This window comes from Glandiceps talaboti, chromosome 16, assembly GCF_964340395.1.
Source record: "Glandiceps talaboti chromosome 16, keGlaTala1.1, whole genome shotgun sequence".
Classification (NCBI taxonomy): Eukaryota; Metazoa; Hemichordata; class Enteropneusta; family Spengelidae; genus Glandiceps; species Glandiceps talaboti.
Window position 1 is genome coordinate 15,508,950 of NC_135564.1, and position 72,089 is coordinate 15,581,038.

Here is a 72,089-nt window from a genome sequence, read left to right on the forward strand (position 1 = left end):
TAACTATTGGGAAGAGCAAGGACTATTGAAATATATTAATTTACAAGGTGATGTACAGCTGTGACTCACGTCCAATATCTTTCCTTAAAAGCAAACAAAGGAAAGAATAATGTCTCTGGTCTCAATAAATGCATATTTCTCACGATACCTTTTACTTGATTGGTTTTCCACATATGCGCAACAATTCCCCGATACAAGTGTTATTGTTTTGTTAGTTTTCTTTTGCTTTGTCGTGTACATGTAAAGACTATTCTACCATTGTGCATGAACTGAAGGAATACGTACACAGTTAATCAAAGTATTGTATTCATTACACTAAATGGCTGGCGACGAGCTAGCACTGTCAATAGCTTTATTTTTACGAAAAATGTATGCAGTGGATGGAATACTGAGTCATGTATGTATGGACGTTGAATGTAAATTTACATGAATGTATATCTCCATGCTTTCAGTGAGAATTATGTTTTATAGCTCACTTATATTTTTTTAATTTTATGACAATATATATCGTACATTGTTCAATCCCAGAGCATTTGTTCTCAAGAACGATATGTACTATATTATACACTGTAACCCTGGAAGACTATTTTCCGTTAACTTACTGGAAAACAAAAACGCAATAATAAGTAACACTAAATTGCCTTCAGTATGGTAAATAGTAGAATTAATCTTTGAGAACTAGCTGACGACCGTAAAGTTGGAAAATTTCCAGTAGGAAGAATATATAGGTTTACAGTATATATTTATTGGGTATAAAAATGTAACAACGAAATTATTGCATATATCTTTTTTAATTTCTTTAACTTTCGTTTTCAATTTTTGTAAAATATACATAACAATTTTGTATACCTTTTGTGACTTCTTAGATATTCAGTATTTTCAACTGACATTATTTTTATATTCTTGACAGTTACGAATAACATGAAAAGGAAAAAAATGTTCGTAAATGGGTATAAGATTATAAGTTTTGGAGAGTAATTTAGGCTGCATATTGAAATATACCTGTTGATAAAAGATGATTGTTAATGTCATTGACCGCATGCATCGACATATTTTTAGAATAGAGTGATTTATATTAAGCATTTTTCACCCAAGTAGTGCCAATTCAAGGCTTAAAACATGTGCATTTATATGAATGTTGTTGTTGTACTTATGATGGGCAATATTTTAGTTTTGTCTTTAAATATCTTTGCCTTGATATTTCATATTAGGACAATCGTTGGTCTTACCTCGGTAAATGTAGAAGAGAATGGTGGTATCTTCAATTATACATAAAGTAAATAACCACTTCAAGTATTCATATTTAGTTCCTTACAACCATAGACACCATTCTAATAATTTCTATATGTTATAGAGGAACTGCAATTTCAATATAGTGGCATCACCTGTGAAATGGCAAAAAGGCTGATGTCATGTATTGTCATGTACACCTGTATAAATATTTTTCCACATATATTTGTTAAAGTTCATATCCTTTGAAACAGTTGTGAATGAATCTGGACGGTAAAATGTCAGATACTTCCATACCATTCCCTGAATCGTGGTAATACTGTCAATGTTGTGATTTGTTTTTGAATTCCGTACACTTATATTCCATTTTAGATAGGTAGTACTTGTCACCTTGATCGTTACAAATATTTCTGTATGGCTTATGAACACCAAAAAGAGGGACGGTTTGAGAATATATCTTTATGAAAATGCTGTTACATTAACGACACGATAATAATGTAATCTTCTTCTGTAAAAACAGCATGTCACCATTATATTCACTTGTTGGCTATTAAGTTCACTTTGGAATAAGATGAGCTTACCTGGTGGACAAGTTGTATTTATTGCAAATGTTGAAATGATTGGTAATCAATCAGTTTAAATATACATTTTCAAGTGACTATAAGATTTGATATGTGAGCATGGAAATTGATTGTTTGAATGAATATTAATAGACACTGGTCATAACCTTGCTTGATATATATATATATATATATATATATATATATATATATATATATATATATATATATATATATATATACTTTGTAGACAAATGGCAATTTCAAATTAATGTCATGAGTTGCCGATTTTAGAGAGATTGTTATTTGCATACTGGTATTGACAGTCATTAATAGAACACGTGAATTATATTTCTAAAGTATATGTATTTGGGATTTAGTTTTACTAGAAATTAGATGTAGATAGATTTAAAGGTGACTTTGAGGATACATATTCCATTCCAAATATTGTACTAGAAATACATTTTGATGCATGCACTTACTTTTGTATATAAATATCAACTTTCAATTTAAATTGATATTGCTCGTGTGGAATTTGTTTATAATAGGTGTAGTGCTTTTGATATGTATCTGTACATTACAGACACTGTGTGCGCTAAGTGAAAACTCTTTGTAGTTCATGACCCCATGCCATCAACAAGCCATTATGACATTGGACCGATCTTAGACGTTCAAAGGGAAAGACAAAAATGAAGACTATTTGATGTAGCTGAGTCCTAATTCGTTACTGGCTGAGTGCTAGCCTAGTACTAACCCCGCTGAATTTGACATGTTTGGTTACTAATTTGGCAGTGGCCTAGTGCTGGCCTAGTACCAGTCCTGTTGAACTTGACATGACATTTTATTTATTTAGTATTGGTCAAGAGCTAGCCTGCTTGACGTGATCGAGTCCTAATTTGGTAAAGGCCAAGTCAGTCGAGTACTAATCCCACTGACTTTGCATGACTGGGTACTGATTTGTATTGGCCAAGTGCTATCGTAGTACTAGTCCTGCTGAACCTGACAACTGAGAAGTAATCTGTTGATGGCTGAATGCTAGCATAGTGCTATTGCAGTTGACTTTGCCATGACTGAGTCCAAATTTGACAATTGCAGAGTGCTAGCCTAGTACTAATCCCTCTGAAATTGACATGTTTGGTTAATAATTTCTTAATGACATAGTGCTAGGCTAGTACCAGGCCTGTTGAACTTGACTCGACTGGTTATTTGTTTGGTATTGGTCAAGAGCTAGCTAGCCTACTTGACGTGATCGGGTCCTAATTTGGTAATGGATAAGTGCTAGTCGAGTACTAATACTATTGAACTTGGCATGACTGGGTACTGATTTGTATTGGCCAAGTGCTATCGTAGTACTAGTCCTGCTGAACCTGACAACTGAGAAGTACTCTGTTGATAGCTGAATGCTAGCATAGTGATATTGCAGTTGACTTTGCCATGACTGAGTCAAAATTTGACAATTGCTGAGTGCTAGCCTAGTACTAATCCCTCTGAAATTGACATGTTTGGTTACTAATTTGTTAATGGCATAGTGCTAGGCTAGTACCAGTCCTGTTGAACTTGGCATGACTGGTTATTTCTTTGGTATTGGTCAAGAGCTAGCTAGCCTACTTGACGTGATCGGGTCCTAATTTGGTAACGGATAAGTGCTAGTCGAGTACTAATACTATTGAACTTGGCATGACTGGGTACTGATTTGTATTGGCCAACTGCTAGCCTAGTACTAGTCCTGCTGAACCTGACAACTGTGACGTAATATGTTGATGGCTGGATGCTAGCATAGTGCTAGTCCAGTTGACCTTGATAAGATTGAGTCCTATTTTAACAGCGGGTAAGTGCTAGCCTAGCGTTATGCCCTTTGACCTCAATATGACGAATAAAATGCTATGCGTTCACCAGATTGACCTAAATCCTAGCGTCATTCATAGAACAACCCATTTAATTGATGTATTTGTACAATGACAAACGGCGACTAGACTAGTTCACTGTACAGTCATTGTAGTTTTGATGTGAAACGTGTGTTGTTAGGCAGCTCTAACTCTTTGTGGACAGAGAAGGTAACATATGACCCTATCGTTTGATAGGTAGCATCCATTATGTAAACTGGGTATGCCTAGTCTCTAATTGGTATGAAGATCACAGCTACAAAGCAACAGGTGGCTGTTCAACTTAGTTTAATTACTCATTGGCCGATAACATGCACCAGAAAACTGTTGAGTATATATTCTGAATCATTTTCTTTTCAATAGAGCAATCAGATATTATATATTACATCTGTCCTTACCCATAAATAAACATAATAACGATCACACGATCCACATATACTATTACATGTATATATGGGTAAACAATCCATCCAACCTTAGACTACTAACGAAACGATTTTAGATATTAAATGCAGTAAAGTGTAAATGATTTCACCTGTTGACCTGAAAGATTTGTGAGTTGTAGCATGATCTAAATGGCAGTACATAAAACGCTAAAACATTTCTCGTCGTAGGCTCTCCGCTCATCACGCGGCAAAAGTAAGCGAGTGATAACGAGCGCCCCCAACAGCAACATCGTTTAAGCTATTTACTTATGTATTTCATCCCAGGAGAAGAAATTTCTAAATGTTTGTATTGAAATGTCCACCCTTTAAACTGATACTGAAATAGTGCATAATCATACTAATACGATATCCTGGTCAACTTCAAACACACGGAATTTTGTAATGTATTTGTTTCACCATAGCCATTTATCTTCAACGTCAACGGTTTGGCATTATCACTACATCCTGAATATAACCTTCAAAATGGTTTATTCTGTAACTTCAGGGTCTCTCGATCGATAATTATCTTTTTTCATACATGAATTATTTTTAACTCTTTCCAACAATTGAAACATACCGAATCTAATCTAACAACTAGTATAACCCTGGCTTATGCGGTTAAGTGCGGTACATTTCCTCGTATGTATTACTTAAGATTGGCTGAATCGGTTTTTCCTAAGCAGTGCAATCAGATGATACATTTGTCCTTACCCAAATATATTAATTTCTCACAAGTATACGTCACACATGCCATTCATACTAGTAAATGGGTATACAACACAACCCTGATGACGCCGATTTTTTCTATTTATATCGACGCCATTAATTTGCTATGGATATATAAACATGATGCAATGTGATCCTATATTTTTAGTTCACTATATATCATTGTGCATAATGGTATTGCATAGTAATAATACAGTCAGAAGAACTTATAAATCTGGGTAGGAATAATACTACATGACTACCTTAGACACGACACGTTAATAAGCCGACCGAAATTTGGACCACCAGTAAAATAGTTCAACTACATAGTAACTAGATGTCCATACAATAGACATGCTGTTTTCAATGGTTAAGATAACATTATAATACAATATTGCGTGTTGGTATGATATTTTAGAATTTAGTATTCTTTTTATTAGTCAGCAATTCATTTCATATACAAGAAGAACTGAGATGTTGAATTCAGCAAAGTGTAAATGATTTGACCTGTTGACGTAAACGATTTGTTGTAGTATGACTCTATACAATGCCCAGACAAGTAGTGGTCTGAGTACAATGGCAGTGCATACGGCTACAAGTAAGCGAGTGATAACAAGCGCCCCCACCGGCAAATCGTTTAGTCTATTTATCGTTGTATTACATCCCAGTTTCCACATCAGGTTTGCATTGACATTTCCACCCTTTAAACTGATACTGAAATAGTATGGAACTGAAATAGTTTTCAAACACATGGAATGCTTTAATATACAAATTACTTGTTTGACCAAAGCCGTCTTTCTCTAACGACTATGCTTTTATAACATTGGCAGTACTTTCTGAATGTAGCCTTCAAAATGGTACTTCAGGGTCTTTGATATTTATCTTTGTTTTATATATGAACTGTTTTTACGTTTTTCCAACAACTGAAACACGCCGAATATAATCTAGCAATTGGTATAACCCTGGCAAGAAATTTATTTATCGATATAAGTAATTATAATACGAAATACTTATTTAATACCAATGAATTTAATAAACCGTGCAGTCTTGCTTTCAAATCGATCATCATGTTGTATCGCCGTCGATTCCTTCTCAACTCGGTTTTGAACATTTGGAACATCTTGACATGAACAACGGATCGGAGAACGAGAACGAGGTTACTGATCAAACGTCATCACTTCCTTTGCCTGTAAAGTTCTTTCCATTAGGACCTCTACCATTACTCTTGTACTATATGACGCTGTTGGCCATACAAAAGTGAAAGTGAGGCTGGTTTTCTCTTAGCAGAATTTGATGCTTACGAAGCCAAGCAAGAGGAATCATGTTTATCAACCTTACATCACAAGGTTTCTCTCAAGTAAAGATACAAAAATAGACTAGAAAACTGATCATAAATCTAAAGTTGATTTTGTTTATTCCAGATAATGTACTGGAAATGGATGTTGAATAAAACTGTTATTTATGTACATAAATATTCTTATTAGGTTTCAGTTTAAATAGATATTGCTTGCCTGTAATATGCTAAGCAACTTTGCAATGATTTTGAAATGTGTTTGTGTAATACAATGTATACATATGTGGGCATGGGCTGATAGGACCATTGGACTGATCTTGGACATCTAAAATCAAAGACTAGAGCTTGATGTAACTGAGTAGCAATTCAACTTGTCAATGCCAAAGTGTAAGCATAGTATTAATCCCACTGAACTTGACATGACTGGTTACTAATTTTGTATTTGTACAAGTACTGGCGTAGTAGCGGTCCTGTTGAACTGACGTGAGTGAGTCCTAATATAGTAGTGACCGAGTGCTAGCCTTGTACTAGTCCTGTACTAGTCCTGTCGAATAGTTGACCTTGATATGACTGAGTCCTAATTTGACGATGGCTAAGAGCTAGTCTAGCGATGGGCCTGATTGACCTCAATATGACAAATAACATGCTATGTGTTCCCCTGGTTAACCTCACGTCTAGTGTAATGCATAGAACAAACCATTGATGCATTCACTGGCACAACGCCAAACGTCTTCGTCTTGCAGCTAGACTAGTCCACTGTACAGTCAGTGTTGTAAGTGTAGTTTTGATGTGACATGTTTGTCGCCAGACAGCTCTGTAACTTGTGGACAAAGAATGTAACCTTTGACCTGAGTACTTGATGTGTCCTTAAATAGCCTTTACCTGGTGTGCTTAACTCGGTAGCATCCACTATGTAAACGGGTATGACATAGTCTCTAATTTGTGAGGAGATCTCTGCTACAAATCCACAGGTGGTTATTCAACTTATTGTAATTCATTGGCCGATAACATGCATCAGAAAACTGTTGTATCTCTTCAAGTAAGTATTACTTAAGACTGACTGTACTGTGTGTTTCTAAGCAGACAATCAGATATTAAATCTGTCCTTACCCAAACGCGCAATTAGTTTCCAATAAGCATGCATCACACGTTCCACTCATACTTGTATGCAATACTGTCAACACCTTCTACAACCCTGGCTTGGTCTATGAATACCACCAAATTTCCTTTCGCGGTGTTTCAGTTTATTCAACAATACAAACGCATTGAGATGGTGTCTCACATTTTCCTGTAGACCCTTCATTTTTATTTCACAATATTTTGACACACATAATAAAGGGTACATGTTGAAAATAAAGTGAGAACAAATATGGTTTAAAATCACTCTATAAATACCCAAAATACAGATGTGGCCAATTTCGGGTATGATCCTTAATTACATCAAAGTAAAAAATAATTGACTTAAAAAAGAAATATAGAAAAGTTCAGGCCAGTTTTATACAATTTGACGATTAATATTAAACATTAAGACAGGTTCTACGTTGTATTTCCTTCTTTCTTTAACGTTTCATTTTTATGGAAATTTGGAACTTAGCGTAGTGATGCTAGTAAATCCTTCCAAGTATTGTACACAAAGAATAGAATGATGCAATTCTATGTAATAGCTATATGATGAATACTTACTAATCCAAACAAATAAACAGGCCAAAATAATTGCCCACTTTGCTCTCTTTTTAATTTTTTAAATTTTGTATGAGTGTTTCCACTACAAATGTATTATAATTATCGACTACTCATGACAGCTCCTGTGACTGACCCACAGGTACACTTCTCTTTTTGTCACACCCCATAGCACGTGACTGACTTCCTTTCAAATGTTAATGTAACACAGACCGCCATCGCCATTCCTCCTTCACAGTACAAGTGGTCATTATTGCTCATGATCTAGTACGGATTTGACTGTCTTGAAATATTGAAATGGCGTATAAAATCCACCCATTACGTAAACTTTACAACGAGCTCAATAACGAACTAAGCGAACGTGAGCATGAGGAACTTAAAAACCTTGTACGTGGTCAACAAATTACGGTATGGGACATGTCGTCATTGACCAAACCAGTGGACGTCTTTATCAAATTGGAGGAAGATGGTTATATTAAGGAAGACAATTTAGACTTGCTAAAGGCGTTATTGAAAGAAATTCGCAGACCCCCACTTGTACAAAAAGTCGAAGACTTCGAGAAAGAACGGGAAAATCGTCAGGATGACGTTTGCCACAAGTTATCTGAAACAAGTAAGTTAACGTGTACATATGACTATATAAATAATTCTGTGTTTGGTAGACATTGGGACCTGTTTTATGTTTTGACATATACAGTAACTCTCCACCTGACGACGACTTCAAACATGAAATTCGACCAGAACACCTCAAAGTCCTACTCATAGTGCTTCATTTGATATACATAGTTTGTAGGTTTATTCGTCTTCTTCTTCCATTATAAGGATCAACTTCATGAATGAAGGCTCAGACCCTGGAATTATGACGTATGCCTGGCGTGTGCAATTAAATGAACAATAAATACAAATACATAAAAACAGCTAAACGTTAGTGGCACTGATGGCATTTTTACTCGTTAATATTGACTAAAAAAGGTATTTTCATGACTAGCTGTAATTAGAATATATTGCGATGGCCTGGCTATGAGAAGGGCTGAGAAGTTTAACACAATTCGGATTCTGACTCCTTCCCTCGTTCAGTTATGCCACAAACACATAAAAACCGGGAGTCGAGGAATGGAATAAATGTGGTCTCTAATTTTTTTTAATATACCAACATGTTACGACTGTATATGCTGATTCTATATTATCTAGTTGCAATATACAATGTAAATAACTTGAAGTGTAGTAACGCCTGAGGTAAGATTTCACATCAAATAAATCTGATTTAAGAAATTACTAATTCTCACAACTTGCTTTGTATACCAGCTGGAACAGCGATGGGATAGTTTTATTAACCAACAATTAACCCACGAATGTACGTCTTGTCGTTATATTTGATAAAGAAACACAGAAGTATTAGGGCCATGTAGTGAGATGGCACTGAATGACTGATCACCTTGCAATGTAGCCTCGGTTGAATAATTCCGTTTAGAATGTTATGTATTTACGATAATTCAACCACGATTACAACAGTAACACTAGCTTACTTGTAGACCTGAAAGACTAAATTAAATGCTAATACACTATTTCAGCATTTTTTGCTCGTCCTCAAGGGTAGCTACAATAACTTAGTGGCATCAATCCTTCAAGTGTACAGTTAGGCTACAGGAAAATTCGAGATTATCTCTGATTTCGTCCTTCCTAAACTCACTTCGCTGAATTATTATTAGTTTACATGAGCTTGGACAAAGTAACAGTAACCATGATTAGAGTAAATGTCTATGTAAGTTGTGATTGTATGATTATTATGATTGCATTGTATATCGGAACTCTTTACATGTATGACGATGAGAACGATCATTCGCGGTATATACAGTTTACACCTGATGAATATCATGCTATCGCTTTGGAACTAAACATATCTTTGAATATAAAAGAAAAGCAAAAAAATCATGAAATATCAAACTATTATATACTTTGTGCATATTGTACTAACGCAAAGCGTTTCTCATGTTTGGTTGTCTTAAATTGCTCATCATCGCTCTAAAACCTGAAACGTCTTTACGGCACCGTCCGTATTATTCTCCATTGCGTCAACAGAAAAATATAAATACACTTTTGCGAGAATGAGATTCATCCATCTCTCTCTCTCTCTCTCTCTCTCTCTCTCTCTCTCTCTCTCTCTCTCTCTCTCTCTCTCTCTCTCTCTCTCTCTCTCTCTCTCTCTCTCTCTCTCTCTCTCTCTCTCTCTCTCTCTCTCTCTCTCTCTCTCTCTCTCTCTCAAATTTCAGACGATGATGTCCCTATTCGTCCTACAAAGAAAATGGGATTGGTATCGCCTGGAGAACCGTCAACAACGACGCCTGTAGCATGTCATCGGCAAAAAGTCTGTCGATATACTAGGTAAATATGATGTCGTTATTATCAATATAATGTTAATATGTATGTTGAGTTACATATGATATTCACGTGTCCCTGATGAAGGGAATCATTTCTTTCACTGCTTCTGGATGAAAGAATAGTAAGTATCAGAAATATCTCAGCTAATTGGATCTGTGATGAACCCATAGTAAAATTAGATTGTCATTTATGTGTATGTACATGTACATTAATATACTAAATTCAGTCGTGATATCTTTTGTCACTGTGTCAGTGAGAAGAAATATGAATTTTAAGTGTCTTACATTCTTTTTTCTCATTATCTGTAAGGCAAAAAAAGAAGAAGAATTGTTTGTCTAAAATGGTGCGACGACGCGATTTTTGTTAATTCTCAAAAAACCTGTCAGTCAGTTTACTATATATGGCCGTTACTATTCCTTTATATGATACTTTGGCGCAAGTGTGTGTGTGTGGGGGGGGGGATGTCATTTGTCACTGACTACCCCACAAATCTGGTATGTCATTGACTATCCCACGCATCTAGTATGTCACTGACTACCCCACGCATCTAGTATGTCACTGACTACCCCACGCATCTGTTTGTCAAGATTGGCTCTGCAAGTTGTCTTCACTGAAGTAGGGTTGGTTATTTTTGTGCTTCCCCACGGATCTGCAGATTTTATGACTACAAAAAAGACCGACGCGGGCATTGCACGTAAAGTGATGCGCTTGCTGACCATAACAATCATATTAATTTCTTTCTTTTTCTGGCCTAATATGAGAACTTTTTTTGATAACAAATCAAAGTTAGATACATTGATGTACATATAAATAAATGACAAACTCTGGCTATGCAAGGTATGGAATTTATTGTTTGATTAATGACTGTTATTGACATTCATCTTACATCAAATTAAAACATGTTCGAACTAATGTACACACCTGTATGCGATTCTTGAGATTTAAACTTGTCAGCGAGAAAAAATATCAAACCATAAGTTCGTCACACCTTCAAGATCTATTTATCAAAATAGAACTACCATCAACAGAAATACTAATCCTTTAAAACCACACAGACACACAACTATTTTGACTGAGTGGTTTAGGATGAGGTGATGAGTCTGTGATTCCGAAGCAATGTTATGATTACCATAACTACAGTACTGTGCGCACATGGAAGCTCAGATAAAGAGTTTCATAACCCTCCTTTCGGGAGAAGAGCCCTCAGCTGGGAAATAGGGCAACTGAATGAAAACCTGTGATATCTATAATTTTAATTTTAAATTGTGTGTTTACGATATATCCATAATTCCTACGTCGGATATACCTATCTGAGCGTTTCATAACAATAGAAAACAGACATTTTGTAAAGGAAATCTAAATACTTTAGTGGATTGATGTAAATCCAGTTGTATTAAATATATTACGTATAATGCAGTACCGTTAGATATCACTTTTTGAAACATAATGAATTTCCACGTCACAGATATGGTAGTCCAAATATATGCGATGCTTCTAATTGAAAATAGAATAAAGTCATGTGATTTTACCAATAGCAGTGCTCTATACAGGTGTATTGAAAATTAATATACGTGGTTATAAACAAGACATATTACGGCTCAAAGGATCAACGTTTGAATGAAAGAGTGAAAACTATGGGGATACAAGTTCGCTTCACAAATGTTTTAGTATGTAGTACATTCAACTGGGTCAACAATATCGTAAACTGAATGGAATATTTAAAAAAAAAAAAGACAACGTAAGTGACGTGTTCACATGTAAACATAGCAAATTGTGTGATTTATTGCAGATCTTGGTGTGATGGAAGCTGCTAACATATGTGAAAAGGAACTACGACAATATTATGAGAATCACTATGCTGAAATCTATCCCCTGCCTTTCTGTGAGGACACGTTGAAACTAGACGATATATATACATCTCTGACCTTAGAAATGGAATCAGGTAAACAGCACTTTGAGAGAGAAGAACTTTTTGCAGAAAATAACGACAGTAAAAATCCGACAAGAATACTGGTAGAGGGTGATCCTGGATACGGAAAGTCTACGTTTTGTAAGAAATTAGCATATGATTGGTCAAGAGGAAAATGTGACTTTCTAAAACAATTTAAATTACTTTTTTGCATAGAATTGAAATCTGTAGAATCATCTCTTTGGGATTCGCTCGTTGATACAATAGGCCTCCTTCCAACAGATACTAAAGTTAATAGGGATAATTTGTTACAGTACATCCAAGGAAATGAAGAGAAAGTGTGTTTTTTGTTTGATGGATGGGATGAAAAGTCAGAAAGAGTGCAATCAGAAATATATGAAATAATACAGGATAGAATGTTACGTAATTGTAAAGTTGTAGTAACATCTCGTAAAATACGAGATAATGTGCAAACCACACAAAATGTTCCAAAAACGAAGCGTAATATGCACTTCAACAGAACACTTGCCATAAACGGGTTTACTGAGAGTGCATTGATACAATATGTGAAGAGGCACTTTAGGTGTATTGATAAACATCACAAGGCAAATGAACTCCTTGATGGAATTGATAAGTCAAGTAACAAAGAAGAATTGTTGAGTCTGTTGACGTGTCCACTAAATGCGTTTCTTGTTTGTATTACTTTTATGTCGACCGATTCTGACATAACAAGCAAGATCACAACTTTATATGATCAAATAACCAAACTAATCATTAACAGGTATTGTGAGAAATATGACAAGAATGACCAAAAATCCAGAGATAATATTGACAGACAGTTCATGTTTCTTGGGGAATTATCTGCAAGAGCTTTAATTGAAAACGTTGCCAAGTTTGACGATAACGATTTGAAATTGAAAGACAATGAAGACATAGAGAAGATGGGATTTCTTTCACGATATGCTCGTGTTAAATTTTCCACTGAACCTGCAGGGTATATCATTAATCACAAATCATTTCAGGAATTCCTAGCGGCAAAATACATCGCGTCTTTGTGTCATACAAATTTGGATGAGTTTAAATTCAAAATCAAAAAAGTGTATTGGATGGCTGATTGGGAGCGTGGACCAGTTTTAAGATTTATTGCCGGATTATTGAACGAGGATACCAGTATTCTGTTCGACTATTTGAAAGATGCCAGATTTGGAGATCTACTGCCATGCCTTGTCGAAACAGGTTACACAGAGGTTCTAGTAAAGTCATTCATTAATGCATTGTGTAAGGACAGTGTTTACATATTTCTAAGCGCACTGTCGCCTCAAGAAATCAACATCAGCCAACAAGTCTTTGCGCGCCAAGAATTCATGCCAGAGAAGATTACCATATTCATGAAAGATTTGTCAAATATGCACAAGCTTGAAATATACATGCCACTGTTACGTGATCTAGCTGTGAAAACGACGTCCAAAATTCAATTATGGTTCAACTTCACCTCAAATGTAATGGATTCTGCCATCTCAAAAACAAAGCAGTCACCACCGTTGAAGTCCGAACATTACTGCAAAGGTCATGAATCAGCAGTTGAACCTGTAAACAGTGACAACAAAGATTGTGATGTTGAGGGAATGAAGTCATTTACGTCAGAAGACTTCAAGTCAATATTATCAAGAATTCAGCAGGCTGGAATAGAACGTGTATTGAAAGGAATTGATATTACATGTACTTCAGTTACATTTGATGAATTTCCACGTATCCTTGATTGTCTTGATAGCAATGACTGGTTGGAGAGTCTGACGCTAAGAAGTCCTAGCCAATCATCTGATGATGAGATATCTTCAGCACTGAATAATAGACTTAAGACTTATTCAGAAGTATGGAAAATAAGACGTAGTGAAGACCAGTGGCAGTTTACAGAGTTGACGTTGAGCGTTGGATATCTAGAAGATACAATTGAGTATAAAAGTTACAGTCCATTACAATCCCGTGACAGTGCGATGTTGTATAACATCTCAGTAGAAGCTTACAATAAGCCGAACTTAATCAATGATGTATCAGAGTGTCTTCAATCTTACGGTGAAAAGATTAGTAAAATCACTCTCTCTAATTGTCAACTGACCCAGAATGACTATGTGAAACTATGCACAAAGATGTCAAACTGTTCGAAACTTAGATCATTGGGATTAAATGGTCCAATGGGAGAAGAAGAGCTGAATGTAGATGACTTTCTCAACCTTGTTGAAAGTGTAACTAAGTTACCAAGTTTAAACGACCTGTCCCTTGGTGATTGGAGGTTCCCTGATCACTCCGGTAGATGGAAAGATGCCTGGGTAAAGTTCTTCAGTGATGTCAGGGTACTCTTCTTCAGCCTTGATAATTGTCTACCTTCTAATCGTCCCACATCAAGTAGACTGACACATCCCCTCATCGACGGTCTATGCCAAACGATATCAATGTCTAGGAGCAACCCAAGTGACTCTGATATCAGTGGTAAAAGTGTCTCTCATACCGATGGCCTAAGGAAGTCTGGTGATGAGCTGAGTGTACCTGGTACAAATGACCCAGGAAACGCTGATACCGATGGTCAAAAGAAACGTTTTCTTCGTTGTCTGTACAGGTTAGTACATCTTTCACGAAACAAACTGACCGTAGGTGATGTATTGAAATTGCAGAAAGCTGGATTGCTTGATGACAACAGTAAACATACCGTGACATTGGACAGTTGTACAGTTAACGAAGAAAGTGCAAACATCTTGAAACACCACAAGTGCCATACTACCCTGAAAATAGAAAACTAATAACAGTATCTCAATACAAGTTGGACTGGCAAGAGAAATAAGCCTATTCTCCGTACGTTAGAAATTATATCATTGACTTGCCAATAACCCAGGGCGATGAACACTGTTACACAATATTTTGATGAATTTGTACTGAACACCCTGCAGGATTTAAAACCCACCCTGGCTATCATAGTGATATGTAATTAAATGAACACAATACGCAAACAAATCAAACCACCTCAATACACAAGTTTAACAGATGAGATACCCAATGCATACTATACAAATTACCCAATGCTGGCATTAATAAAGTTTGAATTTGATATTCCTATATGTACAAGTCCATAATAATGAAGCAATGTTACGGTACTTCTTATAGACAAAATATCAATATTGCATTAGGAAAGCAAAGGACATGAATAATTTACCAGGTTACTCGCTTGAGCAAACAAAAGAGACACAAAGACTCTAGTTACAATAAACACATATTTCTCACGATACCTTTTACTTTAATGGTTTAAATTCCCCACATATGTGCAATGATTTCCCGATACAATTTCTACTCGTCAGTTTTCCTTTGTTTTGTCGAGTATATTTAAACACTACTCTAGCATTGTGTGTGAACTGCAAGATTACGTACATAGTTAATCAAAGTATTGTATACATTACACTAAATGGCTGGCGAGGAGCTAGCACTGTCAATAGCTTTATTATTACAAAGGATGCGTGCACTGTGTGAAATATTGAGTCGTGCATGTAAGGATGATGAATTTAAGGCTACATGAAATGTATATCTCCATACCTTCGGTGGGAATTATGTTTTATAGCGCACGTTTTTTTCATTTCCTGATTTGTAACAATATACATTGTATGTAGTTCAAGCCCGAAAGTTTTGTTCTCAAGAATGAAAGACTTATTTTCCGTTATTTTGCTGGAAAATAAAAACGCAAAAATCAGTAAAAGTGCTTCCAGTCTGGTAATTAGTAAAATTAGTCTTTGAGAACCAGCTGAAGACTGTAAAGTCATACAATTTTCAAGTAGGATAAATATCTAGGTTTATAGTATATTACTTTTAATGGGTGTAACAGCAAAATTACTACATGTTGTATCTTTATTTATATCTTTGGTTTTTCTGTTTTCATATTTGTATTTACTTCACAATTTTGTATACTTTTGTGACTTTTTTGATATAGTTTTCAGTATTTTCAACTGACATTGTAAATGATTTTGTATTTCCATTTCATATAACAAAATTATTGTTAGTCTTACCTTGAAATATGTAGAATTGAATAGTGATGGTAGATGTGAATGAATCTAGTTGGTAAAGTCACTCCACATCTTTTTTTATTTGAGCCCATTATAGTTAAAAGAATTTCTTTAAAATAAATGATTCTATGTTTTTTATCTGATCTGAATGTTTGCTTTTATTGAATTGTTTGATATGAGTGGAGTTATACATGGCTGTATAGCAACATTTGTATGTGTTTTAAATGGTAGATTTAGGGATGACATATGCAAATTGCACACACTGACTTTGATAACCCACACACATAGATCTGTATACACAGTCACATACATACACATTTGCATACAGACACACACCATGCCAATAAAAATTCGGACACAAACACATATATACATGTGCATACATACATACATACATACATACATACATACATACATACATACATACGTACATACGTGCATACATACATACATACATACATACATACATACGTACGTACATACATACGTGCGTACGTACGTACGTATGTACGTACATACGTACATACATACATACATACATACATACATACATACACACACACATACATACATACATACATACATACATACATACATACATACATACATACATACATATGGTACAAACGGTACACACATATATACATTCACAGATATATATACGCACACACTGTTATGCACACTCAGGTATACAAATTGGATCTCATTGTAGACACAAATTGATAATGCTGTCTCTAAATGATGAGAAATTTGCCACTGATTCTGAGATGTATCATATGTATCATACAGAATATACAAGTGTTACAAATCTCTGCAGGGTATGGTGTGGAAAGCGCAAGAGAAATGTGTTGTGATCCAAGTCTATCCAAAGTAGGGTGGGGGTGATAGGTGCGTGCATGTGTGTGTGTGTGTGTGTGTGTGTGTGCGTGTGCATGAATGTGCTCTTTGCATATGGGGAGGGGTTGGCTGGTTGTAATTGTACATCACACAATGTCCATGTAAGATTAAATACTGGTAACAGTCCATTTATCAAATCATACTGTCCTCACTCATTTTTAATCTTTCATTCTCACGATTCACAAACTTTCATTTTTATGGTACAATTTAGTCTCCTCGATTAAAGAAACGAGTCAACAGTCATGTTTAAAAACAAATTTCTGTATTGACGTATTCATAATTCACACAAACTTAATCTCAGAGTAACTGAAAGACAGTACATATTTTCTGTAACTTAAAGTTCATTAGAAACAAATTCATTAAATCATAGTAAACTGGTGTGCTATCTCTGACTCAACTATCTGTTTTATCACATCACCATGTTTGCTTTGGCTTGTGGCTTGACTCTCAGTTGTACATGTATAGAAACAATGCTATAATGAAAAGAAAACACCTAGAGGATGATTTATAAGGCTAACTTCTTGTGGTCAGTCATTGGATGTAAGAGATGCAGAGACTTAAAAGATTTGTGGGTATACTCCAAGAATAGTGTCCATTCTTTGCGTATGATACAAATCAGGCATGTGCTAAGGAGTCAACTGTCATTCATATACCTAGCATAACATTAACCCTGACTCCCTAGCTTGAATAAAAATGTGTTTGATTTTAGGACATATAGTGCCAATGTTGCACATGTTTCATTCATGAAAACTAAATTATCATTTAAGGGTCTGTAACTTTATGGTCTTTGGAGCTAAATTTTAATTAAAGGGACACAGTCTGTAACTTTATGGTCTTTGGAGCTAAATTTTAATTAAAGGGACACAGTCTGTAACTTTATGGTCTTTGGAGCTAAATTTTAATTAAAGGGACACAGTCTGTAACTTTATGGTCTTTGGAGCTAAATTTTAATTAAAGGGACACAGTCTGTAACTTTGTGGTCTTCTGTGCTGACTTTTAATTATTAAAGGGACACAGTCTGTAACTTTATGGTCTTTGGTGCTAAATTTTGATTAAAGGGACATAGTCTGTAACTTTGTGGTTCTTAGTGGTTACCTGTATATCAAACTGAAAAATTATTAATTAAACCATTCGAATAACTAATACATGCTAAACTGTGTCCAGTAGCTGGCAGAATTCTCAACAGGTTTTTTAGTTTGTATCATTTATGTCAAATATAGTGTGAGTTTTTGCATGGCAGTTACAGAGTGTGTCCCTTTAACAGCAAAATAAAGATACCACATTGCAAATAAACAGATGGATAGGCAGGCTGTCAAAATCTCAACCTGTTATAATACACATATGAAGTGATACAGTAGCTGGCATCTTACTGCACTGCAGACACCAAAAAAAAAAATAATTTGAATCTCAAAAAAGATCATTTTGGCAATCTGTCTAGATGATATTACATTGAAAAGAGTTCCATTTAACTGCAGACAATAGTTGTAATCTTCAATAACTGATTGCAAAACTACAACTAAAACTAATAAAAAAAAAATTTGTTTGTGACAACAACCTGAAATCAAACTGAGAAGTTAAATACAAACTTACAAAAATAATACATTAAAATAACAATTAAAATCAATTTAAAAAAATAATTGTGAAATAATTACACATACTAAAATAAAAAATGTAAAATAAGGCAGAATAGTTGGGATACAAACTATGTTATCTTTTACTTGCATTTTGACTGAAAGTGGTATCTATCAAGCATGCTTAATTTAAGTCTGTTCAAAAACTAATGGAAAGACTTGTGTCCCTTGCAGCACACACTATACGGCTTGAAATATACAAAATGTATGGTACATGAGGGCCTTTCATTGATTCTATTGCCCTCCCATCTACAAAGATACATCCAAGAATGAACAAGCCAACAATGATGCCAAGGACTAAATACAGAATGATATCGACTGTTGATATTGATTTCAGACACAAATGTATACACAGCTATGCGAGATGTGTTGTACATAATATACACACAATGGATGATAGTCCTGGTAAGTTTAGAGAATGAAAATCTGTTCTCAGACAAGAATAGAAGATTTGTATGCGACAGGTAAGTGCAGTAAGTGAAATGTTACATGTGTTGTCAAAGCGATGTAGTAAACAGATATGCAAAGTGTCTTGTTTTTAAGATTTGAATGAATAATATTAAGTACATGCCTGTTTGTTTCCATAGCGACCATTTAGAATATTTCTCAAAGATGAAAGAAGAACATAAGAAAAGAGAATGGCAGTAAATAAGCTGAGCACCCTACAACCAGCAAGAATTGATCTTGACTTCTGCTGAGGTTTTCAGGAAGGTTAAGGAACAGTTGTGTTGTATACGGTATCTGTCTTGTACACTGGTCTGAGAAATGTGACTTTGTACACTACTGTAATAATCCCATCAATTCGATCAGATTTTTAAAAATTATGATTTGTTTGTGGTCGAATAATTACCTGATTTATGCAATTTGGCCAGTCGAATTGCAAGATGCGAGTGACTCAAACATTTTAATCACTTTTCCGCTTTGCCAATCATTCATTTTTATTTAGGATTCATAAAAATAAAGCTCCCCCAAATGATGGTTATATTTGATGGTCGAAATAAAAATAAATATGTTGATTTTGTTGTGGTCGAAATCCAAGGACTGGAAACATAATTACATTTCTAAGACTCTGTGGATGGTTGATTTAAAAGAGCAATCAAATTGACAGAATTGTTACAGTAAATGTTTGCACATTGTAATAGCATATACACACACTGGACATGTCTTTTTCCTGTCATATTTGAATGCATCAAATGTTCCCTACCAATCCATTAATTGACATTTCTTGTCAAGAACAAACCAGTGCATCACAAAACATGAAAGAACACGACAGAAGAACATTGGTTGAAATACATAACTTGTGGCATAAAATATTTGTTAATCATATGTCTATTGCCTCAAATGACCATACATCAACCATTTTGTACCAAAGCAAAAACAAGCCACCTTTTCACCAGTGAAATCTGTACAATATTTTATAAATGGGGACAGGAATGTTGACGTAAACTGTTCTTAATATGTACATGTGTTCTGTATTTCTGAATAAAATTTTCTCCAGTTGTATTATGAAAAAAAATAACATCCTTGAACAAAACCAGCTTGAATCTTACTGAAATTAATTGGGTATTTTGATTTGAAAAAGTTTGAAGGATTTAAACTTCATCACTTAGAATCTTGGCTGGGTTGATCATGGTGATGTCTTCTCTACACACACTTAAGAATATGGTCATAGTTTAATATGCACCGACTGTGAGTATTCTAGTATTTGGAGGATGCCCATAGGAACAACATGAATCGCAAATGCAGTAAAAGTGTGGTACATATATTGAACATCTGGCTAACATTATTGTTATGGGCTACACATGTGTATGGTGAGATCTCTAACAGGTGTATTCAACCTTAACAATGCATTACTGCCGTACGTCATGTTGCAAAACCGCAACTCACTTAGTTGAGTTGTAGTTAAGGTTGCGTCAATCAAAATGTGTTTCAGTGTGATTGGCTGATGATTTGAACCATACACATCTCTACCTTTCTCATTCAGTCAAATCATGTTGGGTGTAGTCTGTAAGGTATGCCGTGACGGGGCACCCTCACACATTGGCTGATGTGTGAGGGTGCCTCGTCACGGTGTACGTTACAGACTAAGGTGTGAGAGGAGGCCGGCGAGGGCAAAACGTCATGACATATTTTACAGTCTATGTTGGGTGCTACTGGCATCACCTTACACAATGTGGAGAGTTACCATCTAGTAACAATTTACACCTCTGTTCTAGCTAACGTGTACAGGTGAAATATTTAAATTGTATTCCTAAATATGGGTTGAGAGGACATATTAGTCAAGATCAACCAGCAAAGTTTCTAAGCGACATATTTCCTAACTATATTACAATGTCAATCATCATCACTTTCATCCTTGGAATCATAGATTGCTTGATTTCTTCTTTTAAATTTCTTGGCTCCTTTCTGACAGGGTTCGTCTAATTGAGTCCGTTTAATAGAATCATCACTTTGTGAAGTCTCAATCTGTATTGGTGAAAACAACTCGTCAGAAAAATCACTAAGTTTTGCTTCAGTGCTTTCCTCTGACGCTGATTTCAGAGTCTGTTCATTGATGATATCATCGTCTTGAGATTCTTCAGGCGATATGACATCATCATTAGTGTCATCATCGACTGTTTCACTGTCACTTTCATCATCATCATCATCGTCATCATCATCATCATCCAGGCTTATCTCATCTGGGTTCTCCATCTTATCTGGCAGTGGTTGTCTTTTTTGACTATTGCTAGGGTCGTTTGGGTCTGTTATTCCAATCAGTTCACAGAATGATGTAGTTTGTGGGTTAACACAGGCTGTGGGCTGTCTAGCATTTTTTATATTCTTTCCTTGTTGTGGATTAAATGATGGTGCAGTTTTTACAAAATTATTTGGTAATTTGAAGTCTCCATTCAAGTCCTTTCTGACAACATCTAATTCTTCTTCTGTGACAGCAAAGTCAAATCTGAGAGTGAAAGATAAAATCATCAAAACCTCAAACATGTGTTCTGAACCTGTCAGAAGTTATATACTGTCATCCTCATCTTTTGGTTCGCAACCTTCTGTGCACAGATCTAGTCTAGTTCCTATACAGTATCGTTATGATTTATACCTTCACTCACAGTCTAGTCAAAGTTGTTACTCGAGAAGTCCTGAGATGCATGAGATGTAATTTCAAATTCATCCACAGTGACCCACACAGTCACTAACATCATGTCTTTGTTAATAAATCACAAAATTCTAACCAATTACGCAGTCCCTCATAAAGTTAGTGTTTATTGGGGCAGTTATGTGAATGTCCAAATATGGTATATTTCTCAGCTCAGGATGCTACAGATACACTGTTTACGTCAGTATGCATGTACCAGATGGAGTTCACCGATTGGATGAATAATTTTCTATGCTGATTGAGGGACTTTGACCAGACTGTGGTTAGAAACCACAGATGGCATCCAGACTAGCACAGGTCTGAACTTGTGAAGTCTTGTTATTTTCTCTGTACTCCATTTTAAACTAGAATAGTGTGTTTGTATTTTGGAATTTGAGATAATATCTGAGTTTCTCTCACCTCTGTTGTAAACCAGGGAAAGGCATGTTGGTTGGTTGAGGTGTTGTATTCAGAAGATGATTGGTGGATTTAAGGATAGCCAACCATTCAGCATCATAACTTAATTCTAGCGATGAATCTGTTTGCTTGGGAATGTCTATAATCTGAAAACACAATAAATACAACAGTAATTATGAATACAGTTAAGATGATGAATCTGAAATTAAAACAAACAACTTCAAATGTAGATACTGAAATCAGCAAAAAAATCTCTTTAAGGTGTTAGACTACACAAAAGGTGCAGTCACATTTGCATTTCCTTATATATATTTATATTAAACATCAAATAATCCATGAAACATTTTAGATGTCCCTTGATCTCCTCCATGTGAAGATGCCAGTGAAATGTCTAGATATTTAGGTTTAGTCTTTATTGATGAGTCTGTAGTTCTCGTAAATCTTATTTTCACAGAAAAGAGGAAAAACTTCTTTTTTCATAACATCATAGATGTCTGAGTCTATAATAATAAGCCATGATTTCAATGAATAATTATGTGTTTTATTGTCGTATATACTGGTAGATATACAATGAAATTTGTACTGATTTTGCATGTAATGAAGAGTTTACAAAAGTGATAATAATAGCAGTAATAACATAGAGTGTAGAGGACTCCTAACATGAGATTGATACGTTAACAGAGAACTTATTTTGGTTCATAAGTGCAGACTGCAGTTGGGTAACAGCTAAACAATGTGCAACTAGAACCTGATTTGATCAAACGGTACCGCTTGTCTGAGTGCATATGTTGGAAAGAATTACGTCCTTTTTAACTATAGTTTCATTCCTACTTTCTCTCTCAGACAGACATTTCTATCACACATCTTTTGTCAGCAAAAGTTATACTCATGGAACAAAAGTATTAATCATTTAAAAGAAGAACACATGAGAAATGAAATGTAATGTATTTTGCAATATTGCAGTATTCTCTTACCTGTAGAAAGTCTCGGCGCGGAAGACACTTGTCAAGTGCTAAAAATTTGGTGACCTTTGACCCCTTTCCATCATTCTCCTCTTTGCTATCATCCTAAAGAAATGAAATCAGGGTGAATTAATGATTTTAATTAGATTGGTTGATTTCAGTAGGAGCGTTTCATTGTGAAAACCTATGGTTTGTCGTTAGTGATGATACAAACTCGTGTGCTCATTTACCTTTGTCATAATTATTTTCTGGCTAATAAGAAATTGAGAATAAATACAATTGTGAAATATACATCTGCAAGATTTTAAAGTGGCCATATGGATGAGGATCTGGTATTTAGTTTGGATTTTTAATTTATAAAATAATGTCATTGTGGCTTCGTATTTGAAAAAAATCGAGGTGAAACAACATTGACAAAGTCTATGTTTGTACTATTGCAATACAAGCTAAAATATGCGTAAAAAGTTTGTTATTGTACATGTAATAATTGTACACATTAATCATTTATTGAGTTACAAACAAGGACTGTGAAAACCTATGGTTTGTCTTTGGTTATGATAACAAACTTGTGAGCTAATTTGTTTATGAGAATAATACAACAAATATTCATACATCTTCAGGCTTAATGAAAGAAAATAGAAAACAGGTGTGTTTTGAGTGATGTAATTTTGAGTATGGCATAACCAATAATGTAAGACATTTGTTGCCGTTATTTAGAATGATAAGAAAAGAAATCCTGTGTTTTCAGTTCTAATATGCAAACTTTACTTTTATATAGTATAACCATAGACAGTGGATGGGAAACCATTGTCTATGGTATAACTGATTGCAATATGCCATTCCAGACTGCAAACAGGAAATTGAGAATATAGCGCCATCGTTCAAATTGGGGGTATCATCACCTCATAATACTATTTCTTACGAGCTTTGTCCCTTGGTATTCTGTATAAGTGTAAATGAGGGATGTTTTTCACATTGTTCAGACATCAAGGAAAGCAGCAGTACTCTATGATTAACTGAGTAACTTCTAACATGTATACCCCAAGTTACGCACAGACAGGAAGGAGAGCACCACCATGGCAAATTTTGGAAAGGGCAATTACCTTGTGTTGAACCACTGCTGGAAATTTAATATGTAAATGAGCTGAAAACCAGTATGATGGCTTCAAGGCATGAAGCAGTTCTTCAGCTGGAGGGCTCCCTGTAGATAATGAAATTAGATGAATTTGAATTACAACATTTTGTTTATTGAGGGTTTGTCCACAAGCAGGACTAGCAAGAGAGAAACTAGATTCATTTCTACACTATGTAGAAAAACTTGTAATCAACTTCAATGGTTAGTTGGCCCATAGCGGTACATGTACATTCCCCTATGTACCTACATCTATATGCCCATGGTTGGTCATTGTCCAATAAAATCCTTATAGTTGTCATGTGCAAAGAAGTGTGTGGTATGAGACACAGAATTAAAATTCTTAAAGTTGCGCTAGCTGTAACAGGAGTATGACTTTTGCAATCAGACAACCACAATATATGCACTGAAAAGTGTTAAAACACCAATAATTTGACATCGAATATGTTAATTAGGGGTTGATTTTACAACAACAGGTTGAAACCTTGATCATGTTGAGGGTGAAAATATTTGAGTGTGGGTCCCAGAATCAATTTGACTGCATATATTGTACAATAGTATGTGTGCAGTTATCACAAATACCTCTACCTACAGGTGATTCAATACTATTCACGGTGTACAATATTATGTGTACAGCTATCACAAATACCTCTACCTACAGGTGATTCAATACTATTCAGGGTGTATAATATTACAAGTAAGTCATTACATTTAACAAAACAGTCTCAGAACATGTTTCAGTTGCAGCTAGTGCAGGTTTAAAGTTTTGCTGTTACATGTACATTGTTCAGCAGAACTCCTTTCTCAGTTGAACTCAACAAGATGTAATATTACACTGAATTATTTCTGTACAAAAGGAATAAAATTATATAAAGATTTATCGTGTTACACTTCAAAATTTCTGCAAAACACTGTGTTAACAGTATGAAAATGATGAATTGACAATTTCCAGTCAAGCAAAATGGTGACCAACAAAATTCTACACAAAATTCTACATTGGTTTTGAAAGGACCACAACAACATGTCCTTTTATTTGGTAAAGTTATGGGTGATTCAAATTAAATTTATTTTTTTTAAAAATGGTTCCTGTTTTTGACTTTGTCTTTCACACTCGCATACATACATGTACACACACACACACACACACACACACACACACACACACACACACACACACACATGCATGCACACACACACATGCACACACACACATACACACACACACACACACACACACACACACAGACACTGACAGCCAGACACTGCACCATGCCATAAGCACAACTGAACCTTAGTGTTCAGTTCAGTTGTGCTAAAAACTTGTCCCTCTGACGGTTTGTTCATTGTTATGAATACTTTGGTCTATTGTTCGAGGTCACCCTAGTTAAGTTTCTTTTTTCTGTTGACGTTACAAATGTACATCTATCAAAAGTGACTCTATGTAACACTGACTGAAGATCATGCAAGATAGAATGAATTTATCACAAAACATAGAGTCAACAATGATACCCACCAAGTTGGTTACTTTCTACTTCTGCCTGCATGAATGGTTTCCTCCGAAGCAGTTGTTGTATGTTACCATAGTGATAAATCCCTCTGGGCCAGTCATGTGACATCATAATATCCAATGGTTGCTTCATCTGCAATATGTACAGTGATTGCAGAGTTACATATGCATCAAAATATTTTCTCCAACATGGAAAATAAAAACTTCCAAATCAGCATCATCATGAACTTCATTTGATGTGTATATACTGATATATGTATACTCTGTTTTACATAATAAGAGTCCAGGCATGTATGTTGATGGCATCCTAACAAGTCCCTATGCACAATTTCTATAATTTCTATTTCAGGCATAATGCAACGGATAAAAAAAATCTACCGAAAGTCACTCTTTTCTCTTTAAAGAGAACTTTTAAATCCATAGTAAGTACTTTTTCATTCTTATTTGGGTGCCTGTATGTGGGGCCATGTAATATATTAATAAATAAATAAATAATCTCAACATCTGTAACATCATAGAAGGCACCATAGTTGTCTTGTTGCGGAACTAGTAAATATGAATTACAAAATGTATAACACTTACATAACATTGAATACCTGGAAAAGGGGTGCATTGTATTTGTAATCTGTCTGTCTGTCTGTCTGACTCTGTCTGTCAGTCTCGATCTGTTTGTCTGTCTATCAGATAGATAGTATCTATTTATCAATCTATTTCTTGATGTACATGTATCTAGGTCTATGTGTGTGAATGAATGTGTGCAGACTTCACTTACTTGTTTGAGTCTGAACACTTCCAAGTTTCTGATATGGTAAACACTTCTCATAGACTCCTGACTAAATGGTGCTTTCTCATAATGTCCTCGCTTGTAGTCATGTTTTTTATAGATTCCTGACAAGCCACCGATACGTAGTCCTCCAATGTTGACAACTCCAGCATAGCCTGCATTAATTAAAGTAGAACCATGGAGAATTTGAAAACTACATACCCGTGACCATGTGAATGATTTACTAATTCATGAACACACGAAATCAAATCAGGAATCACACAATCAGAATGGTTCAACATCTTTGAGTTGCAGGAATGGAATTGGGTTTGGGTGTACATTTGTGATAATAACAGAACCCCTATGATTTCACAATGGATGGTAGGGCATACAGAAGTTATTTTTGCTTGTGATTCAGTGTACTGTCATATTGTCGCTCACTATTGCTTCAGAAAATACACCAACAGAAATAAACTGCATCACTTTGAAAATAACTTCTGTACATTTGTATGCTCTACCATCCATTATGAGGCAACAGGGTTCTGTCATAATATGCAGTGTTATAAAAACCAATTGCATATACATAAATATATTTTGTACTCTTATCACAAACTCAAAAGGACTATATACATGTACTTCATCACAAAATAGCTGTTGAAGCTGTATGGTTTGGCAACAATTGTGTAGCAGTTTTTTTTTACGAAGGGTAGAACAGCACATGTAGGTAAGTAACATTTACCTAGATTTCTCAGTCACCTTACCCAGGGTTCAACAACTAACTTCCAGTACATTGTAGGGCAAACTTTGTTAACTTTTACCTAATTTTCCCCTTTCTGTTATCAGGATTCCCATAACTTATCAAAAACACTGAGTATTAACTACTTACCCATATAGTAGATATTAGGACAAACCCATCCACCGTATGGCAGCTCTGCCAAATAATTGGATGCCTCATGATTTCCTCCAATGAATATTGTCAGTATCGGTGCAGTTTTCTCACCTGAATAGTACCTACAAATTAACATGTAGAATTATACTGTTTATCTGTGACTTGGTCAGAATTTATTTGCTGTACAACAGATCCCATTACTTGCATATACACAGGAGATTCATGATAGCGCCATGTTATACATGTACCTTACACAAGCCATGCTTGAACATGTACAAATACATGTAAAACATGAAATTATACCCCGGTTGTTTTACATATTTCAGGTGTGTTACATTAATGTAATTTGTGTCATTGGTTCTATGATGTACTAAATATGTGTCAGTTATAGATAAAAAATATTACAACTGTTTTCATAAACTATATGCTTGCAGACATATGATTATATTATTCCAATATATTCCTTTATTCAGTTGGAAAATTATTCTGACCTGAAGGTTTTGTCACTACTCGTATTGACAAGCAGGGGCATCCCCAGCCCCATAAGTCATGTACATGTAAGTAATGTAAGATTATTTAAGAGATGCTCCTAATAACTTTATAACATTGTATTGTGTATGTGTTTTTTTTGTACACTAACTTTATCAAATTTTACATGTCTCCTTTTGTCTATGAACACTGCAGGTAACTCTTGCAGGAATGACAACATCGACTGACTTATATAATGACATTTAATGCTACATATTGGTGGCACTGTAAATTGACTTACTTATACAATGTAGAATGGTCATATTTCAAGATACTTAGGTGGCACTGCCATGCACTTACTTATAGAATGAACACATTTCACGGTACTTAGGTGGCACTGCCATGCACTGTAAATCAGCTTCATTCCGTACTGCCTGGAAATCACCACAACACAACAGCAAGTCAACTTTGATGTTTTCTCTCTTTTCAATATACTGTATGGTGTCATAGATCTTCTCCAAATCACCGTGTGCACAGCCTTCAATGGCCACCTTCATTGTGTAGTCTTTGAGGAAGTAAATCCAGTCAGAACTGATTAGGGGAGAAATAAAATAGAGTACACATAATTACAGGGGTCTAACTAAAATCAGTTGTTAGTCAAGTACCTGTATTGATTATCCCCCAGTATTTAAAAAAAATTACACTGTATCATTTCTGGCAAAAATTGAATATTATTAAATAAGTATTGAAAACTAGAAGTCAAAGAAACTGGTTCAGAAAGTGAAGCCAGAAGGTCAATGATATACTAGTACTACAATACTGTATATGTACATTTGTTTGGAAAACAATGATATTCAAATATATTGTAATATATACAATGGAAGGGATTTTTGTCTATGGTTATAAATATAATAAGCTAGTAGTACATTGTGTTTGTAATGTGTTCAGTAGCATTGCTAGCAATGGATCTACATCATACTTCCATGTTACACCTTACCCTTACTCTGAGTATGTACACTCTGACACATCTGTGTCGGAGTTATCAGCGCACACTTTCAGAGCTGACCTATGCTGACTAAAGATACAAAATGTATCATCTTTATATTCTTACACTGTGCCCAGGTCAGAACTTTCTTTGACCATAGACCATCCATCAACCAGAGGGTCTATGCTTGGACTAACTAACCAACCATGTCAAAGAGGAGTTCATAATCCTTCTCTACTAATACATCCATGAACCACAGACAAGTAAGATTCCGTTACTTGTCTGTGCATGAACCAACCATGGATGGATGTACATGTATTACTAATACTATTTACACTTGGTGGTTTGACTCTGAGCTCTACGTCACGGATTTGAATATGTATCTGAGTTGGCATACACAGAATATGTAAACTATGCCTACCTTTTACGGAATACTGAATTCCCCACGAATACACCTTTTAAAATTGACAACAATACGAGAAAACGGGTAACATGTACAGAAACAGTGTTGAATGACAACAATCATGAACGAACAGACAGAAAACGTGCAAACGGGGTTATCCCAAGCCTCGATTTCGACCTCACATCACCAGCTACCTTATTTGTAGACTGTGTGTTCGAAACCACAGCATGGCCCTCAAATCACAGTGGCTTTTCCATAACTGAAAGAAATAATACAAATATGCAAAATATTTATGTGAAATTTAGAAATTAGTATGACTGCTTCCTTATTTTAAGTTACAACTCTTGAAAGCTGCAAATGTGTGTACTGTATTGGGGATGAATAAGCAGCTATAATTACTTATGTACAGTTATTTCTGTCGTAAAGTGTTGCACCTTCGATCGACTGTGTTTTGTCCAATTTGGTACCAAAACATTACGAAATGTTGGAATCAATGATAATGGGGGTAGGTAATGACATTATGAAATTTCAAAGGCCGAAATTCATGCTTATTTTCACAATAATCGAGGTCTGAACGCCAGTGGAACGCTTTTTAAGGACGACCACTGGCCAGTCCACGTACGGTACGGTACTAGCTGCAATAATTGTAGCGTTTTGTTGCGGTTTTGAGGGTGTTTTCGTCTGTTTTGGTGACTTTTTAAGTTTTTGTGTTTAACCCGCACAACTTAAAAAGTCACCAAAACAGACGAAAACACCCTCAAAACCGCAACAAAACGCTACAATTATTGCAGCTAGGTACGGTACGAGTCATTCATTGTGAATTTGTGTCGTGTATGTGATCATGGAGGTATTTATGAGGGGAAAGTGTGATATATGAGATCGCACTGTATGTGATGTGGTTTGCAGCGTATTACAATGTATCATAATTGCAGGGTATAAATGTACATTGTCGATTTTAAATTATATTTAACGTGTACTAATATAACTTACAAGATACGTTTGGTCCATGGACTTTGATTTAATAGTTCCTCTGGAAAACTATTCCATGGCCCTCACCAGAATTCAGTTTTGTATTACTTCCAAACACTGTATATTTTGTTTTCATTTTCTGGTGGAATAAATTTCAATTTCAATTCATTTTCAATTTCAATAATATAGCTGGCATTATACATAACTTATTGGACAAGGACCATTCAAATGTCCATGCGCCAAATGTCTCTCTTGACTTACAAGCTGTAAATTCCAATGGCAATTATACAAAAAATCTTGGTTCATTTATTGGACAATGACCAACCATGGGCATATACATGTAGGTACATTTGTATAGGGGAATGTCCCCTTAATATACATGTACCGCTATGGGCCAACTAACCATTGAAGTTGATTATAAGTTTTTCTACATGGTGTATACATGTACATGTAGTGTAGAAATGAATCTAGTTTCTCTCTTCCTAGTCCTGCTTGTAATTGTGGACAGAGTATTTTGGGACTCAATTCTGACATTGTCCTATTTGTTAGCAAAAGAGACAATGTCAGAATCGAGTTCCGAATTACATGTACTCCATCTGCAAGTAGGACTTCTCTTTCCCAGTCTTTCTGTTTATCTGTATCAGTCTGACTTTCACAGTTAAGTGATATAAATACTATAAAATAGATCACACACTCCATTTTTTATGATGTATATGTGGCTCAGTGTGCGTCCTCTATATAAGATGCTGTACATAGTCTGGTCAAAATGATGAAAACAGGGTTTATTTATTAGTCAACACATACAATGTACATGTACATGTAGGCAAGGAAATTCCAAATTTTGTCACAAAAAATTACCGTGTACATGTACATTGTATGTGTTGACTAATAGGGGCATAGGGGGCACACTAATCAGGTCTGAAGAAGACAATGTATTGTAAATTATATGAAGATTTTACATTGTAATGAATAACGCGAAAAGTTGGCCAGAACTGAGACTTGACCCTGGGACCCTTCCATCACAAAAGCGACAAACTACATTTGTACATGTATCAACCGTGCTACCCAGGCTGACGTCTACCGACACTTCCAAACTCTCCTCCCTTCTCATGTTTGGGAAACACACTTTAACCTCAAGCTACAATACTGCAAATGCCAACACCACAAGATCGACGCATGTCTAGTTTTCCTTGTCACCAAATGTAGTATAAACGAGGAGAAAAGTTTACCAGAGGCAAGATTCAAATCCAGGACTTTCTGATCACTAGAAGGATGCACTACCAATTGTGTTACCCAGACCGACATCGATCAACTGTACCAAAACATTGTCCACAGTCCCTCTATCAGAAAGAGCCATCATTGTTTCCACCTATAATGTACATGTAACCACTCATGGCAAATCATTACATACCTGCTGTAAGTAGAAACAATAACTGATCTTCCTGTGTACAGTCTCTCTGACTGTGTGTAAATATACATGTACCACTGTTTGAACATAAGGTAATTCTAATCAGCACTTTTTTCCTCCATTGACATTTATAGGATGAAGTCAGCCCCGGTCAGGTGTATGTGGATAATTTATCTACCGATGATGCACAACAGTTGCTGCATGCACTCAGGTAATACAAATATATTGTGGTGACAATTATTGAATCATGGATTCTCAAAATTGTAGAATACCGATAGTCATACAAATTTCTTTTGCTAGAAATTAGAATCTCACTGATGTTACATGTCTAACAAGAGACACTTGAAATAAATTACTTTAAGTGACACAGCTAGAATCTCATTGCCAGTGTGGCTCCTAGGGCTGCCATGTACTTTCCCTGAATTACCATGTAGGTCTAGATCCCAATGGCTGCCATCCACTTTCCCAGAATTAGGTCTACATGTCGGTCCCAATGGCTGCCATGTACATATGTGGCTCCCAATGGCTGCCATGTACGTTCCCCTAATTAGATCTACAAATGTGGCTTCCAATGGCTGCCATTTACTTTCATTGATTTACTAGGCAACTGCAAGTAGTCATTTTATCCATGTAGTGTTATACATGTACTCTGTACATATATATAACCTCATATCCAAAAAGAAGGAGACAGATTTTGTTGTACTAGTGCTTGTAAGTGCTTCTATATCAACATAAACCAAGGATTTCAGCTGTACTTTAAATAATGATCAAAGACAATGGAAACATATTAAGACAGGGATTTATAGAATCCCACACCCCAATGGTCTGAGATGGAATACATATCACACGAGTTGGGGAATTTTTGTCTCACGTGAGCCACAGGTGTAAATGTCAACACTATTGGTCCGTTCACTTAGTTATCGTCTGCCGGAATGTACATAGTTCCGGTTCTACATTACACGTTATTCTATTCGTCAATCAATACAGACGCCTGCTGAATACGGAATGTAATAAACCAATCAGCAATAGGTTTATAAAACAAAATTTAAACTCGCGCATTGATACAGAGTGTGAGATCGATTTGTTCTCAAACTGGCTGTCCCACAACTCTCAGCTTGCAGGAACGTGAGAAGAGATTTACCCTGTATGTTTCAATGTTTCTCTCCCATACTTGTACATCACTTTAACATGTATTATTTCAAAGAAGTATAATAATTGCAAAGTGGTTGCAATCATTGTCCATATGTTGTATAATTCATACATGTATATCTATATTTTCCCGTGTGTAGACAAATGAAGAACATTGTGATTGGGAGTAACAAACAGAAAACTAACATAATATTATGTGGAGCTGTTCCTAAGTAAGTACATTTAGATGTAGTGTCATTTGGAACATGTACAAAAGACATATAAGCAAACAGATTTAAACAGGAGCATGTGTAACTGTACTTACTGTGAGTATAACATTTTGCTGACTATAATATTCAGATATTATTCCCAAATATATTTCTTCACTCTGCCAAGAAAGACGTGTGACCTAAGGAGCCTTGTCACTACGAGTTGCTAGACAAGTAGTGACAAACTCTTAGGTCACAAGTATATTTTAGGTGAATGAAGAAAACATATTGGGGAATAATACAAACATACCTCTTCAAGCATAATTTATGAAAATTTGGGAAAACTAATGGAGATTTGGTTCGTTTTGACTCATATTTCTAGCTCTGCAGAACCAGTGACATAATCACAGTTTGTTATCACATAGAATGACCAGGGTATATAGTCCATATTTTCTGTTCAAAGACAATAACTTGACTTGTGCATGGTATAATATGACTTACGGTACTACTAGTATCATGTTTTCCCATAATATGTTAGATTTTATAAATTGACACTTTATTGACAGTGCAGTTTCTGATTTTTTTTCTACAGGCTATTACAGATACAGACCAGTTTGATGAGTAGTCCAGAGTTACTGTTAGAATCAGCTGTTGTGTTAGGAAGTCTGGCTAAAGGTACAAGTGAAAACATAAGAAGTCTTTTGAGTGCCGATGTTATCCCTATACTGCTAAAAGGTAAAACATTTCTCACATCTATTGTAGAATTCTCCCTGAAAAGTAATATAACAGAAGCCATCCATGACTGCCAGTGTGGTGTACTCCAAATATTTGCTTGAATGCTTGCTGTGCTTTTTGTGAGTGTCCTTTCATAAACTAGTGAGAAAAAGTGCAGCAGAAAATACTGGAATCATATATGCAAATACAAATATCTTTAGTACCCACTCTTGCAGTCGGGTGTCTTGAGGCTGTGTTATTACTGGACATTGTATATGTTTATCTGCAACAGCGAATTTCCATTGCATGCATTTGTGCTTCATTGCCATTTGCACGTTTATTTTAGATGACATCAGCAAAACTTATACTAGATGATAATGTTCATGTTTGTTAGGATATGTTGAATGTGGTAAAAAAAAATGGTGATGTAAATTTGTGTATTTGTTTCCTATAGGACTTGGTAATGCTGATATCAAGTATGTTGAAGCCTCGTTGCGATGTCTTAGAACTCTGTTTAGCAGTGATATCACGCCAGCTGATTATCTCTATGATGTAAGTATTCTTGTGTTCTACTTAGTCTAGTAACAAGAGATGAATCATTATACCATCACTCCATCACTGCATAAATTGTATCTGTTTAAATGGGAAACGTGAGATTAATTCCTGGTTGTTTTACATATATGTCATGACAACACACATCTGTGGCATTTTTCTGTGGTGCTGAAAATTTGGGTCAAAGTATTTACTAATTTCTATTATTTTCCTTATTTTCTTGCCTTGCAACTCTTTATTTCCTGTGTGGAATAAAGGAAAATGTATGGGAATAATCCTGAGTTAAAAACTCTTTCCTGTCTATGTTCGCCATGTATATTCAGGAGTAAAGGACGGCTATACTCTCCATATATTTGCATACACTTTGCATAATTGTGAAATGTTGGAAACCAGACAACAAATATCCACACTGATCAAAAAAAGTTTTGGGGAAACACATAACAGAAAGAGACTGACAGACAGACAGACAGACAGACAGACAGACAGACAGACAGACAGACAAAAAGATGAGGGTGTGGTAGAGAAAGATATAAAGTGGAAATAGTGTATGTACCAGTTATAATTCTGTTTTATTTTTGTTTTGTAGGATGCCACAGTAATTCCACAGTTGATTCGTATTCTACCAACATCTCTTTGTACCCAAGAATGTATTACAAGTATTATATCGAAATGTTGTAAGGTGAGTATCAAAAGTTGATGTCTTTACTTCAATTAAAATGGTTTACTGCAGTAATTAAGAAGTTCTTGTTGGTTACTTTTTGTTTTATTCTCAATACATTATTCCAACTACTCAGACCAGGTTGAATCATGTCATACAGCCTGTTGAGGTCAGTATTCAGATATGATGTGGAAATGTTATTGTAAGATAATGTTGTCGATAACAAAAATTTCAAAAGTTTTACACATCTTCATTTTAGCAAGTCTCTGTATGTAGATCATGTAGATGTAACCACCTCTGTCATGTTGTGTTGATGCAGATTTGCTCCTAATAAGTTTCTGCCTCTATGATTCCATCACATGGATTCTGCTTTATTTGTACATTACAAGTATCATATGCAAATGCTGTGACTTACTGTGGATAAAAATGTGGCCATCATTATAGACAGTACCAGTTTAAGTTTCACACATTAAATGTGTTGATGGATGACTCTAATATTTTGTATTCCTTGAAACTTTACAGAATTCAGATCATCAAGACATTCTTTGTAGTCATGGCATTATCCAGGCTTTGGCTTCATTGTTGACTTCAAACTGTGCACAGGTAGGTAGTCAGTTATTAAATAAATGTACAAGAAGGTAAAAAACATAAAAAGCTGTTACAGTAGTTTCTTATAAGCTCCCTTTGAATGATACCCAAGGGGGTTATTTCAGCATATTCTTTGCTTGAGTTCATGTAGTCCACATTCATAAAATGTACAGTTGATATACAACTACGGAAATCAAGCTATAGGCTAACTAAGATAGACATAAAATAAAACTATTGTCACATAATGAAAGCTAACAGCAGACGTTGGTGTATGTAACTACACAGACAATTTGATGTGGCTTCACCTGCCGAAAACAGCAGGTGAAAAATTAAGAGAGAGAGAGAGAGAGAGAGAGAAGACTCTAGGCTCTCACCTCATTCAGTGTTTACACTATCTTGATTACAGTGTGATTATATCCTTAACCAAAGCACTGCTAGCATCTACTTGTGTAACCTAGCATATACATCAACTACAGTCTTAGTTAGTGTCTATCTTAGTTTGCCTAGAGTTTGATTTCCATAGTATCCTTTACCAAAATCGTCATCTGATATTTCTGTTACATATAATGCAATCATTATTATATCAATATATCATAGGTACAACTACCAACACTGCAGTGCTATGCTGTCATCTGTTATCAAAACGAAAAAGTGGCCTATACCATTGCTACAGGTATGTGTGTACATTGTATATGCATTTCGGGTTTTTTTGGTGTTACTCCCATACCCCTACTGAATATTTGTCATACATGTATCTCATCCAGTCTGTACATGCATCTGCTGCTTCCCCATATATTTATGGATGGTGAGATTCATATGAACTACTCATATGGTGGAGACATGAACAATAATACAAAGCAAGAAATTTGGATAAGCCAAAAAATTACCAAAACCTATAGGAATAATTACATGTATAAATTGTAAGATGTATACTGATAAAATCCCCCCTACTAGTTGAATGGAAAAGTCATCTACTGCTGAGATATTGTGAGCAATTTATTATTAGGACATTGTGTCCCAGTATTATGAGAAGTTGTAACAATATATGTTTCTTGAACTCAAACTATTGTGGTCATCAGATGGTATGTGTTTTGTTTTACAGCTGTGTGTAATGGACATAGTCCACAATGTACATGACACATGATTCATTTCTTGAAGTCAGTGTTTGTTATCATCAGATGTTATGTGTTTTGATTTACAGCTGTGTGCAATGGACAAAGTCTACATGAAATGCTTGTAAAACTATGTGGTAGAGAACACAGTGATGGTATGCAACTGACTGCTGCTAAATGGTACGTATTCATCACCATTTGACTTTAGAAAGTAAGGCTAGGCATCAGTGTTGTGTTTTTAAGGGTACAAAATGTATTAAAGTCCAGAACTTTCTAATGTTGTGTCGCTTTAATCTGTTTTGTGTACTAGAGGTCATCAGATTTATTAAACTTTGTCTGCTTTGAATTTGAGTCAATTATGCTTTTATGTACATAGATCATTTGAGATATAGAACGTATTACTAGCCTACATGGCATTGTCAACTTAACTTTACAGATGTGTGAAAGTCATCTAGACAAAATGGGGAAAACCAACTCTTGTATTAGAAAGAAAAAACTATTGACACTTTACTTTATAGAGAATGTAGTTCACAGCAACCCTATGACTTACATGTAGATAGTAGAGCTGTCAGTAGTGGCTGGTACTAATGGAGTCTGTAGTGCACAGTAACATTATGACATAGCACAGAGCTGTCAGTAGTGGCAGTAGTATGTAAGGTACTGGTACACCATGGCAGGGCGCCCTCACACATCAGTCAACCCCTTTAAAACTGTCCAGTGAGGGCAGAGTGACAATGTATCTTACAGTCTGTAGAGGCTAGATGTACCTAAAGTCTGAACAAATCTGTCAATTTATGTCAACATTAAATAACAAATTATAACTTCATGCAGATGTTTGTTAAATGGTAATTTTCTCTGGTTTTCAGTGGATCAGATATGATGGCATGTATGTTTTGGTCAGCAGTGAACAAATGAATCAGTCATGTTGCTAGTACACATAGTTCTATATTAGGAATGAAATGATAATATAGAACTACCCCTCACCCCCTACCCCACCATAACCTGTGTGACATATTTTGGGATATGATATCTACACAATTGCAAATACCTTTAGTACCAAACATTGGCACTGACTTATCATGCAGTTCTGTTGTCATTGTCAACTTTATCCAAGACCGTAAATTTCATTAATAATACAAGTGTAGATAAGTCATTTATTCTCATCATTTTCATTACAGTTTGACTTTTCTGTGTCGTGCTGGTGCCATCCAACCAAAGGAATCAAGCATAATTATGAAGGTACAAATACAATATATAAATAGACTAATTTTTTGGAGTGAGAAAAAACGTATCACTTTATATAATATAATATACATAAAGTTATAGTTTGAGGTCTGTGTATAGCTACAGTGTTCTCCACACTTCGTTCCCTGAATAATGTAAGTAATCAAGAAAAGATGTCCCTTTTAAAAGTCCATGTCAAATTAGGTTATTGTGTTTAAACACTCCCAATTGTTTTGCAGAGCTTTAGAAAAATTCTTTTCTTATGGCTTCATCATAATTCTGGCTTATCAGATTCATGTAGTACGAATGTGAGAACTTAGGATTGAATCCTGGCCATTTCACCATTTCTAACAGAACTGCCTTCGTCTTCAACCGTTGATTCCTTCTTTCCCCAGGCATTGCCAACTCTTGTTAGAATGTGTCAGATCACAAAGAAAGTAGGTGAGAGAATAGAAGGTGCAGAGACACTAGCTTACTTGATAGAGATTGATACAGAGTTGCAACGTGTGGCTAGTATCTCTGATCACCTCATCAAGACATTGGCCAAGTATCTCAGATGGCAGACTACATCTGGTAATGCTAACGCTGTAGCTGATCTAGAGAAGGTTGGTATTTACTACGCAGTACTTGAAATACACCATATTGTAGAAAGACAAAAGATTTGTATAGTTTGGCCTCTAGGACTGCTGTTCAGAAAAAGCTGGTGGCCCATAATTGCCAAGATAGCTAAGTACATTGTAATCTAGACTCATTTGAAATAATGATTATTTTTCAGTGTTGCCTGGAAAAGATACTTTTGATAATGTCTTTGACAGTTTGATATAATACACTTATTACCTGGCTCTGAGGGCACTGGTAAATGTCTACAAGTGCCAAAATAAAGCCATTCAACAATATTTCATAACACATCACATTCTCAGACATATTCATTTCATAGTCAAAACAAATCCTCAAATGGACTCCCATGCCACTGTGAGTCCCTAGGGAAAATAGAACATGACTAGTGTCCCCTATATGCAAATTGAGGTCACTCTGGATCAATAGTCCATATGACATGAAGGCTATATGAATATGATGTATTAATATGGTATCTTTTGCAGTTTGATATACATGTAACTTTTGATAATGTTTTTAACAGTTTGATACAGACATGAAGTATTCAAACCGACTCAAACAAGCTGCATTCAAGGCATATGCCTCACTTGGGGCTAATGATGAAGACATACGAAAAAGAGTAAGTGTTAAATCACTATAGTAATGAAGGTGTAATCATTTATATATTTCATTGTAGTACTGTTACTTTTCTTTACTTGTTATGATTGATGCTCTTTTCACTTTTGCGTTTCTTTAGTTTAGTTAATAATGACAAATAAGCCTGATGAGCTGATATATTAATTTTCTGTTCTTTTGTTTGTCGATTTGTAAATGTATATTCCCATGTCACTAGAATAAACAACTCTTACTACTTTGACAATCGGGGGGGGGGGGGGGGGGGGGGGAGACATACACTGAAAAACTAGTAGTATGGTAATGTTTAGATTTCTGAGGATTAAGAGAAAAACGTATGTGTATGTTCCCAAATGATAGATGGAAAAATAGCTAAAAAGTACAATATTGTGAAGTTCAATTAATGAAGGGAATACAATATTCAAAATAGCCCTGCAATCTAGTGTTGTATATTCAAATTAATTAAAACTTTCAAACTAACTGACTTCAGGCAAACTCTGTTTGATCATATCAGATCCAGATGAACCTCTGTTAGTTAACTTTATTAGTTTGCTGGTAAGAAAACATACTTACTACTGCAATATGAACGGAACTAAGCCAAGTTTTGCAGGTTTGGCGTCTTTTATAAGACGGATATATCAGATAGAGAACTTTATTGCAAAACAGAAAAACAAAATGACAGTGCATTTAGAAAAGTGGTCCCCTATATTATTATTTGTGCGATAATTGATGTTGTATTCACACAGAAAAAAATACTAGTATACTTGTCTAGTATTATGACTTGTACATTTAAGAAAGATGCCCAATAAATTACTATAAATACAAAAAAAAAACTAACTGACTTATTGAGTTTCTATATTTTGCTTCTGTAGATAATTGAGACGGAGAATCTAATGGACCATGTGGTTACAGGTCTATCTGACTCGAATGTAGAAGTAAGAGTATCTGCAGTCAGATGTCTACATAGTCTGTCTAGATCTGTACAACAACTCAGAACCAGTTTTCAGGACCATGCTGTCTGGAAACCATTGATGAAGGTATTGTATTTGTCAATGTTGTGTTTTTACAAAGGCTTGAAAACTGTTAACAGAGTGAGAATGTCGAAACTCAGAACCAGTTTTCAAGACTATGCTGTCTGGAAACCATTGATGAAGGTATTATATTTGTCAGTGTTGTTTTTACGAAGGCTTGAAAACTGTTAACAGAGTGAGAATGTCGAGTAAAAACTTCTACATATGATTCTGTAGTACCTGATAACTACAAGAAACAGAGTGTATCTCTTTAGATTGTGTTAAGAGGTGTAGGAAATATGCTCAATTGACTCTGAGGCAGAAAAGAAAGAACCACATTTAAGTATAAAATAAACAACACATTTCATAAAAGGTAGCACAGCACTGCTCATTCCTAAGATTTCGTGTACAGGGCACTGTTGCACTCATTTGCATACGTGTATGCATAGCCAATAATACTTTGGTATTGCACTACAGTTAAAATAGTATGACTCACACTGATGCCAAAATGCACAGGGACAGAATATTATAAATGTTGACTATTTCTCTATTATGCAGCTTCTACGTGGTGCCTCCGATGATCTCTTATCTGTTGCATCATCAACATTGTGTAATCTGTTATTAGAATTTTCACCAAGTAAAGAGGTAAGTTTAGTATCATATAACCATATGACAAATAACTTATCATTGTCATCTCTGTGTACTGGTAGTTATCTTGTATTTAGATATGACACTGGTATCCTTCATCGGCACAAAGAAAGAAATTGTTTTGTTCAAATCAATTAATTTTTCTTGCTAAGGTTATGCAACAATCTGATATACACCTTAAAATACTGATTAAGAAATACATGAATGATGATCTGTCCTGGATGTCTCAGTTTTACTCTCTTTACATTATGTAAGTATTAGTAATATTCATTTTTCAATATATTTTTTCTCTCCAATTATTGCAATCTAAGACATCCACATACATGCATGGTTATTGAGCTATTTCATACTTGATTTACATTGAATGTTAATGCATGTGTGTTCAGAATAAATTGTATTGTTCATGCTAATGTATTAGAGTACATGTGTACCATATTTGATGCCACACTACCTTTGTTTACAGCCAATTCTAGAGTCTGGTGCAATAGACCTACTATGTGATTTAACAAAACGAGACAACGCAGCTCTAAGACTGAACGGTATCTGGGCTTTAATGGTAAGGTATTAATTTCTTTATCTGTCCAACTGTTATGATATGAAAGTGAATGTGTAATACTATAACATGACTTTATGACAAGTGAGTGTTAGTCTGTGTGGCATACTGGAACACTTCGAATATTTGCATGAGTGCTACAAGGTTTGCACTGTCACAAGCAAAGTGAATGAAAGTATCCACACACACACACACACACACACACACACACACACACACACACACACACACACACACACACACACGTGCATGCACTAAGAGAATCAAAGTGCATACAAACACACACAAAATTCTTTCCAAAATACTGAGAGTTGTTGTAACTATCACATTCATATCTGTTGTTTTATAGAATATGGCATTTCAAGCTGATGAGAAGATTAAAAGTAGTATCTTAGCCAGTCTAGGAACACAACAAATGTTTAGATTACTATCAGATCCTAGTGTAGATGTACTCATGAAAACTCTTGGATTACTTAGGAATCTACTGTCTACCAAATCAGTGAGTATAATAATTATAATAACAATTATTAATAATAAGAGTAATACAGAATAATGTGGGGTACAGACTGACTGACAGGGATGAGGTAATTGGTGCTTTTTACAGTTGGGGTGTTGGTGTTATGCTTCCACAGTCCTAATAAAGTTAGTTTGTTCTACTGCAAGTAATGAATTGGTATGAAACCCAAGCAGACTACGAAAAGTTTGAATACCTGAAATGTAATTCACAGTAGCACCTGGACCTTGAAATGAACGAGAGAGAAATTTAGCACTCCATAAGAGTGAATATATATAAAGAAAAGTCTGTGAATTATTCTAAGTTTTAGCAAAGTTAGAAAAAACTACAAAATCATATACCAGTAGTATATTACAACTACAACAGGGCAACACAATCAATGAGCATATAATTTAGCACTACCACTGAAGTTTTCTTTTCCCAATCTTCATCTCAGTTTGTTAAATTTTACATGAACATCTCATACTATGGTGTTTTTAGCCCCCCCCCCCCCCCCCACCGAGGGGACTATTACATTTGCTTCCATTCATGTGTTGACTTTCACCTCCATATCAAAAGTAAAATTATCAAATTAGTCAATAAATTTTAATGAGTTTGTATCTAGAGACACCTTCCACATTTGCACAATAACTTTGCCATACAACACACCACTTGGGACTGTGTTCTATGATGGCTTGCTCCAGTAGTTTTGATTTTGGTTATATAAGCATATATGCAAATATAGTATCGACATTTTAGAGCAATTTCAAACATAAAATAGGAACTAATTGATGAAGTAAATATGTAAAACATTGTTTGCTCTCATAAAAATCTCAAAGTAGAATAGAAATTCAACAATGTGTTCTTTCCCAGAAAAAAAGGACAAAATAGTTCATATAAAGTTATTTTAACATTTTCAGATTATATGATGTTAACTCGCCCAATTTATATTTTTTGTGTTTCATTTTCACAGCACATCGATCATATGATGGCCTCACATGGTATTGATATTATGCAAGCTGTAGTTCTTATTTTAGATGGAGATCATTCACCAGAAGTTAAAGAACAGGTGAGTGGCACTAACAGTATTGTCATATTTGGATGTTGACAGTCTGGGTGTCAATTGATGATGTACATACCCATAGAAGTATTCTAGTGTGTTGACAGCCTGGGTGTCAATTGATGATGTACATACACATAGAAGTATTCTAGTGTGTTGACAGCCTGGGTGTCAATTGATGATGTACATACACATAGAAGTATTCTAGTGTGTTGACAGCTAGGGTGTCAATTGATGATGTACATACACATAGAAGTATTCTAGTGTGTTGACAGCCTGGGTGTCAATTGATGATGTACATACACATAGAAGTATTCTAGTGTGTTGACAGCCAGGGTGTCAATTGATGATGTACATACACATAGAAGTATTCTTGTGTGTTGACAGCCTGGGTGTCAATTGATGATGTACATACACATAGAAGTATTCTAGTATGTTGACAGCCTGGGTGTCAATTGATGATGTACATACCCATAGAAGTATTCTAGTGTGTTGACAGCCTGGGTGTCAATTGATGATGTACATACACATAGAAGTATTCTTGTGTGTTGTCAGCCTGGGTGTCAATTGATGATGTACATACCCATAGAAGTATTCTAGTGTGTTGACAGCCTGGGTGTCAATTGATGATGCACATACACATAGAAGTATTCTAGTGTGTTGACATCCTGGGTGTCAATTGATGATGTACATACACATAGAAGTATTCTAGTATGTTGACAGCTAGGGTGTCAATTAATGATGTACATACACACAAGAGTATTCTAGTGTGTTGACAGCCTGGGTGTCAATTGATGATTTACATACACATAGAAGTATTCTAGTGTGTTGACAGCTAGGGTGTCAATTGATGATGTACATACACATGGAAGTATTCTAGTGTGTTGACAGCCAGGTTGTCAATTGATGATGTATATACACATGGAAGTACTCTAGTATATAGCTGAAAAGGTGCTGATAGAAATCTGACTACATTCTATTGTACATAGAATTTAGGGTTAATGACATCCAGTGTCAATAGGTGGTATAAATACTTGGAGAAGTACTCTTGTATAAAATGAGAAAAAGTGATCCAAAATTTTGTAGCCAGAAATCTAGTGGGTGCAGGAAACCCCATTTGGGAAATAACCCCAGAGGTTTACTTCTAACTTTAGTAGCAAGAACGCCAGGTGTGCAACAACATAATTGTCTCTAGGTTTGTGGTAAGATTGTTGTGAATACTTTAATTTCAGACACTGTGTATACTGGCCAATATAGCAGACGGTAATACAGCTAAGGAATATATCATGTCACATGATGACGTCCTCAAGAAAATTACAAACTACATGGTAAGTTGTCTGTTAAATACATCATAACACACAGTCGACTGTTGTTAAAGATTTCTGAAAAATTGCAACCAGTATATTTCTTTCATCTTTCGTATAATATGTTGTAGCGTGTCTTACTTGCTGAAGCATATGCAGACAAAAATAATGGGCTGAGTGATCTAGTGCTATCACAATCCCACAAACTTACAATTTTGTCAACAAACAAGAGAATGGTCTGTACATAAAGCCAGTGTACACAAACTGTATAAAATTGTTGAAACGCAGTTCTGGTATTTAGAATGATTTAATAATCTCATACAAAAATTCAGTGAGATTTATAAGTGGGTAAAGATTAGAGAAAAACGGTGAAAAGATAACGTAGCTGGACTTCTAAGTCAACAATATATTTAATAAGTATGAAGACGAGTGTGTACAACAGTTGGTGGCATCATAATTCTGTTTCCTATAGTGTTCATATTTTCAAATTTCAAGTTTAAGTTCACACGAATGTTTTTGAATGTATTGTTCAAGATCAAGATCAAGGTCTGTAGCAGACAGATCAAAACATTGCATTCATTTCTAACTTACCATTCCAAAGTTACTATATTTTACTATGTTTCTGGTGTTTTCAGATCCATGCAAATGTGAAACTACAGATAGCTGCTACATACTGTATTTCTAACTTACCATTCCAAAGTTACTATATTTTACTATGTTTCTGTTGTTTTCAGATCCATGCAAATGTGAAATTACAGATAGCTGCTACATACTGTATTTCTAACTTACCATTCCAAAGTTACTATATTTTACTATGTTTCTGGTGTTTTCAGATCCATGCAAGTGTGAAACTACAGATAGCTGCTACATACTGTATTTCTAACTTACCATTCCAAAGTTACTATATTTTACTATGTTTCTGGTGTTTTCAGATCCATGCAAATGTGAAATTACAGATAGCTGCTACATATTGTATTTCTAACTTACCATTCCAAAGTTACTATATTTTACCATGTTTCTGTTGTTTTCAGATCCATGCAAATGTGAAACTACAGATAGCTGCTACATATTGTATTTCTAACTTAGTTTGGAATGAGGAGGAAGGTGCTCTAGAAAGACAAGCAAAGCTACGTGATATGGGTGTTCAAAAATTATTACAACAACTACTCAGTTCTAGTGACACAGTCCTCTTTGACAAGTAAGTTAATACCCAACATAACAGATACCCATGGCATGTTAGTGTCAGGATGGCCTATTTAGATATTTGCACAAGTGCTTGTGATGTTCTCAGCAGCTGACGAGAGTGAGTGAAAGTGCCACAGGAAACACTAGCACTCATGCTGCAGAGGGTTTTGTTACTATTAGATACTGGTATGTTCATCCAAAACATTAACTTTTGTAAAATACACAACTGTTTGTTCACTTGATATCATGTACATCATACATGGAATGATTGCTAACTCATTTGCATATCATTTGCATACATTTATGCATGGCTGCTTTCAGTATTGCACTGTAGTGCGAATGCCACTAGTATCATACATGGAATGATTGCAAACTCATTTGCATATCATTTGCATACATTTATGCATGGCTGCTTTCAGTATTGCACTGTAGTGCGAATGTCACTAGTATCATACATGGAATGATTGCAAACTCATTTGCATATCATTTGCATACATTTATGCATGGCTGCTTTCAGTATTGCACTGTAGTGCGAATGCCACTAGTATGTACAAGCACCGATGTATGTTATCATGGGTACATATGTAATAACATGTATTCTTTTGTTAGCATAACTGTGTTATCTCGGTATAAAATGAATGCAATAGTGTTCTTTTCATTATAATTTGAAGTGAAAATTGTGTTACAATAGTTTACCTAACTAGAACCTTAATGTTTACATTGCAGTATGATTTGAATGAAATATGTTTCTTTTCTTTATTATCCAGAGTAAAAACAGCATTACAGCAGTTCACCTGACTAGAACGGGAAATGTACCTGTACTGGACTTAAACTGGACACTGTGTGTCTGAAAATTACTTTGTTGAATTCAACAGAAGCACAGTGAAAAATTACTGTACATGTATATATTTAATCCATATGTTTTGGATATTATGGCTGCTGTGATGTCATAGTAAACACTGTCAGTTAAAGTCTGCTGTGATGTCATCGTATGCACTGGCAGTTAATGTCTGCTGTGATGTCATAGTAGGCACTGTCAGTTATTGTCTGCTGTGATGTCATAGTAGGCACTGGCAGTTAATGTCTGCTGTGATGCCATCGTATGCACTGGCAGTTAATGGCTGCTGTGATGTCATAGTATGCACTGGCAGTTATTGTCTGCTGTGATGTCATAGTAGGCACTGGCAGTTATTGTCTGCTGTGATGTCATAGTAGGCACTGGCAGTTAATGTCTTCTGTGATGTCATCATATGCACTGTCAGTTAAAGTCTAATGTGATGTCATAATATATATTGCTAGTCTAGACCCTGTCAGTCTAGTCTACTTTGGTGGTACACTCTGTCTCAGTTAACTTAATTGTTGTATTTGAACAGAGTTCTCCCCTTGCTGGTTGGACCAGCTGGTTGATAAGTGAAATTCAAAAATATAACCTCAATATTTGAAATTGATCCACCTGATTACCTGCAATTGATATCTTTTATATTTTGATATCCTATACAGATTTACCAAATGAATATTAATATTCATGAATATGAATGACTGACCAGCACTTCTCTAGGGCTGGGGAGAACACTGACTCAGTACTGTGATTCATGCAATTCCAATACATGAAACATATAAACACAGAATTTAGAAGTTTGTACTTTTTTCTGACAAGTCGAAGTTTGCATATGTTGTTATCTATCAATGGATTGTTTTATATAGTTTATCAGTGCATCTTTTATCTTTCAACAATGAAACGTATCCATAGATTTATCTATATCAAAAGAAATCACCTTGTCAAATGGAATTAACAAATATAATGTCAGTTTCATTCATGTGTTAGGTGTAGAGAAAGTTGTAATACACAAGTGTTTAGTTTCATAAGGTATTTGTCTATTGTGTCTCCAAAGACTTTTTAACTGGAATGTGAGAACAGTTGATTTTATCTTCTCTTATACATAATGGGTCTTGTTTCACACCTGTAACTTAAATCGTAATGTTTTTGCTAAGGTCTGGGAACCCCGGTAACAGAGGAGAGAAATGTAGGAACATTGCAAAGCTTTCCATACCATGTGCATTTACCATAATTTTTGTGACTGACGAGCTCAGGTAGATTTTATCTACTTACCACCCTTAACAAAGACAGTGTCGTATATACTAACATGCAGAAGGTTCATAATTTAACGCATACAGAAATAATGCAATCAATGGCAAGTAATAGTACCTATTCCAAGTATCATTTTGATCATGTAACATAATTATTATTATTAATTAATTATTAGTAATTAGTAGTATTGTAGATTGGGCCTACTTAGGCAGCTCAGCAAAGTCTGAGTGAAACGTCTTGACAGAATTACTTTACTGTTTATTGTACATAAATTAAAAAGATAGAAATCACAATATATCATTAAGTAGTATCCTACAGTATATAATTTATACCAGCTGACAAACCACTAAACATAAGTAGTTGTAACTGTATAATATTTTTGTTTATTATTTGCCTGTAAAGACAATCCTTTACTGGAACTGTTCATTCATAGTTATTATGTAAAATACCCCTATACTTATTTTTCATTGTATTGTATGTCTCGGCATAAATCTAAAGTGTCTGTATTTTTCTTCTGTGAACTTTTGTGTTATCTTTCTATGGATTCTGTTTATTTGTACTGAGTATATACTATTCTATCAGTTTCTTAAATTTTTGGGGGACAAATAATGCAATCCACTGCAAACGCTTACCACATGCTATTATACACAATCGTCAAGTTAGCTGACTTTCATTGTCAAGGTACAGAGTAAAAGTGTGCTAACTTCTTTTTTTTGTACATATACACAAATTGTTATTTAAGTTATATTTCATACAGTGTTTTCATGCGTTAGTTATTTGAATGGAACATAAGTATGGTTTTTTACACTTCCATAGTACTATGTGTTGATATGTAGTCAGCACTCACGTTTTTTACATTTTTCTGGGTTTTTCTCATCTAAAAGACAATAACTTGCATCAATATCTTTGTTCAAATGCACAAAATAAGAAATGTACAAATAAAAAAGAAGTTAAATAAAAGACAAAGTTAAATAAAACTTTGTTCTAAAATCTTCAACTTTAGATTTTTTTTTGCTGTTCACTGAAGACCTAGATTATTTGTGTGGGTTGGAGGTTGTCAATGACCGAGAGGTTAGCTAGCTCACCTGCCTCTTACTACAGTGTACTCCGTCTGGGTTTGAACCCAATCTGATTAAAATCCGATGTACTGTACACGGTGTGATATCTTTTTGGCTGTTACGTTTAGTGTCGTTCGTTCTTTGGTGAGTGCCCATTACATACATGATGTATCTCTGACCACTATAGATTCTCTGAGGATGTATGTAATGAGCGCTCACAAAAGAACAAAGGACACTAAATGTAACAGCCAAAAAGAATCGCGCCGTGTACACTATATCTCTGACCACTATAGATTCTCTGAGGATGTATGTAATGAGCGCTCACAAAAGAACAAAGGACACTAAATGTAACAGCCAAAAAGAATCGCGCCGTGTACACTATATCGGATTTTAAGCAGATTGGATTTGAACACATCCAGCGACAGTTTGGTTTTATTAAAAACCAACCAGATATGTACAATATATAAAAAGGTAACACTGTTTGTTTCTACAAAAAAAAACCATATGGATGAGTATAAATAGAAACAATATAGCATTTTAATAGTATACAAAACCGTGTATACCGGTACATGTATTGATTAGTTATCCATGTACTTGAAATGGTATTTTCATTTAACCATGCATATTTTGTCAGTATGTTCATTTTGTTGATTTATTGATGTGTTTGTTTAAAGGGAAAAAACGTACCCAATACATATTTCCTGTCATGCGCAAATGAAATGCTCACACGAATTCGGCGCACCTCAAATGCGGCCACTCCATGTCCAACACTCCTCGCCCATTATTTAGACCGACCCTTCGTTAGGCTTTCTGTAGATCGCATCTTTGCAGAATTCGATGCCTACATGTACAATATCCCAAACAAATGGCGTACGTACCGTGTATTGGATGGGGTTTGACGGACAAGATGTCTTTCTTTGACCGAGTACGCAATTCTGTCTGCTACGTAAAGAACTATATAACGACAAACATGGTACTCGTTACCTATGGAAACATAATGCAAAAATATAATATAAAACCACATTTACGCGATGTGTTACTTGATGCAGAACTACATGTATTCCTGTCAATGGCAGATGTAACGTTTCTTTATCCAAGACCATTAATATCGAATGTAATTTACGCAGGAGGTGGATATCATACGGAACTTGTTGCAACGCTGAAAGAGGTTGGTCAACTATATTATTTTTAAAAAAGTTGTCGGTTGAGTATTTCTTTAGCCCCTCTCCCAAGGAGAAAACCTGATCATAAGCAAAGAGGTAGTTCCTATATTTACTACAGTAACTATTGGTTACTGTCTCCTTTCGATCACCAATGTTATATAACGTTAACGTAAATTACTCCATCCCGGGCTCTTCATACAGATCTCATTCTCTCCACAAACTCCTACTTTTAAGTCAGCTCTGAGATCCTCGAAACTAAGACTATATTGTTCACGGTTAACTTGGCATAGGGAGCCGTGATGTACCATGCGCGTGTTAAAAACTAACAAATAAACGAGTACATAGATACAAATAATCAAAATATGCAGTTGTAAATTAAAATATAATAATTATTTTAAACACATGAATAACTAATTCTATACATGTATATACGAGCATGTATACTATTAAAATAACGCCCTTCGTTTCTATGATACTACATACATACATACATACATACATACATACATACATACATACATACATACACACACACACATACATACAGATGAGTATATAGCAACATAGTATATATTATTAGATTGTTATCTGTGGCAATAATGTCACATTTCAACTTATTTCCTTTTGTCAGGCGCTTGAAGATTTCGTACAATCTTCTGGAGAAGATGGTATTGTCGTATTCTCAATAGGGACATATACAGTTATCGATGAAGAACAGTTCAAAACATTTGCCATGGGCCTTAACATGTTGTCTCATAAGATCGTTGGGAAATACAACGATGAAAAACCACCAGAATATGTTACTAAGGAGAAATACAAACTCATGAAATGGATACCAGAAAATGATTTAATGGGTATTATAAAACGTTCTTAACAAGCTTATAAAGTTATCTTTGTTAACGAAGTTATTCTAATAAGTTGAGGCTTAAATGGCGTTTATTTGCATATAATATTAATACGGCTTGTTGTTTTGTAGATGTACTCTAGTAAAGTACTTAGGGGGATAATGTCTAGACTTATTTACAACCCATAGCACCAAAGTAAAGCGTTTTCTGTATGTACCACAATCATTTATAGCATCCAAATCAAGTGTACAAATATGCTGTTTCATTTGCTAATTGCCCACAATAGAAAGGCAAACATGCTAGGCTTGTTAATAAGCCAATTGAAACAGTGTATTTTTACACTTGATATGAATGCTATAAACGAGTGTAGTACATAGAGAAAGAACTTTACTTCAGTGTTAGTTATTGTATAAAACCTGCCATTTACTATACATTTTCATGATTTTAATAAGTTACAATAGTAATGATTATAGTATGAGGGTTCAAATACTTATTTTCTTTTTCCGTTATAACAACACTCTCAATGAGCTATACAAATGTTTGTCCATGCGCAAACCTACAGGAGCACAAACCATATATTTTCTCAGCTTACAATGGAGCATAACTCTGTGATATAACTATAACTACAGTATTCCAGGTGCCCTTCCCACCTAGACTGTCGACAGTCGCTCGCGCCTTTTTTTCCTCCGTTTTATCTAAACTATGATCCGGCGCAACACTAGTCTGATATCGAGGGCCGAAGGCTTTGCCGCAATACCTTCTAAATACTTTATTCAGTGATGAGTTGGATGACAGCTATGCGAAGGTGTTGTGTATTCCTTCCTCTCTCTCTCTCTCTCTCTCTCTCTCTCTCTCTCTCTCTCTCTCTCTCTCTCTCTCTCTCTCTCTCTCTCTCTCTCTCTCTCTCTCTCTCTCTCTCTCCTATTTCGGAAACGGCCCACATATATTTGTAGAAAAATCTCTCATTGTTCTGTATGGGCCCTGTTGATTTCCACTGTTACTTTAATGTAGTGTACCATACTGTACATCTCTGAAGTGGAGGATGGAATACTGTTTAATTACACATTAAAATATGTGTAGCCAGGAAAGGGGGGGGGGGGGCACGAACATTCTGGGGTTAATTTCGCGGGACCATGAATTTTTTTTAAGAGCGCGAAGGGGGAGCTGCGAAATTGTTTTTGACCAAAATAATTTTCCCCATGCCTGCCATAAATTCTGACCCCAGCCTCATCTGATGATCGCGAAAGGGGAAAACTCGTGCGTTATGACTGAAGATCTCTACTCCTAATTTTTGATATTGAGTATACATTGGAACAAGATGATATACTTTATCAGGCATGTCTCTCGCTAGTCGGTTAAAATGATATGCAACATCATTTTGTTTCCTTCAAGACGATGGGATATGATATAGCGATGTTCAAAACATGTTAAACATTTTAGCATCGTTTGTAAGATTTGTCAAATCTGACAATAGGCCTTTCCAAAATTTACCATGGTGGCGTTCTACTTCCTTTCTGCGTGTACCTTTGGGTATACATGGTATAGGTTACTCAGTTAATCATAGAGCCCTGCTGCTTGCCTCGATGTCTGAACAATACGAAAAGTATCCCCGACTTGCACTTAGTCATACGGCACAAAGCTTTAAAGAAATAGTACAATGAGGCGATGACACCCCTAATTTGAGCGAGTGGGCCGTATTCTCAATTTTCTGTTTGCAGTCTAGAATGGCCTATTAAATGTAGCAATGACTATCAATTTTGTCGACAGACGACAGTGTCTTTCTACTTTTCTAATTTCCATTGGTAAAATGTAAGTGTTTACCGCCCTTTTCAAGTTACAGTTCACCGACTCCTTGTTCATACAACCACATACAAAATAATGAGATACAGTATAATTTATACTAACATAACACGATCGCAATTTCTTGCTACATTTTGTCTACTGTCAAATAAACCATTTAAACGTAGTCCAACTAGACGCAGACACACATGCACCTATGTTTTTACGTCTCCATTTGGCGCCTGCATGGTGTCACTGTAATTCATTTCCTTTTAGACAAAATACCACAGAAAAACTGTATTCATTCAATCTTGCTATCTTAAAGTGTGGCGTGTGTAATTTCTTATTGATTTCTGCATGACTGTATCAAAACATAGTCGGTGAACTCTTGCCTGCAACAAGCTGCACTTGTTGAACCATTGATATTTCCAGAATTCATTACATTATCACCAGCATGCACTTTATAGCATATCAGTCATACATCTGATGGATATAGCCATAAATACCAGCGTAGTCATGTATATCAAGTGAACCTGATACTAATTAATCAACGACATCACATGTGTTATTGTCATATTATAATATTCATTCGAAGCATACTTTCCCACTTTCACAAAATTTCATTAACTGTACAATTTAATTGTATAGTCTGGGAACAAGTCGTTGTCTAGTATGTAAGGCTATTCAAATTAACTAGAGATGGTAACTCTAGATGTGATATGTTTATGGACTACCTTATAGTATAAAACAACAGCTGAGCCGAAATTAAGACGTGGGTGGATTGTCTTTCATCAGTCCATCACCTTTTTATATATTCACCTTTTTCATTTGTATCAACACTGTTCTTTGTACTATAAGAACCGGACACACGTTGATTTATTTCACGATATTTAATTTTGAAAATGCTAGCAATTTCCTCACGCTGTTTACCACACAATAAAATATAAATGTAATACATAGAGACTCCATTCAAGTGTCTACCTCAATATTGATACTTGCAAGTTATCTGTTAACACCGTGAACTATGACATTGAGCTAGACTTTCAGGTTGGAAAAAAATCGTGGCATTTTTTGTATATCGGAAATAGTTTGTGTACATTTGTAAGTGATGCCTGTTTCTTTTCATCTTGTTTTTTATACAGAATAATGGGAATACTCACTTGTATATATTGTGTTGGTGTTTACTACATTATGACCACTCAGCTCAGGTAACAGTTTTCAAGGTTGTGGTACGAGGCATTTAGAACCACTTTTAAAGACAGAGGAACTAAAATTCAAGTGCCCCTCTTATGTTATACGCGACCATTCCATTATTCTTGGACTTGATGTTGCGGTAATTGCTTGACTGAATGATAGCCATATTACCATATTGTTTTTAAATACCGTATTGTTTATAGTTTAAAACTAACAATTGCATTGGAGACTTCATTCAAGCCTCTACTTCCACATTGTCAAGCCTTTTAACACTTTTAAGAACTTGACCTTTGACGTTAAGATTATTAATCTTGGCTAATTACAAAAATCAAGATATATCTTACATATTGTAGACAAATTTTGGTGCTTTAAATGTCAGAGTGTTTTCAAACCTTGTTGAGCGGTGATACAGCAATGGAGACATACACACGTTAGTGCCTTGATCACTTTTAGTAAGTGGTACTTGTTGTGTATTTGACTTTCACTTCCTTCTTGTAAATTTCTTTCACCATATTATCACGCCTCCCCTGACTATTATTTCACGAATACGCTTAACGCAAATTATGTACATTTTATTACTTGTATATCACATACCGTCTATTTTCATTGCGTGTGTTCATGTCTTGCATTAATTGAAAAGGAACTGTGACCAGGATGCAATATTTACACACTTCCAAAACAAGTGGAAATAATATAAAATTCTTTGATGTATATTGGACGTAATGTTTTTTCACTCAACGCGTTGTAGACATTTTGTTATATGTGAATATTTTTTCATTACAGTCAACATATTGATGTAATGGAACAGTTTATGGGTTATTGCCACTACATCAATTAGTCATTTTTAATTTCCGTAATAGAAGTTTACAGTGCGTATGTATGTGTATGTATGACTAACTGATTGTCTGTCTGTCTGTCTGTCTGTCTGTCTGTCTGTCACAGTATGTCATCGTTTTCGCAAAAAAGACCAGCTTCCTCAAAGCAAAATTTGGTACACGGCCTTTAGGGCAATGGATATATCTGAATAGGTTTTGATAAACATTCCATCAATATTAATCATATATTTGTATAAATATTATTTTTGGTAATTAGGCAATATCCAGCATGCTTCAGATTTCATATTGTTTTCATAAATAAATTGTATAAAACTTTTGATATAGCTTTTAACCATAAGGAGTAATTTGCATAATTAATGATTTTCGCCAATTAGGCAATATATGAAATTAAGAATATGGAAGCTTCATATATATATATATATATATATATATATATATATATATATATATATATATATATATATATATATATATATATATATATATATATATATATATATATATATATATATATATATATATATCCCCTTTCCTTAAGAATGATAACTTCAAATTTCAAATAATTTGGTACATTCAATTATGGTAACAAAATGCTTTCCCCATATAAATTATAAGTGTGGTGGCGTAGCTTAAATTTAATTAGTCATCTTCAGATATCAATGACCTTCGGTAATTAGGTAATATCCTGAGAATGTGCAAGCATATAATTTCAATTAATTTTGTACATACACCGATGACATTAAGTGTCCTGTATAGCCTACCCCATGTAAATGTCTGGGCAAACGTACTCGTGTGTATGTCACATCAGGTAATTAGAAACAAAACTTATGAACTGAAAGAAACCCAACTGGCTTAAAAGGGGAATAATGGCAAAATCGGTTGTATATAAGCTGTGTTTGTTTCAATATGCCTAATGGACCCTAGTCAAATCCACATGGAGCGATTTCTAGAAAAGTATCAAAATAGGCCTGCTGTACGGAGGGATGAGGCATTCTAGGTAACAAAGTTTGGGGCTAAATATCACCAAAATATTGTAATAATTATGTATTAATTAAATTTAATACTTCATATTATTTGGTACATGCATTGATGATGACAGGACACACGCATTAACAACTATATCAAGCTTGTTGGTGTAACGTTTAATTTTAATGAGTCATATGTTCTCAGTTGGAGTTAACATTTAAGAGGTGATTAGCTCAGACTCAAACTCGTAGGGTATATATCACAACACATGTCGCAAAGATAAATAATTAATGATAATTATTCATCCTGAAACGACGAGGGGAAATGAATTGTTGTCATGGCTTCATACTTCAATGCATTTTCAACTTTCTGTAGGACAGCTCGGGAAGAAAGAACCAATCAAACGCATTGCATGCTTGTCCTTCAGGAAGATAATCGGTTTGCATTTAATGCGCTTGTTAGTTTGTCAGAGTTAGCCCAGTGGATGAACATCTGACAATTTGCTACTTATCGAATATCAACACTTCTAACCATCTCCTAGAATCATATATCGATCTATATCTTTGTTTTAGAAGAACGTGTGCTTGAGAAGGAATTTTATATTCGACATTCGTTTGGTTACCACCCCAAGACGATGTCGTCGTCTGGGAGGGGGTGCCGTGGGCTCGTTAATTCACGAAGTCGCTGGTTTGATTTCACATTTCTCCTCTGCTTGGTTTATCTAGGACCAATCTCTGGTGCTGGAGATGCAGGTAAAACATTTCCCTCTTAAAATTACTTTTCTACTATCTTTTCACCAAAAACATACAAGCGACATATACCTTAGTCAGTTCCCAGTTTTCGATAAATATGGTAGCCTCCCTGGTTACTCGAAAATTCTACAAGATAAAGCTGCGTTCAACACGACTTGTTGCGTGGCATGGCCTTGTTGAAGAAGGCATCAGTCGGCCAATTCGCACGTGTGCCTCAAACGCCAAAATGTAACTGTGTTTTGAGGAGAACTTGATATGTTTACGAAAGATTTTCCCCTGGTGAATTTATCTATCATTCAAATAAGAATATTTCAACAATCGTGGTCGTAAACTGGGATGAGAAAGAGCTTGGTATATGTGATCGGGATATTCAATGCATGGTGTTCGCCAACAAGCTAGAATTCACTTCATTTCTACAAGCACATCTATATCTAAGGCGAGCAGGATCTACAACAGCAACCTAACGTCTGCACATATTCAATGTTTGATTGAGCAATAAACAAATGAAAAACCATTCAGTCATATTCGTAAGTTCAAAAAGTAAATTCAGAAGCGGATTATTCCAATTCTGTCGTGCATCTACAACATCAAAAATACACCAATGGAAAGACAACACCAATTCTCAGACGAAATAAAATTTGATAATGCTTGGAACTATTGAGAAACAGAAACTACTAATTTTACAACGAACTCAGAGTAAGACATCTAAATATTCATGAACACACAACACGGCTACATTTCATCCATTCCGGAGATGTTCTCCTCACATTATAATTAGTACCAGATCGTTCTTTATTTTTCGTAGTTTTTCCCCAAACGTCTATATGAGTAACATTATTCCCAATGATGTTTTATTTGTTTTTGTTTTGCTTTGCAAATTTTTCTACAACGCTCGTAAACCAATAGACAGGAAGACAGACAGACAGACAGACAGACAGACAGACAGACAGACAGACAGGCAGGCAGGCAGGCAGGCAGGCAGGCAGACAGACAGACAGACAGACAGACAGACAGACAGACAGACAGACAGACAGACAGACAGACAGTTACGCAAGTTACAAGGGGTTTTTGAAATAAAAAATTGTTTTGAGCAGTAATTTGTATGATTTATCTAAAACAACTGCAAAAAATGAAATCTAGTACCATAAAATAAATAGCCTTTAAAGTTGTGGATGGTAGGCTAACATAATGACTACATCGTATTCATCAACTAACAAACACTACTTTGAGGTATTCGTATACGCGTATCGGACGAAACTGGCAAAATTTGCAGCCTTCGAATGAGCCAGTCGATCGAACACGCCAACAAAGTCATATAATTCGACGGTACTCACAAACTTACTTAGTATGATGAGATTGATGAGATTGGATTAATAAATTGGTAGATTTCAATTTTTTAATCATTCTTAAAACGTTCCAAGACATTAATCTGTTTAAATGAGATGAAATGCAATGAAAAATGGTTAATTAGTTTCCAAAATATTATATATATATCAAATACCTAATGACATATCGGTAAATTTAATTTGTTTTTATGTACTAATGCATTTTATTTTATGTATTACCTTAAAGACATAACCTTATGGTTACGCGTATAAAATCGTGTTGGAGATAATTTGACATTTTCCACTGCGATATTATGACAATATCATTATTTCGACGTAATTTCATGTTTTCATGTTACACTTCCATGTTTGCTGTTGATTTTCAATTTTCCCATTTTAAAGAAAATGCAGAATATAAAATACAAGGTATGAGACAAACAATTCCAAGAAAGTAGATTTGATGACATGGTCGATGAAATGAAATTAGACAAACAATTCCAAGAAAGTAGATTTGATGACATGGTCGATGAAAATGTCGTCAGAATTTTGTCTCTAAAGAAAATGTGTCACATTTTGTTTTTATGAGTGGATACAGGGCGTTTCAAAGAGAATTGACTAAGGTCTTTATGTACATCACTTTAAAAGTGATCGCAAAATTTGGCATCTCACCTTGAAGGTGTAGGTCAAGGTCAAACGTATAAGTTCCTAAAAGAAAGCTCACCTTCGACGTAATGTGTGCAGACACTTGAATACAGTCTCTGTGTACTCAACTAATGGCCAAGATCTCTAAAGGGACATGCACATATCCCCAAAAGTGTCTCAAGTTCTCCTAATTTTGATATATGGAAGTGAAATTTGGGGGTTTCATTTTATGGATCAAGTTGAAATTGTTCAAAACAATTTTTGTTCTTTCAATCTTAAATTACATTATAATTCTCCAAAGCTTGCAGTCAGAGGGGAACTAGGCCGGTTTACCATTCGTTCTTTTAGACTAATTCGGATTATTAAATATTGGCTTCGTTTACTGTCATTACCAACTCATCGTTTGGTGTTTAAGTGCTATTTGTTTCAGTTTAACTAGGCTGAAAAGGGCAAATAACGTTGGGCCTGTCATGTTAAAATAATGTTATTTTGTTTTGGGATGGGGAATGTTTGGTTTAGTCATGGCGTTGGTAATCCTGAACTATTTTTAGAAAATTTTAAACAGCGCAGTAAAGATATAGATTGTCAAACATGGCAAAGTAATTTGAGCCTTTTTCCAAAACTTAAGGTTTATAATGACTTCAAAATTATTAATGTAATATATAAACAGTGTTTTAGAGATGCCTTCTGCCGTTTTATAACATCTTGCCATACCCTTTGCATTGAAACAGATAAACATCTACAGCGAACAGACCGATTCTGCCTTTAGGCTGCTTTCACAAAAACTTGTTAGAAGGGGGGGGGGGGGGGTTAAAATCCTAATTTTTTTTAAGTACCCTCCCTGCCATATTCCAAAATTTTTCAAGTACCCCCCCCCTGCCAAAGCCCACAATATTTCAAGTACCCCCCCCCCACCCGGAAAAATTTTCAAGTACCCCCCACCCGAATAATTTTTTTGGGGAATACTCATTCCATACCAAGTACAAAACTGTGCATAATACACTTAATACCAACTTTGTCCATTATATATATAATCACTTTGTATACTGTATATATATATATATATATATATATATATATATATATATATATATATATATATATATATATATATATATATATATATATATATATATATATATATATATATATATATATATATATATATATATATATATATATATATATATATATATATATATATACAGACACCAGTTAAAACAAAATGTTATGTTTTTTTTTTTTTATCTTTCATGTTCTTTATTGAAAACCCATTGAAATTATACAGTATACAATAATATATGCATGTTGTCATGAATTAGGTTTTCTTTTTAGGATGAATTTACATAGAAACAAGATGTACATGTACAGAACAAAACAAAAACAAGAAACAGAAGCAGGCAAAAAAATGATATCCCACTTTGTCATGTACTACAAAATCAAAGAAATTCTACAATTGTATAATGACTGTTGAAAAAAAAAGAAACAGATTACTACCGTCAGGATGAAAATATATACATTACATCTACTAGAATACTTCTATGCCTCGAAATCTTTCCATTTTTCTAGGAATATTGGCAATGTACCCTTACGACGTGAAATAAACAATTCTAAGTTTTGATTATGTTTAACTTCTATTCTTAGTAAATTAAAGCTTGGCAGCTGTTTTTTTAATTTACAACTGTAGATAGTTTTCTTATACATGAGAACAATATAATTCAGTAATTTAGACCAGCATTTATCACCTAAAATAATCTGTTGAGATGACGGGTACCTAGGGCAATTCAAAGCCTCACCCCAAGTTGTGTACATATCTTGCCAGATGGCTTTCACATATTCGCAATCTACAAACAGGTGTACTAACGTCTCAGATGTTCTGTGACAAAAGTACACGCATCTGTATCCACTAAAGGAGAACGCATGTTATATAACATGGAATTAGTATACAGAATATTGTGGCTTATTTTCCATTGAAATTCTCGAGCGACACTACTGATTGTAACTTTAAATGGCATACTATAAATGAAGTTCCAATCAAGATCACCTTCAAAAAGGTTACTGAAGAAAATTTGACTTTTTGGTTTAATGAAGTAACTGCCTGAAATTAATTTACGTAGCTGTTTTTGTTCCGACTTTAACAATGCAATCAGTCCATCTTCACTGTGAAAGAGGAAGGTGTTTTCAGGTCGTACACAAAAAGCTTTGTTTTTCCTCCAATTCACAGGCAGTGCCGATATCAATCCCTGCCACTGCAGAAAATCTATTAGATTAACCCCCAAATTACGAAAATACTCCCATCCTTTAATGTTACCATCAGTAGTGAAGATATCCGAGACATATCGAACTCCTACATTATAAAAGGTTTTAAGAAAAATACTTTTCCCTTGAATGAGGATATTTTTGTTATTCCAAATAATTTCAGAAGAAGATGAAGTAGACTTATCATGGCTATAGTTGCTCCAAACACTTAACATGTCATGATAAAAAGGAGGAATCTCGAAATTAAGTACATTCAAAGAAAAATTACATTTAAAGATAGGCTGTCCACCAACTGGTTTAAGATAGTAGTCTAAAACAACTTTCCAAGGGTCGAAGTATGGGAGCAGATAGTACTTAACCCACGTTACTTTGAAAGCCTTTTGCATTGCACAAATGTCTAGCATACCTAAACCCCCTTGGCCTATGTCACCAATCATTGTGTCACGTGCTACTCTATCGTGTCCCTTCCATAAAAACGAATAAATTAACGAATTGATGTGTTTTACATCTTTTTGATGGACATTGATAAGATTAAGGATGTACAGCAATTTCGGAATGACTAGACTTTTAATTATCTGAACTCTACCCATAATGGTAAGGTTACGACTGGTCCAGCATTGCAGTACATCTGACAGTCCCTTGAGTGGTGCAGCCAGATTCAGTTTATAAGCTGTAGCTGTATCATATGAAAAAAATACACCCACAATCTTGATTGGTGACATACATGTAGGCCATTTGACCCCGAACGGAGTATCTCGACGAAATCTCCAATTTCCCAACCAGAGTGCTTCAGTCTTATCAAAATTAACACATAACCCTGATACTTCAGAAAAAACTCTAAGAAGACAAAGAAGGTTTTCAGCAGATTGTTCATCTTTCAGGAAACAGGTGAGATCATCAGCATATGCCGAGCTCTTAACTTCATAGCCCTCCACACAAATACCACTGGTTTTATCGTCATGATGTAACCTGATAAGTAAGGACTCCAAAGCAAGAATGAATAAGATCGGTGAAAGTGGGTCACCCTGCCTAACTCCTCTACCAAGATTAAAATATGCAGTTGAAAGGCCACGATTCATGACACAGCTGGATGGATTGCGATAGAATGTTTGTATCCATTCTATAATAGATGGACCAAAGTTGAAATTCTGAAGACATTGAAACATAAATTTACGATCAAGACTGTCAAATGCCTTTTGAAAATCAACGGCAATTAGTATGCCCGTGGTATCAACATCTTTCGTATAATTCATAATGCCTTCGATAAGCCGAACACACTGACCGATTGATCTATTTTTCACGAAAGCTGTTTGTGATACACTAATTAAAGACTCAGTGACTTTATCCATTCTTTTCGCAATACATCTAGCTGCCAGTTTGTAATCAGTATTAAGGAGTGTTATTGGACGCCAATTACGAATGTATCTTTTGTCTTTACCCTTTTTTTCTATTAATGTAATTACGCCTTGACACTGACTAGGCGATAGCTGACCCTTTACCTTTGCCTCATTCATAGAATCGATTACATAATGGCCGAGCAGGTTCCAGAATGTTTGGTAGAATTCAACCGTTAGGCCATCATTCCCTGGTGTTTTGTTTTTAGGCATACTGTTAAGTGAAAGAAATCCCTCGTTGAAAGTGATAGGTCCCTCACACATATCCTTATCTATATTGCTAAGTTTGGGGAACATATCACTATTCAGAAAGGTGTCGGCGTATTCCTCATCCCAATCCTGAATATGATTGGCATAGAGCTCAGAATAGTAATATATATATATACAGACACCAGTTAAAACAAAATGTTATGTTAACCAGTGCATTGCCTTTCCAAAAAACAACATATACTTGTAAATGAATTACACTCTGAATAACTCTTGTAAAATGATCAGCAGACCAACTGAGTCTTTGTTTTCTGTTCAATATTGTATTAGTACATTATACTAGTAGTGTTACAGTTGAATGTCATTTTAGTTGTATTTGCAAATATTGTGATGCACATGTTATCTAAAGAGAGTATTGTTCCAGTTCAGTTTCCTAAATGTGTGCTAAAAGAAATCAAATTGGTCTAAATAACACTGAAAAAACTCTTAATAAAATGCATTGCCATGTATCCCGTTCTATAATGTCAAAAGAAAATAAATGTATGACTCAAAAATGCCAGCCACATTTCATCTAACGGAATAGGAATCAAGTGATATATATTAGTGGTAATGATAATTAAGATGGCCCTATTATCATAGTAATTGTATATCTTAATGAACCTGGTAATAGCCTGATTATTGGACTGATTATTGGACTGGTTTTGACTTTAGATTACAAAGGTGAATGCAGGATTTTAAACAAAGTCTCAGAATGTGTTTATTTAAATTTTTGATTTCCAAGTGGTAGCTCTCCTTCCAGATCCTGTGTATATAAACATGGCATTGTCATCATCAACATCATCATCAGACCCAATTTCTCCTTCAACTTCATCAGAGTTGGAACTAGCTGTATCATCATTCTCACTGTCACTGTCATCAGATGACAAATCACTCTCACTTTCTTTAGATTGATAATAGTGGCATCTTACAACCTCAACTTTGTCTATTTTGTGCATTCCTGCCACAGCTGGAATTTCATAGTTGGAAAGTACTTATCAAATTCTTTCACTTTCAATTTGGAAATGTCACTGTTTCTGACAAGCGCACCCCAGTCATATTCATCAAATTTTTTTTCAGCACATTGCTCCCTTTCTTTCATTCTTTTTCTTTCCCTCATAGAGGCAAGTGTTCTCTGTTGTTCTAAATGAAGGATTGCATGTAGCAGACGTTGCCAATATGCTAATTTTAGGAAATATTTAGAATGTGTTATTAAAAGTTTATGTTGACAATTATAGTCATATCTATAGGATGAAAAAATACCTTGCACAGAAGTTTTTGATACTTGTCAAGTATGTTTTAGTGCAGGTGCATCTTTTACATTTTGATGGCAGGCTAAGACGAACCTTTTCCAATTTTTTTTTTTAACTTCCAAGAGCTGCAAATGTAAAATGTTGTCTATCATATTTGTCTGTCATTTAATACTAGTAAGAATTTACATGAAAAAGTTACATATCATTGTGATAACCACAAACCAAAACACAGTCATGTCACAAAGAATATTTTCAGTACAGTGTAAAGGTAATTTCACACATTAAATGAACCAAATTTCAGTAGATAGTAGTGTACATGAAAGACACTGGTATTTTCAGACAAAATACAATCTGTACCACTCAATTCGCCCATTTCAATTTATCATTACATTAACAGTTTATTAAAAGAAAATTAAAATTTGACTGTTTTTGTTTTTCATTTTACTAACTTGTGAGCAACTGTTGTTTGTAGCTGTTGTTGTTGTTGTTGTTGTTGTTGTTGTTGTTGTTGTTGTTGTTGTTGTTGAAAAAGGAAGACCAACATTTTAAAAGCTTATTTTCCCATGTTTGAAAAGTCATGATGTCAATTTATTTTCAGGTACCCCCCCCCCTACAACCCATAACATTTTTTCAGGTACCCCCCTACACACTACCCATATATTATCAATTCCCCCCCCCCCCGTAAAATCTCCCGACCCCCCCCCCCCAACAAGTTTTTGTGAAAGCAGCCTTATTGCAATAATATCAATGTAAAAGATAAATCATTCTCATAAACCAGAGCTACGAAATAACAAACTCTGGCATCTTACGGCTGTGAAAGCCGTGCCACAAGTATATGTATTATATATTCATAAACAATGTTGTCGTGATAATCCGACCAATCAAAGTCCATCAGTCAAAGAGGGCGTTTGAGAATCATAACAACAATAGCCGCTTATTGTATGGAGAGGTATGGCAACTGGCAACGCCATTCTGAAAAAAAACTACAGGGTACTCACACTCACACTTACAACTATCCCAACAGAAGTCGGAGTATATTAAATGATGGACTTTCCGACCGCACGTTTTGGACGGTGCAGTAAAGAAGGCCGTGGTTTGCGACGATGGTCAAGTGTGTCCAACAGGCAGACATAGCGTGAACAGCAAACATCGACGGATGCAATGGTAGTCCTGCTTGCAGACAGTGCAGGTGTTTATTTTACTGACATAGCCCTCAACACCGTCCTGCAAGGAGCAATGTACTAATCCTACCTCGAGAATTACAGAATAGTACCAACGATCAAACACTAGCAATCGATCTAATATGTACTCATTTTTATTCTATTTTATTTCATATTATTTTATTTATTCATTTGATTGAAATGAAGAGTCGACATCAGGGATAGAGCACAGGGAGCTCAGGCTCAGTTAGTTTTGTTTACAAATATAAACAGACAAGTAAATATATAAACAAACGAACAAACAAAACACAAACAAGTAAACAAATAAACAAAAACAAACAAACTAACTAACTACCCGACACATGAGTAGATACATACATGAGTAAACGACAACAAACCAACGAACAAACACTGCCCCCCCCCCCCCCGAAATGGTCACATATGGAAATAACCCGCAAGGGTTGAGACTGATCAAGTACTATGAGTATGAGTACTATTATAATTTTCATATCCTGAAAAAAATGTCATAAATTGACTTCAGATCAGTCAAAAATCCACCTCGCTAGAACAAATATGCTTAGAACTCATATTTTACAAGGCGAAATTGACAGTAAAATGAACAGAAAGGCTGAAATCCCGACAATTTTTGAGTTGTTGCGCTGTGGTATCTTGCCATTTTTAAAGCTGGCTGCAAACGTTTCAAACACGCGGGCTACCTATTTGAATTTCCAATATTTAAATAATCATGTAACCGTCGCGAGTCACGTCGCTGACCCCGAGGTCATTCATCTGGCGAAACTTCTGTACCTCCGTAACCCGTTTCATTATTGATTGACATCCAGTTTACCCGCTAAAAGGCTATTAGCGACGTGCGTGCATACATACATACATACATACATACATACATAAACTTGGATAGTGTTTGATTTATATACATGTTACTATTCGTGGAACTTTGGACTATGGACTGTTGAACATTTGATTTTTTTTTTACCTTTGATCGGCTCATAGGCTTTTAGCCTTCAAAGCTGTACATAATATGAATCTGAATGAATGAATACATACATACATACATACATACATACATATATATATACATACATTAGGCCAAAAAAAATCTGGTTCTGGTCAGGGTAAACTTTCTGAAGTAGTGCGACGATGCGAATTTTTTTTTCTAATTTTTTTTATTTTGGCAAATTAGTAAATACACATTTTTGACATTTTACATGCTCTCTGAAGATGTCATACAACTCTGGAAGTTGGCACTGTTGTAGAGCAAGTTTTGTACGATGCGGATCAATCATCCATCAGGGCATCACTAGTCACATTTCCAAATTTATCTTATCGCCCAGTGATCTGCAGTTATAATCCCATCCAAGATAATAATGAGTCTTGCCTTGCAACCACTGTATAATGTCATTGTGCAACTTGTAACGAGAAATAGGTCTGTCCAACCATGGAAGTATAACCCACTTATACTTCCATGGTCCAACGGACGTAGAGGAGGCAGTGTTTTCTTTCGAGCACCGTCCATCATCAGTGTGAAGGCATTTCTCACTGGAATTGCCCGAACTTGCTTCTCTTGTTCCCCATTTATTTTAAAACGCACATCTTTACCAAATTCAGTCAATGCAGAAACATGGACTGTTATCGGAACGGACTGGAACTGACCTGTCAACACACTGCTTACGTAGCTCTGGATGTATGCGCTACGATGTTCGACACGTCTTTCCATCTCATCTCAGATGGAAAGACGTGTCGAACATCGTAGCGCATACATCCAGAGCTAACTGCTTACGCTACAGGAAAATCTTTGTATTCAGAAGGCAGAACGAAACGATCACCAGAACTAAGAACACCTCGACAAAAGTCTTCATATAATCTCATTAGAGTAACATCAGGTGAAACGTCTACCATTCCAAATGGCCGGAGGATCTTTGCTCCAAAAGTCAGCTGAATTGATATCAACATTTCGATTGCTCACGACGTCCTCAAACTTCAGACATTTCAGACATTTTCGAAACATGTGAGCGGTTTACCACCTAGCACAGTGAACACACTATTTCCCGTGATTCCCATCAACCACGCTCATCGTACATATTACGTACACATATCGTTATGGGTATGCAACAGTACGAGAAGGAAAGGGTACCCGTTACCAAATAGAAGTGCGCCATCACACGAGTTAAATTTTTCCGCTCGCCTTGCATACAGTGTTGATCGACGGGGAATTCTAAATAAGGAACGGGAAAGCAAAAAATATCGGGGGAAAAAAAGGATCGACGCGGGGTATGCAGGGCACGCGCGCGCTGACCAGAACCAGATATTTTTCGTCAGTTGTCATTGTGAAAAAATCATTTTTTGTTCTTCGACAGACCCAGTAAACCCAGTCATACTCTGTCCGACTAATGTTGTAGCGACAACTAATCCGGGTCAGGCAGTGGCGACTGTGACCTGGTCACCTGTAGAAGTGCCTGAAAATTCGAGCATTATTGAAGTGTTGGCATCTAACCATTCTGGCAGTGACTTTGGCATTGGAATATCAACTGTTGTTTATGTTGCTCGTGATACAGCAGGAAATGAAACAACTTGTAGTTTCACCATTACAGTAACAGGTAAGATACGTTGTGGTATTTTAATTATCACAATTTTAGCATTTTCACTCCTTTCGCCACTTCTTTGAATGAAAGCGTCTTTGTGCCTTCAATATAATGTCACCCTCAAGGAAATATAACTCATTGTACTTACTTTGTATATTCAGACGCTGAAAAACCAGTTATACAGTGTCCAGCTGACGTAAGCACGCCAACTTCCCCAAGAGAGGCAGTGGCGACAGTGACATGGCCAGCTTTAGATGTCTCTGATAATTCGGGAGATGTTGAAGTGTTGGCATCCGAACAGAATGGCAGTGACTTTCATATCGGAATAAAAACCGTGGTTTACACTGCTCGAGATCAATCCGGAAATGAAGCGAGCTGCGCATTTAAGATCACAATCATTGGTGGGTACATTTGATCCGTAAGCCTATTTCCGACAAATTGTTTTCCTCTAAAAATGTAATTGGAAAAAGGAATATTTAACTTGCTCATTGACTTGCTTCTTTCTTTTATAGGGCGATTTACAAAGTGGAAAGGTTATTTTTGAAAGTTTTTTTTACACAAATCTACGTCTGTATGTTGTTTATTTCTTAAAGTTTGTCTACCATAGATCCATCGGAAAAGTCACAATTAACTATTTTCTTGTTTATTTTTAATCCCCTTTTCTACTTGACACAAAGTATGTTTGACACAAATACGGAACTAGAATTGTCTTATAACCAAGGCAGTCCTATCTTGAACAGTTGTGGACTTTAATGCACCTTACACCAACATTTTAATCTATCTTAAAGGTCTGATGGAAATTGATAAGGCGACCAAGATCAATTTGTGATGTCACTAAAGTAGAATACTTACTACCATGGATTAGCATAAATCGTAACAAAATATAGCTTTTTCCACTTGCAATTTTGTTATTTTAAACACCAGTTTGTTTTCACAAGTGTGTGATTATATCTTAATATTTTGCTTTTATCAATTTTGTAATTCACAAATCCGATTGTCGATTTTCTCGGGTTTTTTACGGGTTTTTTTAAAATACATTTTTTACGTTTTTGTAATATTTTTCACGTTTTTGTTACATTTTTCACCTGAATTTTCTAGGGTTTTTTCATATTTCACGTATTTTTTTTTACGTTTTTGACACATTTTCACCGTGGTTTTTTTACGGTTTTGGTCACATCAAGTTTTCATGTATTTTTTTTACGTTTTTGTCACATTTTTCACGTATGTTTTTGCTGTTTTAGCGCTAATGATTTATTTTATCATTCTCCCGAATCATATGTATGCCTGTAATGATTTAACAGAAGAAAAACACGGCAACACATCTCCTTTGTGCCTTCAATATAATGTCACCCTCAAGGAAATATAACTCATTGTACTTACTTTGTATATTCAGACGCTGAAAAACCAGTTATACAGTGTCCAGCTGACGTAAGCACGCCAACTTCCCCAAGAGAGGCAGTGGCGACAGTGACATGGCCAGCTTTAGATGTCTCTGATAATTCGGGAGATGTTGAAGTGTTGGCATCCGAACAGAATGGCAGTGACTTTCATATCGGAATAACAACCGTGGTTTACACTGCTCGAGATCAATCCGGAAATGAAGCGAGCTGCGCATTTAAGATCACAATCATTGGTGGGTACATTTGATCCGTAAGCCTATTTCCGACAAATTGTTTTCCTCTAAAAATGTAATTGGAAAAAGGAATATTTAACTTGCTCATTGACTTGCTTCTTTCTTTTATAGGGCGATTTACAAAGTGGAAAGGTTATTTTTGAAAGTTTTTTTTACACAAATCTACGTCTGTATGTTGTTTATTTCTTAAAGTTTGTCTACCATAGATCCATCGGAAAAGTCACAATTAACTATTTTCTTGTTTATTTTTAATCCCCTTTTCTACTTGACACAAAGTATGTTTGACACAAATACGGAACTAGAATTGTCTTATAACCAAGGCAGTCCTATCTTGAACAGTTGTGGACTTTAATGCACCTTACACCAACATTTTAATCTATCTTAAAGGTCTGATGGAAATTGATAAGGCGACCAAGATCAATTTGTGATGTCACTAAAGTAGAATACTTACTACCATGGATTAGCATAAATCGTAACAAAATATAGCTTTTTCCACTTGCAATTTTGTTATTTTAAACACCAGTTTGTTTTCACAAGTGTGTGATTATATCTTAATATTTTGCTTTTATCAATTTTGTAATTCACAAATCCGATTGTCGATTTTCTCGGGTTTTTTACGGGTTTTTTTAAAATACATTTTTTACGTTTTTGTAATATTTTTCACGTTTTTGTTACATTTTTCACCTGAATTTTCTAGGGTTTTTTCATATTTCACGTATTTTTTTTTACGTTTTTGACACATTTTCACCGTGGTTTTTTTACGGTTTTGGTCACATCAAGTTTTCATGTATTTTTTTTACGTTTTTGTCACATTTTTCACGTATGTTTTTGCTGTTTTAGCGCTAATGATTTATTTTATCATTCTCCCGAATCATATGTATGCCTGTAATGATTTAACAGAAGAAAAACACGGCAACACATCTCCTTTGTGCCTTCAATATAATGTCACCCTCAAGGAAATATAACTCATTGTACTTACTTTGTATATTCAGACGCTGAAAAACCAGTTATACAGTGTCCAGCTGACGTAAGCACGCCAACTTCCCCAAGAGAGGCAGTGGCGACAGTGACATGGCCAGCTTTAGATGTCTCTGATAATTCGGGAGATGTTGAAGTGTTGGCATCCGAACAGAATGGCAGTGACTTTCATATCGGAATAACAACCGTGGTTTACACTGCTCGAGATCAATCCGGAAATGAAGCGAGCTGCGCATTTAAGATCACAATCATTGGTGGGTACATTTGATCCGTAAGCCTATTTCCGACAAATTGTTTTCCTCTAAAAATGTAATTGGAAAAAGGAATATTTAACTTGCTCATTGACTTGCTTCTTTCTTTTATAGGGCGATTTACAAAGTGGAAAGGTTATTTTTGAAAGTTTTTTTTACACAAATCTACGTCTGTATGTTGTTTATTTCTTAAAGTTTGTCTACCATAGATCCATCGGAAAAGTCACAATTAACTATTTTCTTGTTTATTTTTAATCCCCTTTTCTACTTGACACAAAGTATGTTTGACACAAATACGGAACTAGAATTGTCTTATAACCAAGGCAGTCCTATCTTGAACAGTTGTGGACTTTAATGCACCTTACACCAACATTTTAATCTATCTTAAAGGTCTGATGGAAATTGATAAGGCGACCAAGATCAATTTGTGATGTCACTAAAGTAGAATACTTACTACCATGGATTAGCATAAATCGTAACAAAATATAGCTTTTTCCACTTGCAATTTTGTTATTTTAAACACCAGTTTGTTTTCACAAGTGTGTGATTATATCTTAATATTTTGCTTTTATCAATTTTGTAATTCACAAATCCGATTGTCGATTTTCTCGGGTTTTTTACGGGTTTTTTTAAAATACATTTTTTACGTTTTTGTAATATTTTTCACGTTTTTGTTACATTTTTCACCTGAATTTTCTAGGGTTTTTTCATATTTCACGTATTTTTTTTTACGTTTTTGACACATTTTCACCGTGGTTTTTTTACGGTTTTGGTCACATCAAGTTTTCATGTATTTTTTTTACGTTTTTGTCACATTTTTCACGTATGTTTTTGCTGTTTTAGCGCTAATGATTTATTTTATCATTCTCCCGAATCATATGTATGCCTGTAATGATTTAACAGAAGAAAAACACGGCAACACATCTCCTTTGTGCCTTCAATATAATGTCACCCTCAAGGAAATATAACTCATTGTACTTACTTTGTATATTCAGACGCTGAAAAACCAGTTATACAGTGTCCAGCTGACGTAAGCACGCCAACTTCCCCAAGAGAGGCAGTGGCGACAGTGACATGGCCAGCTTTAGATGTCTCTGATAATTCGGGAGATGTTGAAGTGTTGGCATCCGAACAGAATGGCAGTGACTTTCATATCGGAATAACAACCGTGGTTTACACTGCTCGAGATCAATCCGGAAATGAAGCGAGCTGCGCATTTAAGATCACAATCATTGGTGGGTACATTTGATCCGTAAGCCTATTTCCGACAAATTGTTTTCCTCTAAAAATGTAATTGGAAAAAGGAATATTTAACTTGCTCATTGACTTGCTTCTTTCTTTTATAGGGCGATTTACAAAGTGGAAAGGTTATTTTTGAAAGTTTTTTTTACACAAATCTACGTCTGTATGTTGTTTATTTCTTAAAGTTTGTCTACCATAGATCCATCGGAAAAGTCACAATTAACTATTTTCTTGTTTATTTTTAATCCCCTTTTCTACTTGACACAAAGTATGTTTGACACAAATACGGAACTAGAATTGTCTTATAACCAAGGCAGTCCTATCTTGAACAGTTGTGGACTTTAATGCACCTTACACCAACATTTTAATCTATCTTAAAGGTCTGATGGAAATTGATAAGGCGACCAAGATCAATTTGTGATGTCACTAAAGTAGAATACTTACTACCATGGATTAGCATAAATCGTAACAAAATATAGCTTTTTCCACTTGCAATTTTGTTATTTTAAACACCAGTTTGTTTTCACAAGTGTGTGATTATATCTTAATATTTTGCTTTTATCAATTTTGTAATTCACAAATCCGATTGTCGATTTTCTCGGGTTTTTTACGGGTTTTTTTAAAATACATTTTTTACGTTTTTGTAATATTTTTCACGTTTTTGTTACATTTTTCACCTGAATTTTCTAGGGTTTTTTCATATTTCACGTATTTTTTTTAACGTTTTTGACACATTTTCACCGTGGTTTTTTTACGGTTTTGGTCACATCAAGTTTTCATGTATTTTTTTTTACGTTTTTGTCACATTTTTCACGTATGTTTTTGCTGTTTTAGCGCTAATGATTTATTTTATCATTCTCCCGAATCATATGTATGCCTGTAATGATTTAACAGAAGAAAAACACGGCAACACATCTCCTTTGTGCCTTCAATATAATGTCACCCTCAAGGAAATATAACTCATTGTACTTACTTTGTATATTCAGACGCTGAAAAACCAGTTATACAGTGTCCAGCTGACGTAAGCACGCCAACTTCCCCAAGAGAGGCAGTGGCGACAGTGACATGGCCAGCTTTAGATGTCTCTGATAATTCG

The 72,089-nt window shown here is 35.2% G+C and overlaps 3 protein-coding genes across 4 annotated transcripts; 2 read left to right on the forward strand and 1 right to left on the reverse strand.

The window, feature by feature from the left end:
- The first annotated feature begins 8,007 nt into the window (after nt 1–8,007).
- Nucleotides 8,008–16,001, forward strand: LOC144447399 (uncharacterized). 2 transcript variants are annotated; one of them, XM_078137410.1, is made up of 3 exons: nt 8,008–8,390; nt 10,048–10,159; nt 11,946–16,001. In XM_078137410.1, exon 3 carries the CDS (start codon nt 11,957–11,959, stop codon nt 14,858–14,860), a length of 2,904 nt encoding a protein of 967 aa, XP_077993536.1. In that variant the 5' UTR covers nt 8,008–8,390; nt 10,048–10,159; nt 11,946–11,956; the 3' UTR covers nt 14,861–16,001. The 2 variants fall into 2 exon arrangements, with proteins under 2 accessions (XP_077993536.1, XP_077993537.1); XM_078137411.1 differs by lacking the exon at nt 8,008–8,390 and adding an exon at nt 8,888–9,013.
- A 4,928-nt stretch (nt 16,002–20,929) lies between these two features.
- LOC144447620 (uncharacterized) lies at nt 20,930–29,443 on the reverse strand. The gene is made up of 9 exons (XM_078137696.1): nt 29,308–29,443; nt 28,262–28,492; nt 27,431–27,555; nt 26,554–26,720; nt 25,788–25,914; nt 24,246–24,343; nt 23,155–23,247; nt 22,184–22,326; nt 20,930–21,580 (listed from the first exon to the last, which is right to left on the reverse strand). The coding sequence occupies exons 2-9, from the start codon at nt 28,456–28,458 to the stop codon at nt 20,971–20,973; spliced, it is 1,560 nt and encodes a 519-aa protein (XP_077993822.1). The 5' UTR covers nt 28,459–28,492; nt 29,308–29,443; the 3' UTR covers nt 20,930–20,970.
- Nucleotides 29,444–29,718: 275 nt separating this feature from the next.
- Nucleotides 29,719–46,751, forward strand: LOC144447362 (armadillo repeat-containing protein 8-like). The gene is made up of 20 exons (XM_078137346.1): nt 29,719–29,794; nt 31,801–31,877; nt 32,956–33,027; nt 33,596–33,738; nt 34,172–34,269; nt 34,856–34,948; nt 35,450–35,530; nt 36,113–36,188; nt 36,717–36,807; nt 37,806–37,866; nt 38,247–38,456; nt 38,990–39,085; nt 39,951–40,115; nt 40,647–40,733; nt 41,200–41,292; nt 41,639–41,788; nt 42,756–42,851; nt 44,075–44,170; nt 45,178–45,344; nt 46,099–46,751. Exons 1-20 carry the CDS (start codon nt 29,771–29,773, stop codon nt 46,127–46,129), a joined length of 2,007 nt encoding a protein of 668 aa, XP_077993472.1. The 5' UTR covers nt 29,719–29,770; the 3' UTR covers nt 46,130–46,751.
- The last annotated feature ends 25,338 nt before the right edge of the window (nt 46,752–72,089 follow it).

Excerpts from the sequence above, each read along its gene's own strand:
- LOC144447399 (XM_078137410.1), top strand. The coding sequence starts at position 11,957 with ATGGAAGCTGCTAACATATGTGAAAAGGAACTACGACAATATTATGAG.
- LOC144447620 (XM_078137696.1), bottom strand. The coding sequence starts at position 28,458 with ATGAAGGTGGCCATTGAAGGCTGTGCACACGGTGATTTGGAGAAGATC. Across the intron at positions 22,327-23,154 it reads CGCGCCGAGACTTTCTACAG|ATTATAGACATTCCCAAGCA; the intron begins GTAAGAGAATAC and ends TTGTGTTTTCAG. Across the intron at positions 21,581-22,183 it reads TTCCCTGGTTTACAACAGAG|ATTTGACTTTGCTGTCACAG; the intron begins GTGAGAGAAACT and ends TTTCACTCTCAG.
- LOC144447362 (XM_078137346.1), top strand. The coding sequence starts at position 29,771 with ATGTTGGAATCAATGATAATGGGG. Across the intron at positions 33,028-33,595 it reads TTATGTGGAGCTGTTCCTAA|GCTATTACAGATACAGACCA; the intron begins GTAAGTACATTT and ends TTTTTTCTACAG. Across the intron at positions 34,949-35,449 it reads TTATATCGAAATGTTGTAAG|AATTCAGATCATCAAGACAT; the intron begins GTGAGTATCAAA and ends GAAACTTTACAG.